A 65,381-nucleotide genomic window follows, 5' to 3' on the forward strand; every position below is an offset into this window, starting at 1 on the left:
TAAAAAAAAAATTGGTTAGTATTAAAGATAAGGAAAATAACTGGATCTAAAGTTTGGGAAGTTTTTTTTTTAATACAAAACATGCTAATCGAGCTAAGTTAACGCTCGTATTAAAAACTATTGTGTAATTCAAAGTTTTGTTTAATTTTTGCCTTGACATTTATTATAATAAAGTTTTAGAAAATATAAGCTAGTTTTAAAGTTTTTACGTTGTATACTGAAGTGATAAATTCAGATATGAATAAAAAAAACTCTATTTTTTCATAGTACAATCATGTCATGAAGTAGGTTGTGAAAACAGTTAAAGAAAAATAGTATGCTTAAAATATATACTATAAAATAGATAACTTGTAAGTTTTAAAAACTAAACTGAGAGTAATTTAATTCTTATTTAAATAAAGAAAATCATGTAAAAAATAAAGACTACTTGTTTAGGACCTCTAATCAAAATCTGCATCTATATACCCCGATTAAAAAAGAAGTGTTAAATACATCTTATTTTAAGCTACATTTTAATTTTTTGAAATGAAAAATTACTATTAATTTGGTTACAAACCGATTATATAACTTATAGTTTATAACTGTTATACTCGATGACCAAGAGATCTTTTCTTACATCCAGGTCGTTTGACCAGTATTTTTTTAAAATAAAATTACTAAAGAAAAATTAATTTACCAATATAGTTTAAGTCTTTTTAAGCTACTTCTATTTTAAATCAATAAACCTTAAAACAAAAAATAAAGAATAATGTATTTTGTTTTAAATGTGTTATCAGAAAATATGCCGAGCTTTCAAATATAAGAGCCTTAGTGAATTAGCCTACTCTAAGTCTAAAACTTTTAAAACTCGTAGAATGCATAACTTTTGACAATAAACTTTACAAAAGTGTTAACAGGGCTTGTCTGGTTAAGTTTGTTAGCTGACTTTATAGTGTTTAATGTTAGGTTTAGTTAAAATGTTTATAAAAAGTAATTAAAAATAACTTACACGCTCATTAGCTTTCGATTGTAGCTCGATGACTAAAGCCTGCTATCTTACTATAAAAAATATTAAAACCTGCTTTAATAGAGTTTATCTATTTTGGTTTAAAATGTTACTTTTTGTTTAATAAACAATTATTATAAACAAAACTTGATAAACGTATTAAATCAAGATCTAATCTTTTTTTACTAGTACACCGTATGATGTAAATTATTATCATTTTTCTTGAAGACAAAATCGAAGTTTTTATTCTCCTATGAATCAAACTGAAACTTGTTTGTAATCAAAACTCAGGATTAAATGATTTCTTCTACAAATAGTTAATAACAATTATAAACTTTTTATTTAAGTAGTAGTCTTACAACCAGCTTTGTTTATTTTGAAAACTCTTTTACAACTTGTTATTAAACATTTGTTGATATAAAAAATCTCTGAATTATAGTGATAAACATAAAATTATAAACTATATTTAGGCTAGATTCAAAGTTAAGAATTAATTTATAGTTGCTTGTTTGAATAAACGAAATAAATGACATTAAAAGTTGAGTAAAAAAGAATAAATAATTTGGTTTTTATAAACATTTCTTTATGAATAAAATAATTAGCTTGTTAAAAGTATGTACAACAAATATAATCTACTTTAATATACAAATTATGGTCAAATATTTATAAGTTTACTTAAAACAAGTTTAATACCAAGAGTAAATAAATCTAAGAACATTTTTTTTTGATAATTGAGAAACTTTTAAACCCTAGTTTTTATTGTAATATATTAAAATTAAGCAAAGCTATTTGTTATTATTTTTTGTTCAAACATGTAAATGTTTACTTAATTAGTCACGTTTTACTACTTACAAAATTGTAGCTTAATTTATTAAATACCTTATAATTGAGTTATCTTAATTATATATAAACAGATAGCAGAGCTTATAATGGTAAAAAATAATTGAATATATTAATTAAGTACAAAATTATCTAAACATTTTATTTTTAGATAATTTATGATAACTTTGTTGAAAAAAATTAAGCTAGTACAGTTACTGTGATTTATCATAAGCAAAATAAGTAAAATGCCATAAAAACAACAGTTTTTAGTTTCATGTTTAATAATATTCGCTAAAATAAAAAATTCAAACAATCAAACAAATGAATATTTCAAAGCAAAAGAAAACAAAACAAATTGCTAGTGAACAAAGTAAATAAATATTTAAATTAGTATATCAAACCTTCCAACTGAAAGTTAAAAAATGTCATGTCAGTTTTTTTCTTATTTTTAAATCAAAGATCATAATTATTAAAAACTTGCTATGTATAAAACTATGCAGTTTATCGAAACTAAATTTTGTAACGACATTAACTCCTAAACAATTTGTTTAACATTAAAAAAAATTATCAATCAAAATTTACAAAGATTTTGTAAATATAATAAACTAACTGTTATTTACTCATGAAGCTAATTTACTAAATTAAAACTATTTAAAAGCTTTTTTATATTCAAAGAAGTATACAAAAACGTTATAAAAGAAAAGGTATTGGCATTTACAAGTTATAAACAAAAAAAAAATTTGTATCCTCAGCAAAATATATTACACGTTTTTGAATAACATATCGAAGCCTTTGCCATTGAAATGTTGAACTTTAAGGCAGTAAACCAGTTAGCATACAATGTGAAAAGGGCTAGAAGTATAGAGGATTAAAAAAAGTTAAGCTAAACAAAGTTACTCCTATTTATTAATCTATTCAGTGCTATAAAATAACTTGTAATGTTGTAGCACCTCCCCTTCTAAGTACAATTACTTTAAAATTACGGTAAGTTTAGCAAACGTTCAATATGGCTTGTAAAACTCTTAATCAAACGGATCAGCGACTTCCGTAACAAACTCATCATTAGTTACCTTCAAAAGCTTACCGATTGATTTAGTTAGGATAGGGATAGTTCTGCGGCCTGTTGTTCGAGTTGGGAGCCTGCTGGTTGTTCTGAAACGGCAGGAACGGCGTGCCAGACATCGAACTAGCCGACTGCTGCAGCGCCTGGAGGATCGACGGGTCGAAGTACTGCGGAGGAATGGCGGCCGAGTTGAGCTGGTCGGGCCGGATGGCCGACTGCTGAAAGTTGGCCATCAATCCCGCCTGGAACAAGGTCTGGATGGGCAGGCGAGGCTGCTGCATGCTCTTGAACAGCTCCATGAGCATGGCGCGCTGCGTGGCGTCCTGCTGAATCTGCTGGGCGACCTGCTGCAGGTTCGGCTGCATCATCTGCTGCTGGTGGAGGGCAGCGGGGAAGCCCGGCATGACTCGGCCGGGCATCGAGAAGCGCTGGCTGGCCGCGAGCTGGCTCTGGAGCTGGGCGTTGGACCCAGCAGCTATGGACGGATTGAAAGCGATCGGGGTGCGCGGAGACTCCCGCCTGATTTGCTGCCTCGGCGGCGTCGAGTTGGTGCTTTTGAACATCATTTGGGCCCTGCTGGCAGGACTGATGGTCTGCTTCTTGATCGGGTTATTGTTCCGCATAAACTCTTTTACGCGCTGAGCTTTATCGTTAGGGGAAGTCAACCTGTCGACTGAAAACAACAGCGACTGCTGGCTGACCTTGTTGTGCGGTAGTTTGGGCATCTGCAGGTCTTCGCTGCGCTCGATCGGACGAGTTTTTTTGGGAAGAGCGTACTTTGAGTCAACGAAACTCTGGTTTGGCACCCTTGAATTAGACATCAACTGACTGTGTTGCAACTTTTGGATTTCAAGCGGGAGATCTTTTACTTTTCTTTGTGAAACTTGGGAATTCAAAGTCGGCGCTACTCGTTCATTAAACCGAGGATGATGGTGATGATGATGGTCTAACTCTTTCTTAAAACTTTGGTTCAAACTGGCATCTACTCTTTTGCTGAGATCGGATGAGTTGGGATTTTTCAATACTTTGTTATGTATATGAGAGTAGTTGGTCTTCTTTTCTGGCGGCAGAGCTGTGCTTGTTGGCCGCTTGCTCGGCATTGGCGATTTGCGCATTTCGTGAGGTTGTGTCGTGCTCGGCCTACCAGCTGCACGCATTTCGCAGTGCGGGTGCCTCCTGTGTAACAAACCAAACTCGTTTGCAGGTGATTGACAAAGATGTGGAAGCAAACTAGAGGACTTGTTAAGAGGCGACACTTGGTGATTTTTAGAAGAAGAATGTTGAATTACGTGCTCACTCAGCTTATTTTGGTAGAAGATTGACTGTTTGTTTCCAAAACTTTTGCTTTTATCTTGGCTCGTGTCTTTAAAGTTATCATTGCTAGGTTTTGTTTGAGTTGTTCTGGCATGTGTGTTGAACGTTGCTTCTTTTTGAGCTTGTGTATAGAACTTCGTATCATAACTAGTTGATTTATGACTAGCCTCAAAGTTTGGTTCTTTTGCTTCAGGCTTGGTCAAGCTACCTTGCTCTACGTTTTTATTTGATAAATTCAATTTCGCATCTAAAAGAGAGTTTTTTCTACTATGGCCTTGCTGCTTTTGAATCGGTATTGTCAATGAATCACTTCTTTTATGGAACAAACCACTGGAAATGGTGGAGTTAGCTGGTTCATGATTTTTGTGATCAGAAGTTAGTGGCTTGTAAGATGATGCAGGAATAGAAAAAGTTTTCGAATGATTAGCTTGATAAGGCTTTGAGGAGTTCCCGTTTGCTGCCAACGAAGGAGACGCCGAAAGTGCAGAGCTGCTTCTCAAATGCAAATTGGTTTGTGAACCTGAATCTGCCTCTTCAATGTTATCACCTGCTTCCTCTCCGTTTTCTGATTCATTGTTCAGTCTTGACTCAGGGCTGTCAACATTCTTTTTGGTCCTATGTGAAGCTAAAAGCGATGCTGGCCTGTAGTACGTCTTGGACGATTGTGAGTTTTGCTTGTAGTGTAACTTGTTTTTATCGCTTGCATGGTGCTTTGATAATTGTTGAATTGCTTCAGCAGACGACTTTACAACTGGTTTTAAATGCTTAGCATAGTTTGTACTGGAAGGTTTATAACTTTTATCAGAATTGAACAATGCTTTTCGATCGTTTTCGGCAAAAGCAGATAAACCTTTCGAACTAGTTGGATAATTTTTTTGAAATGAATTTGATACATTTTTTGTATTCCGCATACGGTCAAAATCTTGTCTAGAGTTTTGCAGTGAGGAACATATATTTTTCTCCAAAAGTTGCTCATAAATACTCGTACTAGCAGGAGTTTTTCCCGAAGAAGCTGTACCATTAGACTTTGAAAACAGCCAGAAATCCGCATCCCTATTTTTATGCCAAGTTCCGTTATGTCTTGGCACTGTAGCAGCTTCCCAGCTTGGATAACTCTGACCAGCTAATCTTGCATCTGGAATATTACTTTTCGGTTTGCTTCTTTTGACTGTTAGATCAAGAGGTTGAGAGTAATCTATTTCTATGACATCTTCCTCTTTTTTCAACAACTTAGACGAATTAGCTTTGCATTCCGGAACAAACTCAGTTTTAGTGTAGGCTGAAACTTTAGGTAGACTGCTGGAATTGTTAGAAAAGCTCGGTGGCGGTACAACTTCAACAGGGTTTTTGTTAGTTTCTTGCACTGGTACCACATCTTGCTTTTCTATGGATTCCTCTACGTACTCCTTTTTAACATCTATAGTTTTTTTGATGATTTGATTTTGAGTTTTTTCATTTGTAGAAGGTTTTATGGCTGGTTTCTTTTCATCTGAGTTTGTTTCAATTACATCTAGTTTGCTTTTTTCCTGCGATCAAAAAAACTCATTAAAAACAAAATTACCTATAAGTGTGAATATATGAAAGTTTATGACTATAACACACATTACAAAAACTTTTCTACAATGACAAGCAGGTTAAAAAGAGAAAATATTACATGTACAAAGTAATTATTTTTGGTATTATAAGGTATGTAAAAAAGAGCTTACTTGTTTTTCCTCACAGCTTTGTAGTTTTACAGGCTTAGCTGTCAATTCAGTTAGCTTTGGAGGAGATTTACGAGGTCTGCCAACAGGCCTCCCTGCAGTTTTCTTCCCTATGCTGCCATAAGACTTCTTATCGTTCTTTTCCGACATTTTCGAGCCCCTCAGGTTTGGTGGTGAAATTTTGTCATTATCACGCTTGAAGTTTGACTTTTCAACCAAATATTGTGCAAATGGCAATAATAACCTGTAGACCATAATTATTGTACATAAATGATTAAAAACTGGCTATACTACTTAAAAATAAAAATATAACAAACTTTTCGTATATTCGTCTGGTGTATGTGGCAGCACTGGTACTATTAGGGTTAGCACCCATACTCAGAAATATCTTTTTCCAAATTCTGTTTTGTGTCACCTGTTTAATAGGTTGTTTTTAGAAATTTGAAATAATAAGTTATATCAAGTATGTTGAAATACTTACAACATCGAATCCACCTTCCTTTTGAACTATCAGGTAAAACTTGTGCAGGTCAACTGTAAAAATGATATTTGTTAAGTACTAAAAACGTAAAAAAGTATTATAATTAAGCTTAAAAAAAGTTATATATATATTAATAAAAACAAATTATATAGTAATCTTAATTATTGTACCGAAGATTACTGTATAAATTGTTTTTATTTATATTCCAGTGAACTTGTTTCACTAGGATCTTTTGTTAGCAAACAATTAAATCTATATTTTGAACAGTTATATATATATCACAATTTTTTTTTTAAATTAATTTCAAAATTCTTTATTTTTACTTCAATGATACAGCAGTATTATTTTAAATCTACAACATATGACTCACGTTTTTTGAAACCGAGCACGGGAATCTTAAGAATTTTAGTTCCTCTCAATTTCATGAACTCGTTGAGGAACTTGATGAACGACTCTTCGTCGCTCTCGTTCAATTCTGACAGCTTCTCGTTGAACTCTGGGTAATCCTCGCAGCTCTGGTCGGAAGAGGAGGACGAAGAGGAAGATGAAGGGGAGTTGGGCGCGTCGTTGTTCGAGGAAGACGACTCCGAGGACTCCAGGGTCAGCGACAGAGAACGCTTCCGTTTTTTGCTGCTGTTAATCTCAATGCTCTTGCTGCTCTGCGACTTCAACTCACTTTTTAAAGCGTTGTCGCCGCCGAAATCGAGCAAGCTGTTCTTCAAGGCTATCTCGAGATCGTGCGAGGAGTCTTGCCGCTTTCTCTTGCTGCGCCGCAAGTCGTTCTCGCTCGGCAAGTTTTCCGTTTTTGATTTTTTCAGCAAGTAGTTGTTTGCCGACGCCGTCACATTGCCGTTTGAGCTCGTGCGCTTCCTGCTTTTCGACTTGGCGGCAATGGCTCGAGCTTTTTCGAACGAGTCCTGGTACATGGCTGAGGAATGGAAGGACGTTTGAGCCCTGGCTCTACTGCTCTTTCTCCGTTCCGCGTTCAGTAGCAGTTTCTGTAAGTAGGGTAAAAGTTAATAGACTTAGCTGAAAAGTAAAAACTAATACCATACAATTTAGCAAAGAAAAAAACAAGTATAGAGTTGTTAACAAAACTTGATAACCAGTAGAATTTTATTTTAAAACTGACTTCTGAGTTGTTTTTAGTGTAGTTCTTTGGACGAGTAAACTTAGAAGAATGCTTGCTCTTTCTCCTTTTTCGAGGCCTTCCTTTGAAAATCGGTGCTGTTGATAAAAAAAAAGTCACAGTCAAAACGTCAAAAAACCAACCTAGTTCATTTAACTTATTAAAAAATGTCAAACTTACCGAATTCCTCGCAGACGAGCTGGTGCTGCAGCATTTCGCTGAACTCGAACTTGGTGCGGCAGTAGACGACCTTCGTGCGAGAGCCCACGGTGAGGCAGTGATCGGGGCTGGCAGTCGAGGCGAACCGCGCCACCATCGAGCGAAAGCGGCAATACTCGGTGTAGTGTAGCAGCTTCACCTGCAGCTTGTAGTTGAGCTGCCGGTAGTTCACGCAATCCACGCACAAGTCTATCTGGTTATTGATTTTGTAGAACTTCACGTAGTCGTCTGGCAGGGTGCGCGCGGGGCAATTTTCAATGTTTTTCTTGATGGCGCTCAAGTTGAAGTCTAGGATTTGCTGTAACAGCAGCCTTATGTGATCGGTGAGGTTTTCATCGTCTTTTTCGTTGGCTTCTGCCGCCAGAGTGACAGTTTCGCGCAATGCCAACAAAAGCTCCTTGTGTTTTTCGCAACCTATTTCAATAAAATACAACATACTATAACAACAATACATTTATTACTACCATATCTAACGTCAAAAAAAAAAAAACGTTAAACCAATTTTATAACTGAAATAATAAATGATTGATTTTAAAAAGTAAGTGGTAGCTACCTCAAAGAATTTGAAACTTTAATCATGTAAGGCTTATAAACCGCGAATAATTGTACTTATTTTTTGCTAATAATTTAATCTTATTTAAAAACTCGAGTTTGTACTTTAAAATAAAAGTAATTTAGCGCTTATATAATGAAACTAGAGAAGATAACAAAATATTTAATAAACTTTAGCTTTCTGCTACAAACAACCAAAACTAAACTTTTTAGAAACTTTATAAATGTTATACTTTGTATGTAGTTTTATCAAAATGCATAGTAACTTTTATTGTCTACTTTAAAATTTAATTTAAGATAAAAAAGCAATAAACTTATTAACATTAAAACTGTATCAGTAAATGTTTGGTTAATAAAAATATTGAAACAGGATTGACAAAGGAAATTACAAAAGCTAAATTGCAGCAAGAAATCCTTATACCCACATATATTAAACTTTTTAGCAAGCTTGAATGAATTGCTAGCTTTTTATTGTTTGAACTTAAAATTTTTTACAGATGTAAAAATAAAAGTATTTAATTTTATTTTGGAAAAAAAACTACTTTTATAGTTTGTTGATATTATTTACTTAACAATTTTTTTTAAATTGTGGTTTTATAAAAAAAAATATTAAACAAATACTCTGCTTAAGGATTAAAAAAAACTAAATATATAAATATTAAATTTAAAATAAAGTGCAAATCATACCTGAGCTCAGAAGAATTTTTTGTTTTTCAATGTTAACTAAAGACATGTCTGGTGATTTCCTTTTCATAAACGTAGACGAAAATTTAGGGGAAAACATGTTAATTGTAATCTTTTTTTCACGAGGTGTGCCCTTCTGTAATGAGAATTTGTTTAATTTAAAAATAAATATTAAAATAAAAAAATTGTACACTAAACTAATTAGTTAAAGATAACTACACTAATATTTAAACTTAACTATAAATGGAAATATAAAAATTATGTATCAGAAAATTTTTGGCTGGTTAATTATAATAATCACACTAACCGATGCTCTGATGATGGGTGACGAACCACATTTGACGTCAGCTTCGAGCTTCTCAAACGCAGTGCAGTGCAATGGCTCGATCAGCCACGCTTGTAAATCGCTCGTCCTCAAAGTCAATTTGTCTTGCACTACTACTAGTTCATCCTGGATTAAAACAAAACATTAAAAAAATTATTTATATCAAAAAATAAACTAAAGGATTTATAATGCTTTTTATGTAAAAGGTTTATTTCGTGCATAGTTAACTTTAAACGCTGAATAACTGCAGTGAAAATTTTAAAGACTTTAATTAGCATACTTTTGGCTTCGGAAGCAAAACAAGTTGTTTCACAAGGTGGCGACGCGGAGCAGAAACTTGAGAGTTACTTAAACTCGTGTAAAGATTAATCAGTAAACTAACACGTTTGTATTTGCCAGACATTACGTTTATTTAAGTTCAAACAATGCAAAATTACAACACTTGTACACATACTTTTAAACTGTTTTCTACAAATGCTTTATGGTTTTGATTATTGTAAGAAATGTTTCGCGGATAAATTTAGAAACACTTATTGCAATTTAGGTAGTTAAGTTTTTAAAGTACCAACTTGTATCATACTAATTTACTTTAGTAAATCACATAATTTTTTTATTACAACAACTATTATACACTTTTTTTTAACAACCTTTTGTAAATAAAAGCAAATAATAAACTTAGTTTTAAGGCAAAAACTTAAAAAATGAAATATTTGCATGCCAAAAATTCCAACAACCGTAAGATGAATGTTTTAATATTTAATCCGCCTAAGCCGTTAAATTAAAAATATATTCGAACACTACAAAGAAATTTTAATTACAGACATAGATACTAAAGGTTATACATGTTTAAAAACATTATGCACTAGATAAACTATTCTGTTGATGTTGAAAATGAAAAGCGAAAATAAACATATGTTATTTTTCGTTTGCATATACCAACCAATTAAGCAAAGCTATATAGTATTATATAAATTAAATATCAAACTAAATAGAGTGTTATCATTTATTGTTTTGTTAGAGCTTGATAATATTTTTTGTTATGCATTGCGCAAACTTTTTGTTATTTCAACAATTTACTGAGAGCATTATTTAGGTTAAAATACTAAAAGCTAAGGCTATTACTACTAAACCATAAACTTAAGAGTATAACTCTATAATTTGTACCTTTTAAAAAAGGATTAATTAGAAAAAGTTTAAAAACCGTCAGGGTTTAAATCATCACCTACTTATCAAAGACACGCGGTAATAAAAGAAATTTTTAAAGAGTAGCGATTGATAACAAAATTAAACGACTGCTCACTCTACAGCGCAAGCCTTTTCTCTTGGTTGCTCTAAAGTTTTTAGAGTGTGATGCTTATAAAATCGCTATAATGTAGTGCAGTTGCATAAGTAAACTATAACTTTTAATACAAATAGAGAAAATAACTAAAAATTTATAAGTAAGTATTAATGTGTTAATTACCAACTAAAAGTCTATTGATTATTTTTTAAAACTTAATGTTGCTCTTATAAGTATTTAAGTTGTATAAAGCTCAGTTACTAAAAATAGTTCTACCGGTATGAAACCTTCAGAAAACTTGAACTGTAAATAAGCAGTGTATGACGTGTTTTAAACAAAATCATACGATTTAGGTGAAAAAATCAGCTTGACTTTTTGAGAAGCAGTTAAATTATACTCAATTAAGTTCTTAACAGTGACAAATGTTTAACAATAATTAAATTTCTAGTAAATTATACAATTTTGTGTGAACTTTATAAAAACTTTATTTAACTTTTTTTGAAAAACTTTACCAAGTATTTTTTATGAAATAAAATTTTACCTATAAAAAATATTAGAAAAAATAACTATAGCTTAAATAAAAACTTATCAATTTTTCAAAACATTAAATCTACAACCAAAAATAGAACGTTCACAATCTGTTTCTAAAAATAAAGTCTAAAAACTTTTCAACTTTATTAGTTTTCTTTTTTTCCTTGTTAAATATTTTAAATACCACAAAATTTTAACTCTAATTTAATTTTTATTTTTGTTCCAAGTAAAGAAGTTTAAATGTATTTTTACATTAGCAGTATATTACTAATTAGTTTACACCGAAATACCAAAAAATAAATTTTGGTATTGAAAACTATTTTGTTATTTTCTTAACAACAAAAAAAGCACAGTGTATTGCAAAAAAAAATTTTTAGACACTAATCTTTTAATAAGTGAAAACTCATTAAAAATAAGAAGTTAGTTCTTAGTACTTTCTTATTCACATCCGCAAGCAAAAAAAAAACGATTGAAAAACACAAAGACTCGTGACAGAGCAGCATGTGTGCTGGTGAGAAACAAAACTGCTGATGAGCAATTTCAAATCAGTCGAGTTTGCAATTTAGTCATGTTTAGCAGAGTTTCATTTTGCCTAATGCAACCAAGAATATTACGTTTTGCCGGGAAAACTTGGTGCAATAATCATGTTAATAATACTTGTAATTATAACTTTAAAAAACTATAAACTATTAACGTAACAAAGACTTAAATTTTTTATAATAATTTACACTTTAAGTCTTTGTTAATATAAAAGTATATAATTACTTTTAAGTTATAGTTACAAATAATAAAAGCTTTTAAGCTGCATACTTTAATAAAACTTCCTATAAAAATTTACACTTTTAATGCAATATACAGCTTAAAGGCTTATATCAAATATCATTAAAAAAAAAGCTGTGATATTTAATAACATACCAAACCAGCTCAATTTAAGCGTATAAATAGCCATAAAAAAATTCCAATAATAAAAAGCTTTTTAATGTTAAACTAATTCTAGTAACTTTTTTTCAAATACAACACTGTCGGAAAATTTTCCTAAAAATAAAATTTCTATGCTATTATTCATTAAAATTTTTCTAAACTGTATAATTTCAATAACCATTAAAAACAAAATGATTGAAAGTATGAAAAAAGAATTGAAAATAAAACTTTTACTACTTTAAAATATTAAATTATTAGAAATAAAAAACAAAACTACAGTTACATGAAAAAAAAAGGTTAAACACAACAAACTTCTTTAAATCGACTGTGTAAAAATAAATAAAATTGTAAGACTAATCTTAAACGACACACCCAAGTATTTTAGTTTATAGGTTTAATTTAATTTAAAAATAGAGTAAACTTATACGGTTTTAGATAAAATAGGAAAGAAAACAAGTTTAAGCAATTAGCGCTATAACACTTTTGTCAATTACTGATATATTTATCAAACATTAAAAAAATATTCCAAAGTATGATTGCGGTAAAAACATGAAGTCATATGATTGAACTTTAAACACGTTTATAATTAGGTATTGTAAATACTAAAAAATTAAAAATTTTCACAAAAACTTTATTATGCTCAATACAATTTTAAATTGACAGTAAAAAAATATTTTATTTTTATATATTTAATTTTTTATTACACACATCAATCATATATCTTATATTCATGTGCACTACACAAACCAGGATATGAATTATAAAAAAATAAATAGCAATTTAATCAGCAGAACCCTGCAATAAACCAAAGCCGAGTGTGCTAAATAGAATTTAAACGAAAAAATAAAATATCGATTTCCTGACAAAAGAAAGAATAAGAGCATGACAAGCAAGCGGCTTTAAAAGTGATAAAAGTTGCAAAACAAAAAAAAAAAAACGCCGCATAGATGTATTACACCTAATCGCTTTTAATTGAAGCGAGCTTGAAGGAGACGATATAGTTCCTTTGGTAGCAGAAAATAATTGGTTTAAAAACAAAGTTTAGTTTTAAAGGTAAATATTCAGCGGCGTATTAAATACACGTTACGCACAATTTTAAAGCAAACTCCTCTGGAGCAATTAAAGATAAATTCTTCTCATGCTTTTATTTAGGCTGAAAATATCAAGCTCCGGCGAGCTTTGTGCACAATGAAAACTTATAATGATATAATTTGAAGCTAATGGCGCATGAATAAAAAACAACTGCAATTAAATTTAGCCTGTAAGATGAGTTTATCGTTTGTGCCAAATCTAATTAAACGTTTAATAATAAACTGTAGTATGATAGTTCAGGAAAAAATATTAGGTCGATAAAGGAGTTTTGCTCACGTTTAAAAACTAAACAGAAACTTTCAGATATTAGTATAGCTTTTTTTTAGCTTTGTTAATCTTATAAGTTAAGTATTGAAATAAATAACTAAACTGTATTTAAGTGCTTAAAAATTTAAGGAAATTTAAATAGCAGTGTTAAAATGCAATGTTTTAATTAAACTAATTTTATTTGCAGATAAAACAATTAAAAGTTAATTTAGCTTCTTATGTTTAAATAAGTACTAAAATAAACCTTACAATTGTAGCGCAGATAATAAACTTTAGATTTCAGTGCGACACAAAAGTACTATACTAAGCATAACGATATATAGAAAACTCAGCAAGTTTTATATTAAGTGTTACAGACGTAAACGTTTTAATATAAAACGCACGAGGAAATTCTATTAAAAATACTAAACTGAATTTAACTAATTTGTTAATTGTTAAACTTTTATTTAAAAAAAAAGTTTTAAAGGTATAAAACTGAATTTAATATTTTTGTTAAAGTTTATGAATTAAATTTTCTATATCAATGATATAAAAAAATTATCTTCAAACAAATAGCCAAACATAGCTTAAGTACATTATAAACCCATATTAAATAAAGTTTACTATTAATAATTCAAATATGTACTAAAGCAAAATCAATATTTGCTTAACAAGTTGCATCACTAATTTTATTACTAGTAAGTAGTTTTAACTGTATATTTTTCTAAATGCACATAACTTTGTCAAAAAATATAAAAAGGTAACACAAAAATAAAAACTTTGTAAGAAATTTCAAAAAAAAAGCTATTATTCACACAATAAACATGACAATTTTTATTTGAAAAGGTTTACGGTTATAAGTAACAATTTTTTTTCAGTTAGACAAGAAACAAATCAATTTTTAAGCAAAACGACACAAAACATTTTTAGTTTGGCTTTTTTCCCAATGGAATTTGTTTCTAAAAACAATAAGAAAATACATTTATTTACTTTGCCGCTGTACGCGTAAGAGAGAAGAAATTATGTGTAACTTCATTATTTACACGATTTATGCTCTACATCCCATTAATAACTGATATTGTGGTGTGAATAATTCGGTTGAACTAATCTTTACGATAAAACAATAAACAGATTTAATTAATAATTTGTTTCAAATTTAACGCTTACAAACTAGTAAATATTCTTAAAGTTTTTAGAACTAAGATGTGTATAATTTACTTTTAGCACATATATATATATATATGCATGTAAAACAAAAAAGTATACGACATATAATTCTAATAATAAGATATTTTCAACTTTAGTATTATATAATCTCATTACATAATAAGATATATTAGTTTTAAAAAAGTCCTAATTAAAACACAGTGACAGCAAAACCTAAAAGATAGCAAAATTATAATTACAATGGATACTTATATACTAACTTAATTTGTTACTTATAGTATATCAAAAAAAAAAAAAAACATCTAAAATTATTTTAAGTTTCTAAAGAGGGTTAAAAAGTACATAAACTGAACTTTATAAAGGTTTTAAAACAGAACAGAAAAAATGCAATAATGTTTACAACAATTATTTTTGAATTGTTCTTGAAATTTAATGACAACAAATCATTATTAAGCAGAATAGAAAAAAAGGTATTATTTAGAAAAAAAACATTTTTTTGTTCATATATAAACGTAAAGATTGTATTAGTAATGCAAGTTTTATTTACAATAATCGAGAAAGATATTTCAAATTCAATAATAATAAAGACGTATACACCTTTACATCATTACAACTCTAACTAAAATTTATTAAACTTTCCTATAAATGTTATTAAACACTTATATATATTTTTTTATTATTATAATAATGTATTAAAGATTTATCAAAATAAACAAAACATTTTTTTTGTTTATTTTACTTTAATATACATAATTGACAACTAGTGTTGCAATTAAACATTTAAAATATTTTTCCTATTAATGCAATAAATTACAAGTTTAGCCAAAAGAGTATAAAGTAACTTCATACCACTGGAAAATTTTATGACTGCAGGCAAAAACGTTAATTACCTTGTGTGAACTTGGATTAATGCATACATACTAATAGCGTGTTGAAAATTTATAAATATCCACTTAATTTTAAGAACTTTTGAAACCATACTACACAGTTGTAGGTCAAAATTTTCGAATTACTCTCCGTCATTGTTATAATTTGTATGGCAAATAATTTTAATGACTTTATTGCCAACACTTGAGTTTTCAAACAAAAGCGTTTCGATATTGTAATAGCACAAATAAGACAAGAGCTCCTAGAAGTTGGTTCAAAGAAACAAAGAAGAGCAAAGAGCACGATGAAAAGGTGCAGTTTATAAGCAAATTCAGACATGATACAAAAGCGTTGAATCACAAAAACTAATATATGAAGGAGTAAAAAACTAACATATGTTAAACTTCAAATGGTCCATTTTTCTTCGTTAAATTATTTTATTTTTGAGTCTTGAAATTAAAAATTTTACACGTGCACAGCAGAACATTTGTTATTAGTGTCAAAGGCTTATCAAAACAAAATACTGTTTTTAAAATTTGTTCAAGTTTGTTAACCTTGTGTAAACATGTATATAAAGTAGCATTGAATAAACGAATAAAGCAAACGAATACAAAACTGGTGATTATAAAAAAATTATTAACCTTGTAACGATTGATTGTTTTACAGGCTGTAATAACTTTCGTATTAATTGAATTAAAAAAACAAAGGATTAAAGCATACATTGCAAACAAATAAACACATCCATTTATATAAAAATATGTGTTTAAAAAGTTATTTTAAATAAAAGTATGTACATTCCTGTAAACAATATAATAACGTTACAAAAGATTAAGCTTATAAAATACTCCTGTTATCACTTTAAAGAAAAGAATAACCTATGTGTAGTACAAACCGATTGACCTCAAACAAAAACGAACAGTTTTTAAAGTTTTGAGAGCGAATTCATAAAAAATCATAATTGAAAAACAAAAATTTATCAGTTTTTTATCCTTATAAAGTCAATTTTTGTTTCATTTTTAAGGAAACTTATATATTTATTAAATACACAATGCTCGAAAAAGTAAAAGGAAATTTTTAGCTTATACTTAAGTAAGATGGGACTTTGAAGCGAGGCAGTAGAGCGGAAATCAAAATAAGATGATGTTTCAAACTATCAAGTATCATTTGTCAAAGTAGTCTTGTATAGCTTTAAAAATAACGCAATTACACAGTTAAAATTAATACATGGACTTGTAGAACGATAAAAATTATCAATCACATACAAACATTGAAAATTTTATTTTATTTCTTTTTACTAATGTTTTAAATGTTATATAATTTTTTTTTTTAATTAACGTTTTATAATTAATATTATGATAAAAAAGATAAGCATTTTTACGACAAAACTTACGCTTTTAAAAATAATGTTTTAAAAAATGACTAAATGTTTTTTTTTAAATCAATATATAATGTGTAATTTTAATATTAAATAAAAAAAATTATGCAAATGAAGAATAAAGCTGTAACATGTAGAATAATTATTTTTGCAGTACAACTGTTTCAATGTTTAAGTTGTAACTAACTTGGTGAAAATGCTTTAAAAAAATTTGTTTAGAATTTAACATGAAAAAAATAGTTTGAAATCTAAAGATATAAAAACATGATTACAATGCATGTATTGCAAAATTTATTATATTTTTTATAAGCTTATTTAAATCAAAGTAGAAACCTTTAACACGAAATTAGTTTTAAAACCAAATTAAAGAGAACTTGTAGAGAAGAAAAAAAAAATTAAGAGTAGACATTTAACAAGATTGAAGCAGCTTTTTAAAATATTTTCTTAAAAATATTATACTTGAAATAAAATATTTCCTACAATATTAAAAATAGAATAGGAGTAACTTTGAAATATATTATTTAATAAAAGAGAAGTTTCGTTTTTCTGTCAAACGCTAAGATAAACATGATAACAACTAAACGATTAGTTTAGCAATAAAAATTAACTCTAAAACTGTATAGGCCGGTTTTGAGATATAAATAAAAGTTTGTAAACTTACAATTTTACAGTTAATGCTTTGCACTAAATACATTTATTTTAATCAAATATAATCGTAATTAAATAAAGACTTAAAGCATAAGAACCGCTTGTATAAATAAATTTTACAAATTGAAGATAAAACTTTTTAAAAGGATTAAAATTTCGGGTTAATCTTTTATAGCAAAAGTAATAGTCAGAGACAAAACAAATGTAATGAGAAAGTCAAGGAGCGACGAAAAAACGATTAAATTCTTTCCCTTCCACATTATTCACTATCGTGATATTAGTAGTTGTTCTCCTTCTAGGAAGACAAACTGCATTTTCCTTAAAGATGCAAGTGAGCTTTTGTTAACTTAAAAGAAATTGTTAAACCAACGAGCTTTTCAAACAATAATCAAGTCATTTACATTGACAAGTAATGAATTGCCACAAGCAAATTTATCTGCTCTAGTACTTGCTATTTTACATTTACACCAACATGATTTATTAGAACTTTTTCACGTGAAAATTTAATAAACGACAAAGAATTTATTATTGATATATTGAAAAATACAAAATTAAAACTTTTAGGCAAAATTTTCGGTAAAATTACAACATAAAAATACAAACATTACAAATTTCCAGTTTTTGTTAAACATTTAAGAAAATTTCATTTAGTTTTAATTAATCTTGAGTCATTTATAAATTTAATTTAGTAGTTTAAAAAAATCGAAACCGTACTCAAACCGAAAATGATGCTTTTACTAGCTACTAATAATACTGTTATCGTTACTGAAATTAAACAAACAATGCCCGCAGGCTGTACTTTAACATTTAACAAGCACAAAACGATTTGCTGAAGTCAGCGTTTTTGTTTTTATAATTTTCGCTCATATATAACACAAAAATTATTGTAAACATATTTTAAACAAACAAGACATACTTCACTAACCTCATAATGCCTGAGCGGAACTAGTGAACTCAAACTTTTTTCAACTTACTAAACAGAGTTTAAAGTTCTTATAGATTAGATAATATGTTCATTATAATAGATTAGTAAATAATACTTCTATGGATTAGTTCTACTCTTTTTGTTGATTTTTGTTACAAAAACTGCCTTTTTACTGTAGTTTTGACTAAATGAAATTTAAGTCAGCACTTAGTAGTTTCACAGTGTTGTACATTACACAGTATGTAAACTTAACTTTGATATAAGTAACAATACTTATAAATAATTAAAAACAATTATATTACTTCAATATAAACAGCTTAAACATGTTGTGAACTATTTTTTGTGAGTTTTGCAAAAATAAAATTATTTTCAACTTCTAACTAGTAAACATATTATGATTTAAATACTTACCTTTCCATGTTTGAATGTCCTTCCATCTTCAGACATTTCTGGTAAGTAGTAAAGCCTTACAAGAGCCAAGTCTTCATGGTTTGATTCATCGTACCATAGCAGCATTAGTTGACCGACACATTCTGGGTAGTCTTCGCCAACTTTAGCAAAAAATGTGTCTCCAATTCCTAATATTCTCTCAAAATACCTTGTAGTAGCACATTGGCCAAACTTTGAGTTGTAGCTAGAAATTGACCTTGAAAACCTTCTCGGTCGCACACTTACATTTTCCTTGTAGCTAGTGTTTACATTGACTCGCTGAGTGATTCCATACTGAAACCGGACACCTTTGTAGAAAAAGTATGAGCCATGTTGTCCGCAGCTTGGTCCAACCCACTAGTTATTTTTTTTTATTGTTATCATTATAGTATTTAAACTAAATTAACCATGGTATAAAACTTAAAAATACAGAAGCATAAGTACCATAGGATATAGCTTTTGTTCTACATACTAAACAAAAAAGTTTGTAATAAAAACTTTTAAGTTTTTGAATATCTCCTTTTGAATCTATACTAATCAAAAAAAATTAAACAACTTTTTTAAATATGATAGAGAATAAACATTTTTCCACCTTTTAAATACAAAGTTACTTTAAAAATAATAAGAACACACAGTGATAGCAACAACTAAGGATTACAATTTAACTGTAATTTTTCAATAAAGCAAAGTTTCTTTCAATTTTATTATGCTAAGTAATTAAGATAAAAGAGCTTTACATACCAATAATGTTATGAAAAATTAAAACTAAGAATACTGATGTATTTATAAAACACAAAATAAATGTTTTAAAATAAGCAGAAAATAAAACTTTAACTTGATTTTACAATAGTTTACAAAAATTATATAGTGTAAGTATTGATTAGCTAAATTTTAATGTGAGTCATGCTTTTTTTTCTGCAAAAATATCTATTTAGATAAACTTTAATTTCTACTGTACAGTATTTTTACAACAAAAAATGTATAAAACATTTAACTTTGTTTAACTGAATAAGTTGTACACATTATACACAACTATTTTTATAATAATTGAACTTAAAATCAAAAGTGGATATATTTTGCATTAAACATATATCCTGTTGTATTGACATACTTTAAATTAAATTTTAATGAGTCATAAACAAACAAAAATAAACTACCTTGACACTTAATGAGCTTTGCGAATTTTCTGTCTTTGAATTTGTCATTTTAATTGACGACTATGCTTTTGATAATTTTCAAAAGTAAAATTTACCTTTGAGTTTTATAACTTTATGATGAAAGCGAACTTTTTGTTCAGCTTCATATACGTTTTAACTATTTAGCTATCTGTAAAGTATTATTAAAACATATCATTATTTATCTACTAGTCCTTAAGAAGTTATTGTTGAAAACAAAAAGTATAATTAGAAAAGTAGCAAACAACAAACTTTGTTAAATAAGATTAAAAGTATCTTTTAAATACTTAATTAAAATAGTTTAAAATAAAAAAGCAAAAGTAAATTTATAATAGCTAATTAAATGTAATTAAGTCTAATGCATAATAAGAAGTAATATTTGAACAACACTACAACTTAGCTTTATAAAAAAATTGTAATAACACATAACACTTTTTATAAGTTTCAGTTACAAGATTTACATATTAAGCATTAAAATAACATCAAGAAGTAATAAAATAAATATAACAATCTTTTTATAACTTAATACTTTAATAATAAAACATTCAACTGTCTTAACAAAATTTTAACACATAATTTACTTTGAAATAATATTTCCTTTCTCACTAACTATTTTCGTGATCAATAACCAAGCTGGCTTATAATTTTATTTTTATTGAACTGAACAGCTAATGCTACTATTAAAGCAAAGCAAACATTTGTAACTAATTTGGTTAATTGAGCACGCACTAATCTTATATGACGTAACAATTATAATGCAGAAAAAAATTTAAACTAATTTTTTTTGTTAAAAAAGTGAGCTGCAATTTAACGCTTCAAATTTATCTGCGTTAAGTTTTTGTTGTGTAGCTTATTGATTTTCTTTATGTATATACGAGTTCTTTCAAATCAAATATTGCGAGTATACGCTCTCTTAAATTTCAAGCTCAAGTTACACATATTTTGTAAGCTTAATTATGTCACAAATTGTAAAAGAAAACTTGTAAACGAAATACACGAAAAAAAGTTTAATAAATCGGTAAAATAAAGCAAACAACTTAATTAAAAAATTAGCCACAAGTAACTTTCACTGTAAAGCTGATCAAAAATAAGCACTTTACCGGTTACATCAGTGAGCAAAGTAACACTAGTATTTTTTTTTCTCATGCTTACCTCTCGTTATAAAAAGTTGCTCTATTCTTTTTAAGTTTGCTTTTTCTTTTATTATCCTAAAACTAAAACTTTTATTAAGTTAATGAATTTTTATATAATTTTTACTATACATTGTACAGTTATTTTTATTTCTAATATCAAACCTTATTATTAAAAATTAAACTAGACACACAAATAAGAGCTGTAAAAACACTTAATAAAGTTTTAATTTTGAGAAAGAAAGTTGATCAATTTAAAAAAAAATGTTAAAGACAACATATTTTAATTTTGATACTATGTTTAGCTACTACAATATTTTGTAACTTTGTTTGCTGAATTTCATTTCAAAACGAGAGAGTGACAGAAAAAATAAATATGAATAATAACAGTAAGATCAGCTACCTAAACTAACAATAAAACAGTTCATAATATAAAGTTAATAGCAATTTTAAACAACTTTAAATATTAGAAACTAAATATATTACTATTTAAAGTATTTTGATTAAATCTTTACGATATTATTAAAATTAAATTTTATAAAAGTAAATTCTCCCGACCATGCTTTTTGTTCCTAGTATAAATAGTTTTTAATGCTCTACCAACCAGAACTGAACAAACAAAGCAATAAAACGAAGAAAGTATAAGCTTTTACAGGATTTCTAAACATGCTTTACCCCTTGAAAAGTTAAACTTAATAAGCAGTGAAGTATTTGTTTTGCTATGTTTTTTGACATTATAGATAAAAAGACTTGTTAAAATAAAAACAAATAAACAAACAAATCATAACTTTTGTAGGAGCACTTAGTTTAAAAAAAATTGATTGTAAAATCATCTCAAAAATATTTTTTAACACAAGCTTTAATAATTTAATTTTGTCTTTGAAAAGTACTTTGAAGGTAAAGTTTTACAGATATAAGTTAAAACAGTATAAATGTTATATTTTTAGGTTTTAAGTAATAAAGAGCAAACAAAATTATAAAAATCTTGTTAGTTGTAAAGTTTAAAATTACTTAATTCAACAACTATTCATTCGAAAAACAAGCAAAAATATTATTTTACACAATACTTTAAGCAATTCTCAATGCTTCTTATTGTCTCAAACAAATAACGTTTAGTGGGTAGAATAAAGCAATTTTTGTTAATTTCTCTTTAGATTTAACACCTATAAGTAAATTATTTAATAAAATATAACTAAAAAATTACTGTAGTTTAACAATGCAATACTTTTCTAACTTCAGAACAAAAATTTGTCATTTAAGAGTATTATAATTGTAGTTTTCAAGGTTAGATTTTTAATTTAAAATTTAATAAATTTGAAATTTAATACGATAATTTAATTTAACAAATAAGTACACACTTACAATAAGTAGTAATTAATTATAATTTTTTTTTAAGTTTTTTATTCTTAAATTAATTTATTTAAAACCAAAGTTATCAAAAGTTATTTATAACGGTTTAAAAAACTTTAAAAACTAAATTTGAGCATAAGTTATAGCAACATTGGTATTGTAAGCAATAGTTTAATTGCAATTTTGATATTCAACTGTTTATCTCATCAAATCTTGTCAAGCAAGTTCGCACGTACTAACAGATCGCTTTGCTACATTAACAAGCGGGCCAGCAGCATAAATAGCTGTTTGTTTAGTCAACTGCTCTTTTCCTTTATCATGATGAATTTTTCATGACAACCTCCGTTGCCTTGTTTTTGTTGCTGTGCAAAAATCTTGCATATTAGCGCAACACGAGCTGGTATTACGTACAAAACGATTAATAACTGCGTTCGAATTACATATGGGTATTGCCGAAAATTAACTTGGAAAGGCTTTTTGAATTAAAAAAATATATGAAGGTTGTTTTAGCTATATATACTAAATAGCATTTATGTAGGGCGAAGGAGCCTTAAAAAGTAAATACATAAAGCCCTTAAAATTGCTGTATTTTACGGCCACGCTTGGCATCTGTTGACCAAACGTTTAAATTTTTTTGACTTTGACAGCTGAATGTTTGATTTATTTTATGATAAGAAATTTTTCATGCAAGCACTAACTTTATTTTACCGATAGGTATTGTAACATTATAAAAAAATACTTTTGACCAAATTAAAACTTTTTATTTTAATAAGTGTATTAGAGGTTGTATTTTTATTATAGTTGTATTAATAACATAAAAAAAAATTAAAACTTAAAAAAAAGTTTTAGTATACGTACTTATTTCTATATGAACATATCTGCATCTAAAATCGGAAGGTCTAAAAAGGTCTGTTTAAAAATTACTGAAGTTTCAAAAATATATAATTAGAACTAAGGTTTCAAGAACTACTCTCATACTTTTAGAAATTAACATAGTATTTGTATCATTAGTTTCATAATAAATATTTAAAACTTTTAGATCTTTCAAAAGTAAAAATAAACTGATTCAGTAATACAATTAATTCTAACAATATTTAAATATAATATAGATTGAATGCACATTAAATGTGCCTAGGTGACTTATATGTTTTTTAAAGTTTAGCCAATAACAAAAAACCTCTGTTTGCAAATGGTCTTAAATTCAGTAAACTTAAAACTGTGCACTTTTGACCTATTGAAGATAAAATAATGTGCAAAGCTGCACCGTACACCAAAACAACTATTTTTACATATGTTTACTTAAAACTACTAAATTAATAAAACTAAAAATATTTTTAGATAAAACGGTGCTTGAAAAGTATAGTAATCTCAATAATAACAAAGTGTATAACTTTTATAAACGTTCATGCTCAACAAAATAAAAAAATATAAAGCTATCTGTTTACATACAAATTTATGTTAGTCTAAGTTTATAATAAAATATCTGTATTAATAGTTCTAAAAAATTCATAAATAAATATTAGATAACAAAATTTCTTTTTTTATTTAAACAATTCAATCTAAACTAGAACTTTGTGTGTTTATAATATCTGAAAATTTATTTTGTACATTTAATTTTAATTTTTTACTTTTTATAACGAAATCTGTTTAATGAAGCTACAAAATATTGACATTCTTGTTTTAATTAAAGTGCTTTGCGAACTTGAGAAAAACTTTTCATTTCTTTTGAAATTTTTTATGATTTTCATTTACAACTAATGTTAATAAGTAATCTAATAACGAACTTTATTTATTAAACAAAGAAAAGTAAATATCGTAAGTTTAATAAACTGAGTATATAAATAAATCGTTCATTAAATTTATTTTTAAGCTTTTGTTATCAGAGATGACAAAATTGTTTAGTTTGTAATTTAAAATAATAACAAATAATATTTAGCGTGTTTATTGTTGAAGCATCTAGTAAAAAGTAGTTTAAAAACTAAGTACAAATTTTGAAAAATTAATCTTTCACTTAAAATGTTTTAATATTTGACATTTTAATTCTTAAAACAATATGTCTAAAATAAGCTTTAAACAAAAAAGTTAAGAACTAATTAATACAATATTTAACTTTTTAATATTCTAATTCAGTTCTACACTAAAATAATAATCATTTTTTGTTATTGGTTTGTTAAATATTGTTTGATGGTTTTCAAGCTATAAAAAAGCTAATTATGTGATAACTTTAACATAATAGTGTTAATAATGCAAATAACTTATTTAAAGGTTTAAATGCTTAAGTGTTGTAGCTTTTGTTATGAAAACAATGTTAAATTATTAGATAAAGTTGTTTTTTGTTTATTAACTAATTATACTATTGACTTACTTCTGTTAACTTTTAATATAAATAAAGTACACATTAAATTTTTAGTAAGTAAAAAAAATCAAATAAGTATTGTCGTTTTATTTTTAAACTGAGCTTTTTCTAGAAAAATTGTAAAAAAAAAAAGTGTTTCTAAAACAATACAAATATTAATTTGGGTGCTGACAAAAATTGAACAGATTATATTTGAAACAATTAGATAAATAATTTCTAGTGTATAAATAAGTTTATAATTAAGATATTTGTAAATATATCTATATAGCTTTATGAAGTATAACGTAATAATATAAACAACAAATAAAACATAAAACTAAAAAAAAAAAAAGTTCCAAAATTATAAAGTTGTTTTGTATTTTATAACTGCGATATTATCTAATTAAAAGTAATTAAAATTTATTATCTTGTATGTTAAAATTTTAATGAAATAAGCTTCTAAGCTAAACGAGCTTTTTATATGCATTGGTATTACCAAAAAATACTGTAAATTACCAGACATAAAACATTTCAAAAACAACGTTGTTTGTTATGCAATGTTCTAAAAACTGAATGATATGCTCGAAAAATAGCTTAAAAAATAACAAGCTAATATTTGTTTTTGAGCTCCAAGAATTTTACGACAATTCTAAACGTAAATAATAAAGTATACAACTCAACAGTAATTAAGCTTAACAAGTGCATTTTAATACGTCTATTTTTTTCGTTTAAACAAAAAAAAAAACTAAACGTTCTCTAAACTTTCTCACTAAAAAATGTGAATGATTGTTCATCAGAAAGAAAACATACTGATAATCGTAATTTACTTACTGTTCTAGTGTCTCTCGTTTCATTGATGGTGTTTTGTATATATTTTAATGAATTATTCAAACTACGCATAATATAAACTTCAGGTGTTGTTTAAAAATGTTAAAAAAAAAACGGATTAATGTTTGTTTGACCGTTTGAAACTATTAATTTTTTACTAAAATATTTTTAATGGTTCTATTAATTTGTAATTTTTTTGTTAATAAAGTTTAACAAACTATTTTAAATTAAGTGTAACGTAATTCAGTTACAATACTTTTTGTAAACCTTCAGTTTCTATAAATTAAAATTACAACTAAAACATTTTTCACACCAAACCTAAAGTGTATGCAATGAGAACTTAAGCTTTTAGGGTTCATAGGCAAAACTAGTTTTAGTTTTTAAGAAAATAAAATATTTAAATATTTTGTTTTCCATTGGGAATAACAACATCAAAAGGCTGGCTATATCGCTTTGCTCGCAAATTGAAAACTCTCACCAGCCCGAAAAAACAAAAGCCATAGAAGTTTTTTTTCTACCGCTTCATATAAGTTAGCATGGAGCGCTAAAGCATGAACTTTGTATTGTGTGTTTGGTGTAACACAACCATCTTTCCCTCTTTAAATTTTTCGAGTTTCCTTTCTCATAATTTTATTATCATTCAGCGTCTACCGCACGCTCGATAAGCCTACATTAAAAAAAGTAAAATAAAAGCGAACCCAGACAAATTTTCAACACGGTTTTGGTTTTTTAATAGATACATACGTGTCATTTTTATAACTTTTTGATGTTCTGAAAATAATGAAAAAAAAGTTTATTGGATTGTAAAATTTAAAGAAACTTGAGCGGTAAAAATACAATGATAGCTCGTTAGAGTTGTAGTTTTTCATGTTTATATTTATGTTGATAAAACTTGAAATAATTTTCCTTGTATAATTATTTAGTTTAGTATTTAATACTTCAAGAATGTTTATAGAAGTGCTTCTAAAAATTAAGCAGGGTATTAAAATTTGATAACTAAAGATTATTTTGTTTTTAGAATCATTTTCAACTAAACATCTTTAAAAATTTAACTATATTAAACAAAAAAAAAAGATACTAACAAATAATTATTTTAAATCTATTGAATAATTATAATATAAAATATTTTTTGAAATAATTTAAATCTAGTTAATCAATAACATGTTTACAGTAGTGTTTAAAAAAACTGGTATCTAAAATTTTTTCTAAAGAAACAAAAGTTTTTATGGAATATTAATTATAATGTTCCTTGAGTTTAAAAGTTACTTATTTTTCAAAACTTTATACTTTTTCAAAACTATTGAACCATGTTAGTTTTTATTAAGATAAATAGATACGTAAAACCAAGTGTGTAGAGAAACTTAATTAAGAGATTAAATTAGCAAATGTTATAAAGGTTGATTAATATCATTATCGAAAACTAAATTTTAATTTTTGTGGCACAGATAAACTTGTCATAACATTTTGATAGTTATGAATTTGTTCAAAGTTTTATTTTTAAGATAATCTAAGATGTAATGAGTAGTTCATGTTTTTACCGAACTGCGTCAAACAAGCAGTTTTTAAATCTTTATTACTGATATCGATTAACTAGTTTTAAACATTAGTGGAAAGAATTTCAGTTTTGTACTAAACTGCTTATAGTTTTACACTGTAGGTTGTTAATTAAAGTAAAATTTATATTTAAATGTGTGTTACACAATACTTGAATAATCGTTTTTTGACTGTGTTGTATAATACAAAATAAAAAAACTATGTAGAATATTAAAATAATACTCTTATTAAAATAAAACAAACAACAAAGTTCTATATAATAATTAAAAAAGACTTATATTGTTGATACTTTACTTATACTCAGCCTTTTTTTATAACCATTTTTTTATTTATAAAATTTGCTAATGTACATAGTTCTGCTTTTAAAGTTCATTTTTAGCACAAGTCGTATGTATTGAAAAATATTCAAAGAAAAAAATCAATATTGCTTAACAATTTAACTAAACAGAATTAAAGTCAAACACGTTTTAACATCACGATGAATGCATAAAAATGAAGTAATATTGGTTAAAAACACTTTTGTTTGGTTTAAGAAAAGAATATGATATTTGTAGAAATTGTTTTACAAAACTAAAAATACCGGCTAAAACTTAAGGTAAATGATACTGTTATGGTTAATGCATATTAAACGTGTTTAATTTTATAAACTTTTTTTTTCAAATTTAAAACGTAAGCAATAATTTACAAAAACGTCGCAGCGACTTGGCAAATTTAATCCAACCTTTGAATAATTTAAACTGCACTTATAAAATTCAAACCAATGTTTGAAATCAAAAACAGCTAAAATTTTGATCATTTATTAAGTTTTTTAAATTGTAACGTTAAATTTTAGCTTAAATTTGTATGTAGAACTATAAATTTTTGTATGACTATTCAATAAACGCAATAAAAAATTCTTACAACGTAAGTAAGCTTTAAGAAACTGAAAGTAAAATTTAAAGTTACGTAATTTTTAGGAAAGAAAAACAACACTTGTAGTAACTTTTTAGTATTTATAAAACTAAAAGCAAACTTGTTAAGGTTAAACTAAAACACTTTCAGACTTTTTTAATGCTATAATCTGAGAACATAAATAACTGTTTTTTAATTACTAAATTTAATGTTTTATGCAAAAAATGTATTCAAAATAAAAGAAAAGTATTAAAAATATAGCTTAGAACACCTGACTAACATTTTAACTTTTAATAATCTTATCTAAAAAACAGGCTTCAAATGTAACTTATGGTTTATTATAACTGTCTAAATTGTAACTTCACTAAATTTTTTTCTTATTTTACAGCACATATGATAATTTCAAGATGCTTATAAAAACTAAATAAGTTGTAGAGTATTCTCCTTCACAATAATTTAGAAAATTTCTGCTATACTAAACATACATCTTTAAATTTTTTTAATTTGCGGTTTGAAGCAAATATGAAGAATATTATATGCATTTTTCACTATAATGCTGAGCCTAAAGGCATAAAAAAGTAACAATAGGAAAATCACTGCCCCCGTGTTATAAAATAAAGGCAAAGTTACTTGAGAAAGAAATTAAGAAAGCAAAATATTTATCTAAAAAATGAACAAAATATATATGTCCTAAATTAAGAAACTTGTAAAGAATTTTAATGTCGAGCTATAAAAATAAGAAAATATACGAAGCTTTTTAATTGTTTTTAATTTAAGCAGTGTTAAAAATTTGCTTTGGCTTGAAAAAAATTGAAATAGTTAAAACATTTTTATTGTTATGTAGTATCAAAACAAAAAAAAAAATTATATCTTTAAACCTCTTTTTTGACGCTGTTAAACTCAAGCTAAAAATATTATCATGCTTCTGTACTAAAACACACAAGCAAAATAATTGATAAGTTTTATAAGATATTTAATTTATAGGCTGATGGAATAATTCAAATAAGTTTTTAGTTTTATAAGTTGGAATTGAAATAATTATACAAGCGATTGTAAAACTTATTTAGTATATTAAAAATGTTATAATACATAATTTAAACAAATTTTACACAATAAAAATAAAATTTATAGCTTTCAGTAAAACTTAAACAACTAATTGTTTTAAATTAATTTACTGGAAAAAACAAATGATAAAATATCTTAAAATTGAAAATAATTAATAAAAAAATTATCGAACGCTTTTAACAAATTGTATTTTATTCAGAGAATTTTAGATTAAAAATACGTTCTAGGTTGCACTCTACTTAAATAAATATTTACCGAAAAATGCATAAATGACGATGCAGTTTCAAATGCTTAATTTTAATTCTTAAAAAACGTTTATCTTTATTTTTGTAATACCGTAGTTCCTCATTTGTGTGGTACTCTACAAATTGTCTATACCAAATATAACTTCTAAAAGGTAATTATTGAAATAACCAACTATGTTATGGATTTATTTAAAGTAAACACGCAAATGTTTACATAGCTCCGAATAAAAGCTTGTGATCTTCTTTTCAACGCAAGTTTAAAATCAAACGCCAAAAAATTAAGCTCTGCTGTGGTTTTCTCCTTATTTATAATCACTAGCTGAATGTAAGAGGAAGTTTATACTCTTTTTGTTGTTGTTCTTAGTGTGAGTGTGTATGTCAGGAATTACTCGTTTTATTTTTGTGCAAATAGTTGTAACGTTTTTAACTCTAAAAACTTCAATAAATTACTTTATTTATTTAAAAAACGAAAACATGAAAACAAACTACTATACTAACTACTATACTAACTTAAACTTTTAACTTTAGAATATAAGCACAAATAAGCTTCAAAAAGTATTTAGTATTAAAGCTGATGTATTAAACTGTGAATTTAAGCCTTTAATCGATGTTTAAACTTTTTAATCGACTAGTCCTTAACTTTGTTTTCTATTATTTAAAGTGTATTAACCAATTTGTTTTTTTAATTTTCTATCTAGTACTTGTTTGATTAAGTTAAGTATAATAGATTATTTTTAATTATAACTTTGAAACTACAAATACTAACTTAACAAAAATATAAAGCTTTGAAAATTAAATAACAAACAAAAATTTTATGTTTTTTTTATAAACAAAATCTTTAACTTAAATTTTTCTTAATTAAATCGATTATCAAAAATAAGCTTCAATTACAGTTTTTTAACTCTTTTTAATTAGTATAAACTTCAAATATTTGTTTAATTAAAACTATTAAAGTGTTATTATATTAGTGTTTTAAAATTTTATAATTGTTTATAATAAAGCTTATTTTGTGATTTTTTAGTGTTTATTCTTTTACAAGTAACTAGTTAAAAACTTAAAAGCTTTTATTTTTTATTTAGTCATTTTTTTTAAATTTTGTCAAGTAAAAAGACTTAGCTTTTTAGATACTACTTTTAGATAAGTACAAACGTTGTTTATCAATTATTAAACCAATATTTTTTTTCGAATTGATTTCGTTTCAATAGGACTTTATATACAACCATCAACACGATATATATTCTAAAGTTATAACATAACGTCTTTAGTGATTAAAAGTAGAATCATTTAATAAATATCCTTAATAACAAAGCTACATGCACATTTAGTCGAAGTTGGTAACAGATTTTATTGAAAAAAGTTTTAGAGTTAAGTAATTTCTATTCCACAAATAATAAATTATATATTTCTCAAGTAAAAGTCTTTTAATCAAAGGGTTAAAAAATGTAGTAAAAAGTTATTGTTCTTGTTGTTAATGACACGTAAAATTGAATGTTACAAAAGCGTGCTATAAATAGAAACAAATAAATTTCAAAAGATAAACTAAAGTTTTAAGGCCTTTTATTCTAATGTATGAGTTCGTTAAAACCTTACTAACACTTTGAACAAATACTTTTTATCGCATGCAATGTGAACTTTTTTTTACTATGAACAGTTTCAAAGAAGTTTGGACTAGTTGGAGTCATTTAAAGAAATATAAATCACAACAATGCGTTTGTTTTACAATTATATAAACGGTGTGTCTGCTTAGTGTTTTTTATTAAGTAAACAACGCTTCGGTCATCAAAATTATTCAAATATTACTTTTGACGCCCACTGTAGTTTCTGCTCTCTTTTCCTTTGTCGCGCACCACGCATCCCGTTTTCTTTCTCACTTTTAGTTGCTTTCCACTACTTGCTTTAACTAATGTTAAGTTTATACACATAATCCGCGTACGTTTGTATAATTACTAAACAAATTGTAATGGTAAAATTAAAGCAATTTTAAATGCTTTAGTATTCATACGGCTAAAAATTATAACTTTAAAGCCAACAAACATAAGCTAAAAGCTTATAAATATTTTATGAGTGCAGACTTTTAAGAGTAGCTTAAGTAGAGTCAGTTTATACAAGAGCATCAATGATATTTTTATAAACAATTTTACAAATACAAAAAACATTATAATGTGTGTTAGTAAAAACCATAATTACTTCTTATAAAACTTGACAAGTGTAATGAGCATGTAATTACTAATAAATTTATTTCTGTTTTATAATTATAAAGGTGGAACATATTTCTTGATAGTGAATTTTTAAACTAATATCAAAACTTACAAACTTTAAATATTGAGTAGAATGTAATTTAAGTTTAATAGTTTAACACCGTTTAAATAATTATATTATCAATCAATAAAAATACTAATTGTTTTAATATTTCGAAAAATTTTATATACAAGAACGGTTTTAAATAACAATTGAAACTTGATAAAAAAAGAAACTGAAAACATTAAAAAAGTATGGTTTGCATATAATAAATTAATTCAATTAAAAAAAGTTGATGGTTTAAACAATAAATTTAATATGATCGTTGAGCATAAATCACTTAATCTTTATTTAAATATAGCATTTAGAAAATTTTTAAGCAAAAGCATTTAAAATTATAGAAACAAAAAATATAAGATGAAATTATATTCTTAATATTTATTCAACAATGATTATTGAAATTATTTATGAATTATTTATGAAAGACGAAACATATAATACTAACCTGAAGAAAGTTTAAAACGACTGAGTGATTTGTATCAAAAATAAAGACCATTAAAAAAATTGTTTTTATTTAATATAAGATTAGAAAAATATCTATTATTCATATGAACCTTGATGTGCGCTAGTTTTCTTAATAAACACGAGGCCATTTAAAATACTTTATGACAAGTCAGCTATTTATTTTGCACTGTGAGTAGTTTTCAATTCAAGTATTTTAAAAGTTGTACAAGTTTTAGATCATTTGAAACTAAACTACTTAATTATCAACTTCTTATGTCTTTTGTTAAGCTTTTAAGCCTATAAAAACTATAAAAGAAGTTAAAATAGTTAATTTTAAACTATCCAGGAAGTAGTAAAAACACACACGTCACGTTGATATTGTTTAACAAAAAGTTTAGGATTTTCTATTTAAATTAAAATAATAAGTTTCAGTTTACTTTTGGTAAGTTTTACTTAATATTTTTTTAAAGACAATGGACGTGACTAACAAAATGAATTTTTTGAACTTTTATGATATATACATTTTTTTAAAAGTTTTACTTTATTTTATACAGTAAATAAACGTATCATGAATTTGTTTTTATTTTTATTTTAACGAGTTTTAAACAAATAGTTTAGTCTATTGAAAAACTGTTTAACTCGATCAAATATGTAAAAAGTATTTTCAAAAAAGTATATTATATTTTACCGAAGTATTGTTTATCATACAACTTACTAAGTTTGTTGTGTTGTAAACTCATGCATGCACTAGTTTAAAATTATAAGTGACAATAAATTTATCAGTAACTAGTTTTAAAATGAGGTTCTTTGTAACTATATAAAATTGTTAAAATTATTTTATTTATAATTTTTTTTCACTTTTTTTTAACCTTAAATAGACCATAACTTCTTATTTTAAACGGTATTAATTTATTGCCTTTTTTTTTTCTTTTGTTTTATTAGTCATAACAAAGTATTCACCTTTAAAATACTTTTGTTTGTTTGTTTACTTTTAAAAATGTGATTTATACTTTAAATTAACAATATTTACTCATGCTCTAAATTTTGATGACTAAGAGCTAACTGGTTTATCTTATCAATGTAGAAAAAAATGTTTAGATATCTACTCTGATTTCACAGTGTTTGTTATAAATTAGTTATCAACTCTTTTGCCGATTGTCTAAAAATATATTTTGTTTTTATAAAAAAGTAGTGTTTAAACTTTCTATTGTCATCAAACACAAAACAGTGCTCTTTTAATTTTTGTACATATTCATATGAGTGTGCTCAAAGTTTAAATTGTCGACTGATAACTTCGTAGGTGATAAATTATTCAAAAATAAGTCGTTTAACCTATTTTATCTTTGCTTTAAAACCTGTTCAGCTTTTCTAATGACCTTTTTACAACTTTTTGTACTACTAAAACAGTCCAAACATAATATGAATATTTTTTTTAAAATAAATGCATATTTTGTAGTTTCGTGTGCAAAACAGTTCATGATGTATTTTACTTCTCAAATTTTTATCAAAGCATTGAAAACTGTTGGATTCAATGATCAAATAAAACACTTTATTAGTTTAAATTTTGTCTAAAAAATGTTTACCTTTTTTTCAATACTTAAGGTTAAGTTATTTTCATTTATTGTTTACTTTAAACTATGAAGCCTTAACGTAGTTTTTATAAATATATTTCATGTTATTGAAATAATTATGGCAAATTTATAATAATTAAATTCTATTTTAGAGTGTTTATAAACTAGTAACGCTTTTATTTTTCAAAAAAATACTTTATAAATCATTTTATGAATTTTAGGTTAAAAAAAAACAAAATTATCATCAAAATATCTTACTTTCAAAGTATATAAAAGTATATAAACTTAAGTTTTATTGATGTTAAAATTTATCTTGCTAAAATAAATAGTTTGTAGGCTTTTATAAATTTTTATTACAAAAATATATAAAAAACAGTCATTGTAATAAGTTACAGCAAATCTAAAATAAAGCTACATAAACTGTAAGTCTTACGTTTCTAATGAATGATTGATAATTTACTACTTTTAAAATGTGCAAATATACTTCATAGTACTACTACTAGTAAATTTTTTTCTATTTTGTTTTGTTTAGTTCTTTTGTTAAAACAGAAAACATTTTAGCTACCTTTGTCTTTACTATACAATTTTTAAATTTTCATGTAAATTTTTATATGTAAACGTTTTAAAATTATATATATAACACAAATTATGTTTAAAAGCTTTGCTTTATAATATATTGATTGGTCACAAATTGAATGATAGTTGAGAATATCTAACCATTTTATTGAAATCTTTATTTAGATACATAGTTTGCATAATATATAACCAGTTTATAAAGTTTTCAACAAAACGGTTATTATAATTAAAATGTTTTCAGCATATAAAACACGCAAGCACGACCCAACTAATCGAAAATAACATAAAACCCTAAAATAAAAAAGGCAAATTTTCAAAATGGTTTTTAATCTGAAATTAAAAATATTCTGAATTGAACTTGACTCAAAAACTTTTATTATTTATAACAACATTTACCTTGTTTTTTTTTTTGTTTAGTGTTATATATACGTGTATGAGCAAGTTTATTAACTTTTATGTTGTTAGTCATTAAAAGTATTGTAATTTGTAAACTCAAGATAACTATTTTCTAAGTAATATCCTTTATAGCTTACAAAAAAGGTAGTGCTATAGTAAAGTTAACGACAATTTAGTATTTGCTTTTCGAATCTTTTAAGTTCTAAACGTTTTTTTTATAACGCAGGGTTAAAATTATAAATCAAAGTTCGTTGCAATAAAACTTAAATGTTTAATTACTGCAAAAACATAAACACATACAAGCAAAAGTATTTACAATATCACAAGATATTTACAAACTTTAGTTCTATTGAATTTTAAAAGCTAAAAGTGTAGGTTTATAAGATTTTAATATTTAACTATAATGAGTTAACTTATTTGGAATTATAACATAAGTTTATGTAAGAGCTGTTTTATTTAAGTAATCTAAACTTCAGCAAGGATTTATAACTATTAAATTTATTTAAACATCGCCATAGGCAATATAGGTTTCAAATATAACAAAAAGAAGTAAAAACATCAAATTTAACAAATTATTTTGATTAAACAGCCTAATAAAACTTTAATTTTAAACTTAAACTAAATCAATTAAGATACGATCAAATTCATTAAGGCAAATAAATGTTTTGTAAAAGTGCTTTATAAGAAATAGTAATTCATTGAATACTTACTAATATGCAGTCTGCTTTAAAGTTTTTTAAGAGAGTATAACTAAAACAAAATTAAATCTAAAAAAATCGTTAAGCTATTAAAATAAAAACTAATGAATTTATCAATCAAAAAACTTTATAATGTAGATTTTTTTTTCTATCGGAGTTATAACGTTTTAAAACGTTTTTTATTCCCTAAAGTAGAATGAAACTTAACAGGCATTTAACAAATATTGCTTATGATTATTTCTACTTGCTCCCCATGTTTAAATGCTTTTTCAATTAGAAGCATCATCTTTAAAGGCTTAAAATGTAAAATGGTTATGGAAAAAATACTTTTCTCTAATAATATTCTGATATTAGTGTGCAATCGGTTAACAATATTTAGGAAAAATATTAAAAGAAATTTTGTGGTTTTATATAAACAATTGGGTGATGTACAATTTTGCATTACGAAATAGAAAAATTGCTCGAGAAGTTTAATATTTATGTGAAAAAATATTTAATTGAAATGTTTTCAGAAACTTTCTTCGCTAAACAAAGTGATTAAACAATTTGTTGCTATTTAAGAGTCTCATATACTAACATATATATTGTTTTAAAAGCGTAGTTAAAGTTTTGAAATTGTAAAGATATAAATAAACTATAACTAAAGTAAATAGACTTTTTGCTCACTAAAAAGACTGTTACTGATGATCAAAGCAATGTGTTTTACTCTGAACATATTGATAGAATAAAGTAGTTGTAAAGTGAATAATAGTTTCGAATCAGAACCGACATATGGTAGTTTCAACTGTATTGGACATTTTTCCGGTCCACAAGGTTTAGCTTTGTTTAACCTTGCTAACTGCAATTTTATTATTCTTTTCACTAACGTTTCAGGATACCCATTTAGTTTGAGAAGTGTTTTAGTATATTTAATTCATCTTCTAAAAACTCAGGTGAACATACTTTCTATGCTCTACTATATAGAGTTTTAATCAGATCAAATTTTTTAAAGTTAGTTAGTTTTTTAGTTACAATATTTTTTGATTTCTGTTTCTAGAGTTGAACAGTTTTATAATCATCGTTATTAAAATTTAAAAAGTTACTTAATAACAAATTTATAAAGATTTTAACTGTTTTAATTACAGTTTTTAAAGAAAAATCTAATATATGTACATTGTTTTCAAAAACTATCATAGCTGAGAATCCTACAGCTTTGATATACTACATAAAATATTGGCGTCCACTGAAAATCTCATTATTATTTTCTATAAAATAATTATGATCAAGAAAAAGTTAGAAATATTTAGGATAATAAAATATACTTTAAATATTTTGTTACTTGTAAAAACTTAATATGAACTCGTCAAAGATTTTAGTGAATATTTTTTTTGTTTATTTTTAATTAAGGTTTTTGCAAGATATATGTATACTGATAAAAAACCTTAAACTGAATAAAAATTTAAAAAAATGTTTTACTGTTTTTTTAAGTATTAAAATAACAAAATAAATAGATACCGTTATAACTATTTAAAAAATATTGATCTCAACAATCCAATAACTACAAAAAAAGTATCAAGTTATTTTAGTATTACTTGGAAACACTTTGTTAAAGCCTTATGTTTATCTGTATTTTTTTTACAACAATTTTAAAAATAAAACTAATAAATCATATGTCAGTTGGTTATCTGTTTGAATTTCTTACAAATTTTTTCAATTTATTTCTTTTATACTTTGACACTTTATTTATAAATGTCTATTATTTTAAACATGCTTTTTTTCTCTTAACAAAATATTTATTTGTCAACTAAAATTACTAGTTTAGATATCATGTTGAAAAAAAACTCAAGGTTTAGCTTATTTAATTTTTTTAGTTTTATACACTGTATCATTTAGTTATACATTATTACAAAGTTAAGCTGCAATATTCTACCTTAAGACTAAATCTAGATAAATTAAGTAGATATTAAAAAAATAATTTTTACTGAAATTTAAGTAAGGCAGATATTCAATTTAGATATGCTAGTAAACAGTGGCTTTTTAAAGCTTCCTAAAATTATGTATTTGTTTAATAAGTAGAATTATGTACATTGTAACTATTACATACTTTGTATAGTCAACCATATTGAAACAGGTCTTATGTAGTTTTGACTCGTACATAAAAAAGCTATGTTTATAAACAAATAAACCAAATTTTTATGTAGATCTTTAGGTTTTAAATAATTAAAAACGACCAAAAACTTTTGTATAAAAATGTTGATATCAAAATATTAAACTTGGGAATATGATTTTCTCCTCAACAAAAATGTTAAGACTGCAGAACTTGAATTTTAATTTTTGTTTTTATAGTTTAATCCATGAAACTGTTTTCACATAAACTACAATTACAGTTTCTACTACTTAGTTTATCAGAATTATATTTTGTTATCACCAAAGTACTTTAAAGGTATAAATTAACATACAGCCTTACTTAAAAGATAGAAATTAAGTACTTTTTTTTTGTTTAAGTTTCGTTTTAAAAGTAAATTGTAGAAGTTTTAATATAACTTTACTTATTGATATTAGATTAACATAAATACAGCTTTAAATCCCTTCTGTAAAGTTGTAAAAAGACAAATAACTTTAAAGTTTTCAGTAAAACTATTACTAACCTCTAAAAACCGATTAACATTTTTAAACGACTGATTTAATTCTATGGTTTAGAAAATATTATAGATACCGTGAAAGTGTCACAAAACCTTAAAATAATTTATGTCAAGGAAAAAGTAAATTTTATTAAACGTACTGCATTTAGATAAATCATTTTGGTATACTTAAAAGTACAAAGTTTAAAAATTAGATACAGTTTGTAACGATAGTTTGTTTTTTTCATAACATGGAAAACAGTTATGTAACAACGTTTTATCAGCTTGTTTCTTAAAGTGTCAGGTTAAACAAATTTTTCAATTAGAAAAAATTCCGCTTGTATATGATTTTACAATAGTGTCTTTAACTTAGCTTGTCAAATTAACTTTGTTTATATTTTACATTGGCCTTTTTAGGATTTATAAACTTACAATTTATTACAATTGTTACAATTATTTACAATTGGCTTACGGCTCAATAAAACTACTCAAATATAATTTTAAATTAATGTTCGTCTTAACAACTTCAGTACTTATGTATTTAAAAAACACTTTTTTTATAACAACTGTTTTCAAAGGTTTTTAATAGATTTTTTACCACAACTTGAAGTTTAACATTTGTTTACTAGAGTTTTATATAGTTTTAAGTACAACAGAATAGTTACAGCTTATACAAAGATACAGCGTTAATTTGAAAATATAGTACTAAAGAATAACTTTTTTTTTTTTCAAAACTACATTATACTTTGTTTTAAATGTATTACCAATGTTTATTTTTTTACTTAATCTGTCTTTAAAAGCTAATTTTTCATTAGTTAACTACGATTTTTATTGCTAATTATAACAAAAACAAGCCGCAAAATAAACATACAGTGTCAGGATATCTTTATATTAAGTTAAAACTTAACACAAAAGATAAAACTCGTTGTAGGGCTTAGTTTGTCTGTATCACTTATGCTAGCGTGTTTTCGCGAAGCCAGAAAACCACCGCAGAACTATCTAAGCAAACGAAGTTTCAATAGCTGTTAATAGGAATAATTACTCTATTAAAAAGTTTTAAGATTTTTGTTTATTTTGGTGAATAGCAGCTAGGCTAAAGCTGCATAGAAAATTTCGCCAATTAACTCAATAATATTTAAATTTATCTTGCCGTTCTTAGTTTTATTTTTATGTCAGACTAAAAAGAAATACTTTTTATTAGTAAAAGTGTAATCTTTTTAAGTTTCACATCAAAAAAAAAACAAGTTTGGTTAAAGCTACTAAATTTACAATGAGCCGAATATATCTTAAAAATTTACTCTTTTGTTTTATAAAGTCTTGTTTTACAATCAGAACTTTTTGTATAAAGAAAAAATAAGCTATATAAATGCTTTTAAATTTTCAGATAAATAATTAAAAAAATTTAAAATAAGTTCTAAAAGAAGTTTAGGATTTAAAAAAGAAAACAATAGATTACGTCTTAATCGTTTTGTAGTTATTCGTGCTTATATGCATTTTTTTGTTTTTTATGGAAGCAAACTTTATATTTAATACAATTTAAAAGCTGCAAAAAACTGTGTAACTTTTGTATGACATTTTTTCTTCTCTTATTTAGTCAGTTGATTTTCAATATTTTTATTTTAGCTCTTTTTGTGTTAGTATTAATATTAAAAATCACATTAAAACATGCTAATATTACTTTGGCTAAGAAAAATTTAAACTTTTAACAACTCTAATTTTTTTTAATAATTAAAATAATAAGAAACATACAGTTTTTTTTTTCATAAAAAATGGTTACAATTTTTTTTTAATGTTTGTTGTACTATTTCGCAATTAAAACAAACACAAACATTAAACAGAATTTATTTCCAATAAAACTTAAACCTAGACCGAGTTATTTTGATAATGTAACAAACTTCAGTGTTTCCTCAAATTTGCATACACACCAGCCACCTCACTCGCTTTCCCATCTTTAAAAGTTCCTTCTTTTTCTCCTTCTTTCATCTTAGGTGAATTTTTAGAGCGTTTTTTTCAGTAGTGCTATCAGTGAAGATTTAAAACATTTCACAATTTAAACGCGAAATTAAACTAACTTTTTTGACTGTATTTGTACAGCAATATCACTGTAACAATCATAGCTTTAAAGCAAAAAACAAATTAAAAGCTAATGGTGTAAAAGCAATTTAGTTATCTCTTGTTGCTAAACAAGAAAACAAACATTTAATTTCTTTTCTTTTTATTACGTGCGAAACAGTTTCTGCCGACAAACTTTAAGCATGTTATAATAAATTGTAAGTTTGCAATAGAAAAATTATAATGTAAAACTGCTTTTAAGATTAATTAGCCATACAATTTGAATGTTTTAACTTTCATTGATCTCTATCTTATTGCGATTAATTTTCAAATTTAAAAGTTATCTTATATGTAAATATATATTTTGAATGTATAGATTTCTAAATACTTAAAATATTTTTTATTTCAAAAAAAAAAAAAAAACTACGAATTATTTTGTTTTGTTATTTGCTTTTTCACATAAGAATAAAAGATGAAGAAATAATTATTGGTATAGCTTTACTTAAAGCATAAAAACAAGATTGTCTTGAATTTTTTGGTTTTTAGATTACCAAGTTTTTAACAAAATTAAACTTTATTTGGTATACTAAATTGTTTTAAACTAATATTTGCTCACTGCGGTTTTAAACATAGTTCAATTTTGTTTATTCAGATGACTTAATGTTGAAAACTTTATCATACTGAAAATCATACAGGTTTTAAGCCTTAAAACTTTATTTAACTTTTTTTATTTTTGTTTTAGTATTTTTTATTTTTTTCAGACCTATTTTAAATCATAATAATTTTTGTACAGTAATTTTATTTTACAACAAATAAGATTACCGTTAAAAATATCAAAAGTTTCATCAAGTTTTCAAGCCTATTGATTAACAGTTATTTTCAATGTTATTTTGTCTTGAGTGTTGCTACAGTTTAAAAAATTAAACCTAGAGTAAAATTATAAACTGGTAAATTTTTTATGAATAACTTAAACAAAACTTTTTAGTTTTTTGTTGTTTTTTTGATGAATAATAGTTTTACTAAGTCTTATTCAATTTATTTTGTTAACTTGGAAAATTATTTCTAGACACAAAATCAATATTTTATAGCTACCACAAAATCAAACTAAGTTTTATTGTTGTGAATATTTAAACATCTTTTAAATAGTTATAAGCAAAATATTAAATGTCGTTTATCTTAGTTGTTATCTTTTTCAGAACCATTATAGCATAAGAAGTATATTTAACTAAAAACTAGCATTTTTAAGATTTAATTACATTTTAAGACCTATTCAAAATAACAAAAAAGTAATAAATTCTGTTGGTATTAATTTGTTTACAGCGGTTTCGATGTTATTTCAACTTTGCTCCTTACAAGACCTTGTAATTTTTTTTGAATGAATAAATAGTAAGTAGTTTTTAATACCTTCTATATTTTTTTTAAACATAATAATTTAACTTTTATTTTATTTATCGATAACTCTGCGACTAAGCTTGAACATACAACATTTAAATGTTGATTTAGATATATATAGAGTTTAACTTAATTTTATATCGATGTAAATATTAAAGTTTATAAGTTCAGTGTGTTTTGTTTCTATCAAAAATTAAAGTTTTAATTAGTATCGTTTAAAACATGTAAAATATAATTAGTTTACTTCTATAATCTTAAAATAGGACAACGTTTGCTTAACTTCAGTAAAAAGTAAAACAAGTTATATCATATCGTCCAAAAGCTTATTTTTAATGGTTCATTAAGTACAATTAGCGACTAGCAATCATTGTTTGAGTTTTTAAAATGTACACTTGCTTAAAATAAGTTGTTTTTTTTTGTAGAAAAATTTTATAAAGTTTTAAAAGTTTAGTACAAAAAGTTTTTGAAAATTACAAGTCAATGAAACTAAGTTTGTAACAAAAACTAATGAGCTTCTCCTTTGCTTCATAATTTTTCTTACTTTCTTTAAACTCGTTTCAATCTACTACTACTTTATTACTTATTTTAATTATTGATTACTTGTAAGACTATATAAAGGCGGGTTTTAAGTAGGTACTACAACAAAAGATTTTTATTTATTTGAAGGTTTTAAAAGTATGAAGTAACCACAAAATAAATAAAGTGTAAATATTTTGATACGGTTAATGTCAAGGTTATGTAAATTAAAAACTTTCAAGAAATTTATATTGAAAAGATATTTTAATAGGTATAAACAAAATGGTAAACTTAATTTTTTATCAAAAAGCTTAAATATTTTCTATTTCGCAGAACTATATTTAATTTTTTATATAATGAGTAGTATTTAAAATCAATTGTATATTATATCACATAATATAAGTCTTAAGGGCTTTTTATAATTCAATTTACGATTAATAACTTTTTGATTAATTTTTTGTTTATTTTTAGTTAATAAATAATTAAAATAAGTATTATAACTTCTAAGAATAAAACTTAAGGTCATGTTAATTTTTTTTAAAGTCAGGCTAATAAAATTCCTGAAAACAATCTACGAATAGAAAAAACCTTGTAAATGTCGTGTAAGAACTAAATTCGATTTTACAGTTGTAAAAAAGTTTTTGTAATAACTATCTTAATCTCGTTTTAAGTAGTAGCAAAGTTTAAATTGAAGTCTTATTTAAAGGTACGATATGCTTTTGAAAATAATGTTTTAATTTTTTATTATTTTTAAGACTAATTTCTAAGCTAATTGTGTGATGATTTAAAAGTATATTCTTCAATTTTCATTATATATAAGTTATTTCTACAATAATACGGGATTTTTAAAGAATTTAAGAAATTTTAATGTATAAAAGCCAAAATAAACTTAAAGTGTACAGTGTTGTGATACTGATCTTAATAATACATTAATTTTTTAAAAGATACTATACTAATTTTGGTTCTTGAAATACCAAAACAACTAGATAATAATTTATATACCTAATTTCTTAAAAAATAATTTAAACCATCAATAAAAAACAAAATCGAAAACAAAAAAATACTAGTTTTATAACTTATTTTCTGTTAACATATTTACTGCTGTTTAAATTTTGATTTTATATTTTTATTGTTGATCATGAAAAACAATTAAAAGTATTGAGATTGATTACTTCTCGATACTTCTTTTGCCACAAGTCTTAAAATAGTGTAAACTATAAATATTTCATATTAAATTTGTAAAATTCATTTTTGTCTTGCTTCTGGCAAAGTCGTATTTTTCTAAAACTTTTAATTAAGTTTTATTTTATCGACTTTATAAAAAATATTATGAAACTTAATTTGTTTAAAAATTTTGTCGGATGTCTTGTTTTATTTTATATTATTACTTTTATAAATTAAAAATAAAACAATATATATTATAACTGTTATTATTTTTGGTAGAAACTGATTAAAAATTTAAGCAAACTAGTTCAAATAGTTGTATTTTTAAGATCGTAGTGAAAAAAATGTAGTCAAAAACTTTAATCAATTCACCGATAACTAAATACCGTTTTTTTCTATAAATATATCAGTTATGTACATATATTAAAATATTGTCTTTAAGAAAGCTAAACTTATAAGTAAAAAATATAACTAAATACCATAAACTATTACTCTGTTTATCTTTCATACAGGTAATATCAATAGAAATCATTCTAAAATTATCTATAACAGCTTTTTTATAATTAAAAATGGTGCTTTCAGAAAAAATTAAGCTAGTTCATTTTCATTACAAATTACTATAAGAAGTAAGATAACAGTTAAAAATAAAGCTGTAAGATTTTTTTTATACTAAAACTCGGCATATAACTTTATATGGTGTAATACTTTATCAATAATCTATTATCAATCGCTTAAAACTTTGCTACTTTATAAAGTTTTTTATTGTCAAAAGAAAATAGCATAATGTACCTTGAATTAGTTCTCTTAAATGTATCCAGAATTTTTTTTTATATACCATAATAATAAACAAATAACAGTTTAAAGTTTTCATATAAGTTTATAAAAAACTGGTATTTTGATAAACCAAACTGTCGGACTTAATTAAACAAAATATAGAAAAAAAGTTGCACATTTGTTACTCATTATAAAAAAAAGTTAATTATAGAACGAATTAAATCAGCATAAATTATTGATGAAGCTTTGAAAGCAACTACAAAATACTATCATGATTGGATTTTAAATGTATACTTACCACTGATAAGTAATAATAACATAAACTTATATTGAAAATATACATAGAGCTTTTAAGAAAGCTTTTAGAATTATTTAAAAACATAAACTTAAATTAAAAATAAGATACATACATCTTTTATAGAATTTTAAGTAATTAGTTAATATTTCTAACTAGAAAAATAAATTTGACTAAATATAAATTTAAGATACGATAATATACAAACATAATAAAAAGATGAATTTGTTATGTGTTGAAATGATTAAATTTCTGGATTAAAAAAAATAGTTTGTACAAACTTAAAAATTTTTGGTTAAAAATAAAAATTACGTTTAACTAATTTGATTTGACAGGAAAACATCTAAATACTCTAGTTTTACAAGAACATATGTCATTTTTCAAATAAATTTTTATGGTAACAAAAGTAGGAATCTAAGTTTGCACATTTTATATAAGATAAAAAAAAAAAAAAACAAGAAACTTGTTAGATGATATTAAATAAGAAATATAGATAAAAATAATAAAGAAAAAATAAATAAAATTTATTTATTTTGGAGCTTAGTAATACATTAATTTCTTTAGAAAAACAATACATGCAAAACAGTTTTAGAAAGTTCTAACGCATGGTGTGCAAATTTAGTTTTTGCAAACAAATTCAGTTAGTTATAAATCACTTAACACTCATCATGATTTAATAACATCCGTCAAATAAATTCTGTTGAAAGTTGTTTAAAAAAGGTAATATTAAAAAATAAAGTGCATGGAAAGCGTTTTGTTGTGATCAGAATGTTTTTTAATAAAAAAAATTGTTTTAAAACTAAGGTTTGCTCTGATTTTGGTACTTGTAAAATAATATTTTAGTCGTCTGTCCCAAATAACATTGAAGTATCAATGCTAATTAAAAAGGTATTTGATCAACTTTTAAACTATTTTCTTAGTTTTGTGTAGGCATAAAAATTGAAAAAAATGCTTCTTTTGACACTGTAGTGTGAGTACTGTTTTTTTTAGTGATAAAAAATTGATGAGCAATAGTGTTTTTAAGATAGGTATAAATTATTAGCATTGTTAAAAAAAAGATTTAATATTTAGACAAATATAAATATTGATCAGTAATAACAGTATCGTTTTTAATGTTTTGAGCAAGTATTTTCTCTTAGAAAACTTAAGCTTTTGGAAATCTGAAAGTTTTATAAATATTTAACCTTTGCTGAACAATGTAAAGTAAAGTAACACTAAAAAGTTTGTTTTAAACTAAAAATTAAACTTGTTTGAAAAAAGTAATTTAAATTTATACCTTAGTGTACTTAAAACCCCCTAAATTTAAAAAAACCCTGTATCTTAAAAGTTTTATCAACCCGAAAAATATTTAAAATTTTTTTAAGTTAAAAATTGATAAGTATGTAAACTAAAAGTTCTTTGAAATTGTTTAAAGTATAGAAAAAAATATGATTAATTTAAAAAAGATAACGCTGTGTTTTGTCTTTTAATCAAATCTTTGCTCTTTAAATCTAATACTAAAACACTAAAAAGTAGAACATGACTTATAAGTGCTTATAGTTTTTTATTAAAGTCATGACTAATATCAGATGTATAACTTTTAAAATATAAACTTGAAAATATAAGATTTTCGAAGAAAACTAACACTAGAATAAGAGTAGCTTATTTTACAAAAATTAAGTTAAGTTTACTAATTGACTTTATTTTGGATTTAAGTACACATTATGTTCTAACTCTAAGTGTTTTCTGAATGAAGGTTGGTAAAGCTTAAGCTGAAAAATTAACGAAAGAAAAAAGTTGGTAATCATTTATAAGGATACGAACTAGTATATAAACAAACTTTAAAAACACTTTAGACTAAAGTTGCTATGACTAATTTTAAACACGTTATAAGCTAATTAGCTTTAAAGTTTTGTTCTGTAACATAATTAATAGTTTAATAATCTAGTTTTAAATTGAAAAATAAAAATTTACAATGACAGCTCTGAATTAAAATAAGTGTAATGTTCTAAAAGTTTACAGAATCACAAACTAATTTATTTTTGAGACTTTGCAAAGTTTTAATATACTTTTAACTACATTTGTTACCTATAAAAATATCTTACTTAAGTTGAACTATAAACAGAATATACTTGTTAAATTAATGAAAATCAAGATGATAAAAACTATTGATTTTTGTACTAAAACAAGATATAGCTTAAAATATTTATATTTGTTGTTTTGCTTAAACAGTTCTAAATATTGATAAAAACTTATATTTTTTTAAATGTTTCTAAATCTTCGTTTATAAATCAAGCATAAATTCTACAACAGCTTTCTATTTTTATTTGTATAGTAGTGAAAAAAAAATTAAAAGTTTTGTTTATAATACTTTTCTTTTTATTAAACTAGTTTTATTTGATATATCAGTGTATTAATCAATGACTTCTATATGGCAGCATTTTAAAAATAGAATAACTTGCATAAATTGTAAAACTTTATATAATCGGAAGTTTATTGTTCACAAATATAAATATTGTATAGTCTTTAGATTGTAAGTGGTTTTGACTTTATAAGTTAAGTAAAGTATCTCATCTTATGAAGTTGAATTTGTTTTATTTTAACTCTTAAGGCCATAAGAAGTAGTTTATATGTATTAACTAACGATATTTTTACATTTAGGAGACTTAGTATGTTTTGATGTAGTTATTGTTTTGATTGTGAATTCAAAAAAAAAGTTAAAAAAACCTAAATAGGTTAGTGTTAAGAAAATTTAATGCATAACGCAATCGCTTAAAAGCTATTAGTAATAAAACTATAGTATAATAAATAATGTTTACTGCAGTACTATGATTAAGCGTTTATTCCTTAAAGTTTTTAACGTATTTTTTTTTAAGTTTTACCGAGACTTTACAAAAGATAATAGCCAAAATCGTATTAACTATTTATAATTTTTTTATAAATTTTTTGAGTACACAATAATATTAGTTTAAGATGTATAGAAAGAGGAACGATAGTCATCTAACCATCTAACGGAGAAATCTGATTATGTTTAACGGAAAAGTATACTTAAAGGTCTGTCTGATTTGTATTTTTGCTGAGTCATCATTTTAAAAAAAGCTTTTTTTAAATTTTCATTCATGTTTACCCCCTGACTCAGCAAATATGTAAATCAGACTGACTTTTAATTTACTAGCTTGTTCAATGTGATAGTTTAATGTATTGAAAAACAAGTGTTTTATTTAATTTAAGCGACATCACTTAAAGTTGTACTTACCTGCTCTGTAGCTTCAGATCTTTTAACGTTTTAATTTAGTGTGTAACTTAAAATTCACAAAAAAAAAGCATAACGGTTGATAGGTTTGTGTTTTAATTTTTAATTTCACAACATTTAAAAATTGTTGTAAACTTTTAATTCACAAAAAGCTTTAATTTGTAAATGGTTATACTGAAAATAAAAAATATCATTATTAAAATGTTTTATATAGGTAAAACACTTTTTATAACTCTTACTTATCTAAGTTTTTTCAAGGCATTATAGAAAAACTACATTAAATTTTTAAACTTATGAAATCAAACAGAGAAAGAACTTTAATTTACATTTTTTAGCTTACAGCTTACTTTTATCATTATTTTTTTTTTTTGTATTAGATACTATAAACGTGTTTTTATTTAAGTTGTGAATTTAAAAGGTTGAATAAAAAAATGTACTTTCTAATTAATAATTTTTATTTTAATAAACTGTTTTATTTTATTTTTTTCGAGCTGTCTTTGATTAGACAAAGCATTAAAAACTAAACAAAACAGTAACAATCACAACTTTAAACATTGAAAGTTTTAAGAAAAACTATACTACTTTATTCTTAAAAAATAAATAGAGACTGTTTAACAACATTTCCATAATACTGTATAGTTTTTTAGGTAAAATGTACTATTTTCGTCAGCTGAGTAACTTTTGATTCTGATCTACGTTAAAAAATAAACATTTATTATAAAAAAATTTCATTGCTTTCTGTAGTATTTCTTTACAAAAGATAAATATAAAACTATATTATTCGCCAGAAATTTAGTAGTCTTGTTTTAAATAAAGATGTACCAAATTAAATACTTTATTTACAACCAGGTTTCGGTGACAAAAATTGCAACATCTTCAAGTAAAATAAAATAGTAATCTGTATACTAAAACTGTATACTGTAAAATAGTAGTCTTGTTTTATAAAATCTTTAGAAAGTTGACGCATTCATAATCACAATAAAATAAAAACAAACTAGTTTAAAACCTTTTAGTTAACAATTATTTTACTTAGTATAGAATAAAATCAATATTACATACAAGTTTATTAGTTTACAAAAAGTTTTACTTTTAAAGTTATTTAGTTTATTAATTATAATATGTTTTTTTAAGAGTCATAAAAATGTTTAAAAAATCTCTACTTGAAGGTTTTATGCTAGTTTATTTAATGACTTAAGACTTGTAAATTATTTACCATGCAGCATATTTGTTTACTTAACAAATATTTAAAGATAAAAACAACTTTTTAATACAAACAAACGCGTTAATACATTTGAGGGATAATCACAAAAGTATTTATTTATCAACTGGGTCAAACGCAAATTTTTGCGCCCAAACTAAAAATCTCACCAAAGCATTTCCGCTTCATAAGGCAATCAATCGCTTAGCAAAGCTCAAGGCAGTTACGTGTTTGCACAGAAATTTATTGATTTAACTTTGCTCGTACTTTTCTGGCTTTGTTATATGTATGAAATACTAACTCGGTGTTATCAATAAAAAGCCGAAAAAGATTGAATTTAGACTGCCCCGTACTAAGCTGAACTGTAATTTACATGAGCAATGTTTGTTTAGTATTTAAACTACTACTATTTCTTTGAATATCTTGTATATGTTTTATAAATTTATTTTTATGAAGTTATAAGTTTTTAATATATAAAGCTACAAAAACTTATCCGTATAGAAATAATCGATATTTAGTAAAAAAAATAGTATTGTTTGACAATGTTTTTAGATTATTAAAATTAATTTTATGCAGTTTAAAAACATATTTAATTATTAGAAACATGTTTAAACTAGAAAGAATTATATTGAGTTCTAATATAAACTAAAAAACTAATTAAAGTAAAATAACTAAAACAGGCTATAATTTTAAAAGTCGTACTACTATACTGATAACTTTTTTTTATTAAAAACTTTAAATTTCCAATGAAATATAACTAAATAACCAGCTTAGTGTATGTTTGTATAAGTTTGTGTCTTATAACTAGTTGAATAAGTTTTAAGCTTTTATCAAAAAAAAGTATTGATCGTAGAATTGTTTATTTCAAATTAAAATTATGTTTCCCACTCTTTATCAAAAAAAAGAAGTTTAGTTACTATTTTAAATTAAATTTTCACATACAGCTTAAAATTTCCTATTTATGACTTTTTTAGCTTAATAGCGTATTTAAAATACAAACTGTCGAGAGTTTAATACACATTATAATCTTGTTATGTGGTTTGAGAAAACAAAGATGTAAGCAATGAAATTAAAACCGGAAAAATAGCTATTAAGTTTTTTTAGTCTTATTTTTCAAATTCAATCGATTTGTTCCAAATGAGGCAATATTGTTGTAAATTGGAGCCGAGAGTTTCTGCGTCATAAAAACAGAAAAAAAAGAATCATTTGGAGTGTTTTTATTGGGGCTGAATATTCTACACATGTGTCGCTGATTGGCTGACCTATTTTCATAGAGATAAAACTATCCAACCGTAAATTTTGATGCTACTTATTATATTTTGGAGCCACAAGTTGTTACAAGTTAGCAAAAGACTTAATTTAAAATTCAAAAGTCTCTTCTCAAATATTAAACCTTACTAATTTCAGAAATTTTGTATACAATTTAACTGTAATACATCTGTAGGATGAGAAAAAATTATTGAACAATAATTTAACTTAGGATTATTTATTTTTACTGCTAATATAAGGTTATGAGTGGTGGGGTTCATTATTTTGGTTTAAAAATTCACAGTAATTACCTAGGATGAAGTTGCACCAATGTCAAGCTGAAATTATATTGAATTTAATGTCTTTCTAACCATTATTTTAGGCTAAAAATCAATGTTTTATTCTAACTATGTTTAGCCTGAAATATACTTTGTTTTAAACAAGATTTAAATACATAGTGAGAATGAAATTTATTTATGACAAACTAAAGTATTCGATTGATTATGTTTTACAATATCATAATCAATATAATAAATTGAAATGATTTAATTGCTTTATATTGATTAATAAAAGCGATTAAATATTTAAGTTTTATCAATTTATGATATATAACTCAATTTATGTACTTATAAATATAAATTTTTAGCCAAAAATTATAGTTAAGAATACATCAAATACAATGTAATTTCAATTAGATATTGGTGCAACATCATACTAGATAATTATCAAATTCACATTGGCTTTTATGTAATAAAATCTATATAGGATTGCCACACACTAATGAGCTCAGAGAAATTTCAAAAATAGAAAATCTCAGGGAAACTCACAAAATTTTTAATTTTTTTAAACTCTGGGAAACTCAAAGAAGTTTTAAGATTTTTAAGAAAACCTCAGGAAATTTTTTTAAATAGTTAATTAAAAGTATTAAGGATTTGAAAAAAACTCCGGGAAGGTTAAGGTTACTCACAGAAGATTTTATGACTCAAAGAGTGGCAAACAAGTATATATTAGGATTTAATTTATATTATATCTTGAAGTATTAGCTTATAATATTTACAGTTATAGTTAGTTTTAATTAAGTTCAGGTTAAATGTATAAAATAAAGTTCACAGGGTAACTGAGGCCTCTGATTGTTTTTATAACTTTGTTTTGGATCTAAAACATTGTTTGAACAACAGATATCTAATTTGCCACAAGAACTTTTTTTTTAGGGTATAGGGGGTTAAAAGCCAATTACTTCCATGTTTTTGTTTATTTATATAACTATGATTCTTCCATTAAATAAGCAAAAGGAAATTACAGTTGAGGCCAGGGGGTTACATCCATGTAAGATACTCACTAAATTTTTAAAACATATATGTTTTATATTTAAAGGGTATCTTTAAGAAGTACGCGTCCGTGTAAGGTACGCACAAATTTTTCAAAATATTTATCTTTTACATTCAAAGAGTATCTTTAAGAAGTATGCATCCGTGTAAGGTAAGAAAGAACTTAGGGGCATTGGGGGGTTAAAACACTTATTTTAGAAATAAATCTTAATTAAAGGTTAGTTAAAGGTCACTTATTCATTAAAAAAAAGTGTAACCCCCCTGTAAAAATAAATTTAGGGGCATAGGGGGGTTAAAACACTTTTTTCGCAATGTGATCTAGTTTTGTATAGTTATTTTAAGCTACAAGTTGCTTTTTACAGACTTTAAAAATTCAAAATAACTTTTGAGATATAGACGGTCAAATTCGGAGGCAACAATAGGTTCCATATGGGAGGCACAACTAAAACAGCAAATAACTAGAATTCACTAAAGATATATCTCCCAGCATTTTTGAAATTACTATCACAAATTTTTAGGAAATGTTCCTTGCAATATTTAAAAATACTGGTGCAAGGAATTATTAAAATTATTAAAAAAATATATACAAAAAATAAAACAATTTTATTGTTTTTTTTTTATATAATTTTTTTTTTGCAAAAGACTTTTCTAAACATTGCAATGAACATTTCCAAAAAATTTGAGGTAGTTATCTCAAAAAACCTAGGAGAATATATATTCTTAGTGATTTCTAGTTATTTTCTGTTTTAGTTGTGCCTCCCATAAAGAACCTATTGTTACCTCCGACTTTGACCGGCTATATCTAAAAGATTGTTTTGAGTTTTTAAAATCTGTAAATAGCATCTTGTAGCACAGTAAAAATCATATAAAATAAGATCACATTCTGAAAAAAGTGTTTTACCCCCCTATGCCCTTAAACTTATCCTTAACTTACACGGATGCGTACTTCTGAAAGATACTTTTTGAATGTAATAGATAAATAATAATTGGGTTTTTATTTATTTTTTTTAAATATATGTGATAATATATAATTATATAAATAAATAAAAATATGGAAGTGGTGGGCTTTGAACCCTAACACAGGTGTTTCTGAGCAAAATATGCTGCCGTAACCACTCGTCCACGTTGCCTGTGGTATAGATGCACATTTTGCGTTTATTTATTTGAAAATTTTAACAATTTTTCAAAAGTTTTTGCATTGAAATTTATTCATAAATACTAATTTAATAAAAATATGATAACATAATTAATTATGTAGCTATTTTGGTAACATAACAAAACAACTAAATTAATATTTGAATTAATTTAATCATTATATTTTATCAAGTATAATACTTGCTATTTAAAAAAATACAAAACAACAAAACAAAAATTATACTTAATACACACAACAAGTTAATACATAAAACAAACAAGATAATTGACTTACTTAAACTAAATTAAAGTAATAGTTACTTTTATTTAAACTGTTATGCCTAAGTATAAGCCTAATATTTTAACCTACAATTAATAAACTAATTTGAATCCTACGCCTACCCCTTAGACACATTTTATTTCTAAACTATATGGATCTCATAAAATTTACTCATTTATTAAACTAACTCTTAATTATTTTTAGAGTTTTGTTTTTCAATAATTTTAAAACTTTTTCAACTATACTTTTAAGTTTATTTTTGCCAAAAAAGAAATATTATGAGTTTATATTAAAAACTTGCTTGAATATTTTTTTACTATTTTTTATTTATATGTGATAAAAATCTCGAATCAAGATGTTTTGTAAGCGTTTTGTGTTATTTTTTATTTAAAATTTTGTTTTCTCTGAGTTTTTTCAATGAAACAGCTTAAATACAAATGAAAAATATTGTTTTAAAGTACAAAGAATTAATAAAATTCATTACTAAACGGGTTATCAACCAATGAGAATTTAAAATAAAGTTTTTGATTGTTCGAACCTTGATTTAATTCCTTTGGTAAACCTGTTTTGACCATACATTTAATATTCTGTCATTTATGTATCAAAGGGTTATAAGTAGAATTCAAAATGTTTTTAAAGTGTATTCTCGTCTCTTAAAACGTGAAATTTTATTTATACTTAATTTTTCTATAAACTTCTCATCAAACCATCTTTTAATATGATTTTGATATTTACATAAAAAAATTGATCTATATATGACGTTTAAACGACGTTTTTTTATTTATTTTATATACAAAATGTACTAAATACCATTGTTTTTATTAAAACTGATTAAGTTATAATGTTTTTAGGTTTTCTTATTTTTTTCTGAGTTTTAACATAAAAATTTAATCACTATTAATTTTTTTTTATTTTTTTACCCAAAAGTACGTTTCTTTTAATTGCTCATTTTAAAATTTACGCAAATTTGGTTTTTTATAGGTAACTATTAAAAAAATTATTAATACTTAGTGGTTTATAAAAACACTAATTAAATTATTAAAAACTAACTGTTTTATAACTTAAATTAGTTATTTTTAAAGTTAACTTAATACATCTAAGTTTAAAACATTAGAGTTGTTTTAGATTTTTTATTAACAAAATGTTTGCTTTTTTTTATGTTATCTCATCATTTCGTCCCTGGTTTCGTAATAATTTAAAAAATTTTAAATTTTTTTATGCTCTTTAGCGCTACAAATTTTAAACAAATCAGCGACGCATTGGTGGAATATTCAGCAGTTTTTATTGATGTTGTGTCAAAGTTTCAGTATAAATGAAAGGTTAATTTTTTTAAAGATTAATTGAAACATTTTTTATGTATAAATAAAATCACTTAAAATAAATATAACTTTATTCGAAAGTAAAAACAAAGTTAGCTTACATGTTTATAATAAACTAGTGTATTTTACTTTATATAATTTTCGCAGGGATTTGTTACTATAACAAAGGGAAAAGCTTAATTATTGAGTTTTTTTTTGTAAAACAAAAGGTTCTTTGTATAAACAAGTGTATGAGCTGTATTACATATTAAAAATCTTAAGGTAAAAAAATATTTAAAACTAATAAAATGTCAAATAACTTTGAAAAGTTGTTTTTAACACATACCTTTTGTAACTTAAGTATAAGTAAAAACAGAAAAACAGAAAAACGATTTTAAAGTAGTTTTTAACAGTTTTTAATACTTTTTCGACTGAAAATTAAAAAAAAAGTAGTTAATTTTTTTTTTTCAAATATATACATAATGAAGAAAGTTGATTTAAATTATATCAAATTTAAGTAAGAATACTAAAACTTATTTAAGTTTACCAACAAAAAGTTTACTCTACAGTATACATTTTCAGATGTAAAATAAGATTTGTTCTAAAATTTCTTTTTATGTAGTCTAGTATTCAAAAAATATTTTTTTCAAAAATATTGCCTGTTTATGTTTTATTTAGTCTTATATAAAACGCAAACATCTGTTTTACTACAATAAAACTTTCAAAACTTATTAAAAGCGTTTTTTTTAACATTAAGATTAAAAGAAAACTGTATACTTATTATTCTAAAGCACTTATATAAAAGCATAGCTAGTACAAAGTTATAAGTCTATTTATTAGTAATATATAATTTAAGTTTTGATTCTAATTTTAGGTTTATTGTTAACTCCTTATGGCTTAAGGTAATATCTGCAAGGTAAAGTATAGTTAATATTTTTTTCTTGCCGATTATTAATAAACTAAATTGTTTAAATTTTCGAAACAAAAAAATATATCACCTAAATTAAGTTTTTATCATTTCTCAATTTATCTAATTAACATACAGGCGTTTTCAGTTTTATTATAAAATAAAACCTAATAAATCAACTAATTTTGTGCAATTTAGATAGGAGAAGCTTTCATAGAATTTACCCTAAATTTTTAATTTATTGTTTTTAAACAGACTTACAATCTAAATGATAAGTGTTACGCAACTAATAAAAGCTTGAAACCAGGATAAAAGGAATGATTCAAAACATCAGTGTAAACGTTTCAGCTTGCCATAACGTTGGAAGCACAAACACAGTAAGCGACATCGTCGTGTATAAAGTCATCCGGAACAATTGGATTTACGCTCAAGTGTGCTTTTTAATTTCTTTTCTGTTTAACACGTTAGTATTTACAAGTTTGTTAAAATTTTCAAGGTGCAACAGAAAGTTTTACAAAAACAAAAAGTCAAAAACCCTGATGCGGCTAGCACTGAGCTACCCAGTAGTGTCTTGTGTCAAAGTTGTGGCGCAGCAAAACTTTCTCATTGTAGGGAAAGTTTTCACTGAGAATCATCAAGGTTGCAGCGCTTGCTATTGGGCGAACGTGTTACAGACTCTGACGAGCTTTCTCTGCGCGCTCAACATTTTTCTTTTTCTCTGGTACCGCCTTCAAATGTTACTATCAGAAAGACCAATGAAAAAATTCTGCAACCTCTTCTACAAAAGCGTGAATTGTTTTAGCTTTGCAGTTTACATTTTGATAATTGTTGTACTAATCGCTTTGGCTTTCGCGGGACTTTTTCCTGAATTTTCTGCCACAAACGAAGGATGTCTGGTCGTGGAAAGCAAAATCAACGTATACAGCTACCTAATAACAATCTCTCTGATCAACAAACTTCTCATGCTCGCCTTTTTCGTCTACCCGCTTTTTGTCAAAAAGATTCAGCTTCTCAGAGAAAAATCACCGACGAGCCGTAAAAATTTACTGGAGCAACGTCTCTACAGCGCCATCAAACGGTCGGCTTTGAGCGCGTTTATTTTTCCGCTGTTCAACGCGCTGGTGTACGCTATTAACGTGGTTGAAGCGGAAGTAAAGATGTCGAGTTTGAAGAACGGCATTACTTCGGTGTGTTACATGTTCACCGGAGTTTGCATCGTTCTCTGTTTTGAAAATCCTACAGATATTCTTACTATAATGTTTAGTAAAAATAAAAGGAACAGGGGTGTTTCTGTGAGAATGAATCAAAAAAACACTGTCACGGACTTGAATGAAATTGTTTTATCAAAAAATGACTGCTCAAAAACTTTCGAGTGATAGCTTTGATGAATTATTATTTAAATGTGTGATACTAGTTATAAAGCATGTTGTTGTTTCGTTAAAAATTGTTTTAATGTGGCGGCTAAAAGATCATTTTCCTTATTAGCTCAAATTAATTAAAATCTAAAAGAAAAAACATTTAGCATTGACGATTTTCAAATGAACTGATTTTAAAAACTCGAATAAAACTACATTAAACATCAAGTGGGACTAGCTTATTACAACTAATTACAATCTGTTTAAGCTTATAATTATTAAAGATTTGAATATCATTATATTATGTATTTATCTTGTTTTTAGTTATTTATACTACTTTTGAGGATTTTCTGTCTAAGTTTTTAAGTTTAAATATTTTTTTCAATTAAGTGCGATTTAAACCTAATAGTCTTTTAATGAATTCTAATATTTTCTAAAACAGTTAGTAATAATAAAGGAATGTGCAGTTAAACTGCTTTTATACAACTATTAACACTCAACCTAACGTTTAAAAAAAAATATTCAAAGATTTTTTAATCAGAGCATGTTACATTAAAAAGTTGTTTTTTAATATAGTGATCTTTTATTGAGATTAATCATTATAATTGAATGTTCAAAAATACGACTATTAATTTTACTAATAAAATATAAATTTAATCGTTTGTTTACTAAAGATCATAGCGAAACAAGTTCACTGGGGTATATGATAATAACAAATTATACAGTATCCTTTCTTTATTACACTGACATATGTTTCTATGTGTTAAACGAGTCAACACTCTTTAACTGAGCTCTGTAAAAAAATAAATACTGTAAGGAAAGAATAGAAGCTAAAGTAGGTATATACATGTGTCCATTAAAAATAAGAATAATTGCTGTAGATTTTTACAGGTTAGTAATAGATAAAATACTTAATGTTATATCCAACTTTTATAAAGCTATTAATATTTTAATTAAAGTAAAAATACAAAATACGATACCAAATCATAATATAAACTGCTTACATGAAAATTAAAGAAGTACTAATTCTAAATGTTTACTGGTTACTTATTATTGAAAGAAATTCATCTAATAATTACGTCACGATATACATATATGAATATTAGGTCTAGCTAGTTAATTTATCCTACAAAGCTAGATAATTTATTCCTTATATTTGGAAAAAGTAGTAGAGCGCTTTAATTCAAGAAAGAAATATGTAACCTATTGTGAATAAAAAGTAAAACAACAAACGTTAGTTATTAAATAAACTAAACAATAGTAAAAGCATTAAAAGCCACTGGAACTTGGTATAATGCATATTTTATTTATTGAATGTTTATAATGGTTAAATCTAAATTATAATAAGATTAAAGTTAAATATAATTAGAAAGCAGATAAAATTTAAATTTAAAAATTAAAAGAAAGTTTAAACAAAGCACAAAAATCTAACTTTTTATTAAGCTTTCAAAATCCTGACCAATAATTAAGTTACAGCGCCATACATAAAACCATGACTTAAACTACATGTATATTATACGATATGTAAAATAATTAATTAAATGGTATGTATAAATTATAAGATAAACTTTTATAATAAGTATACTTTTTTTGTATATCAATTAATTCTAAAGGTTTTAATTCATAAATAATCTAAAAGTTAATTAAATTACGGCTGTGTCAAGTTAACAAATACATGAACTAACAAAAACTACTTTAATATTACAGGTGATGAGACACCTTTCTTAGAATAAACTGCTAGCAGGCCAAACTACATAGAAAAACGTATTTCTCGGGCTGCATCATTTAAACTAGCCGTATCAATTCATAAAAAAAATAGTGTTTTAAACTAAAAATGTGTTAAAATAATATATAATTAAGCACTACTTAAAATAATTATTAATTTGTTAGTTTAGAGCCTAGTTCTATATTCTTTTACCACAAAATAAAGTTTATTTTTAGCTAAGAATATCATCGCAAACCGCAGGTTTTACTTTTTCAGACGAAGTTTGCCAGCCCCTGCGTTAAAGCAAAAATTAAAGTTTGACTTAATATACGGTGAGTAAAAAAACTAATGAACAGTCTTACATGTTAGCAATTAAGCAAAAAATCAAAGCCCTATCTACCTCAAAAATTTCTTAAAAGTGTTTTATCGATAATACTAATAATTTCACTGACGTAACACAAAAAATAATATTTAAGCTTATTTAAGGAAATATCATCCAACAAAGATTTTGAAATTTGGTTTTAAGCTTCATATAGTATGTTAAAAAATAAGTTGCTTTTTTAATTGAGCAAACTTAACTTTAAGTGATATTTAGAGGTTGTAAATAATAAACAACTTTTATTGAAATTTGTTTGACAGTACACAACAAAAACAATTTAAAATTATTATTTTGTGGGTAAGTACTAAGAAGGAGAATTTTAATACATAAACATATCTTTAATACTTGTTTTTATTTAAGTTTTTTGATAAGTTTATTCTCATTTATATGTTTTTATTATTTTAAAGTCGCAACAAATTGTTTAAAATTTACGATTTGAACTACTTATGTAATTTTAAAAACCATATATTAAGGATTAAAAGCAAAATACGTTAAAACAGTTGTAAAACTTTCATATAAATGCAGCTTTTTAAACAAAAGCATACTAGTGTTTTTAGTTCTAAATAATTTTTTAGAGCTGACACTTAGTTTCCAAACTTTAAACTATTCAAAAAATACCTAAGTAAACCATACTCGTCATCGTTATTGCAATTTAAAACTCTCAAAGCGATAGTCTGACAAAAACTTTAAAAATATAATACATTTAAAATAAAAAACAAATATATATAAACGATTTATTCCAGCAAACTAGTTGAATAATGTCTCGTATAATTATTCTTCTAAAAAATAACGCTAAAATATACAATGAAAGGTTGATCTAACCTTTTGCTTATTTGTCCCAATAAAAAGAGGTATAAATTTAATTGCTTGATAAAGAAAACCTTAGTTTAAAAATCTTACTTGAAAAATACAATTTTTAGTTTAAAAAAATTGTTATACAATTAAAACTTGTACACTTTACAAGAAAGTTTTAAATAAAACATCAATAGCAAGAAAAAAAAAGTTTAGAAAATTTTTTAAAAGTTAGAAACAACAGAAGTAATTTTACAAAACTTATTTGGACTAACTAGTAAAACTTTTGATCGACAGCAAATCTCGCGACATTCTACGACCCAGTTTTTGCTCTTAATGAAACTTTTTTTGTGGTAAAAGATGTAATGAACTAGGGTATCATCAAAGTTGATCAAAAATTTTAGAGCTAATTTTATGAGATTTTTTTTAAATTTTTGCTATGTTTGTGCTTTTCCAAAAATTATAACTAAATTTAACTTGTCTAAGGTTTTAAACGTCAATTTTTTTTTTCAATTTAATAGTTATGTTTTGTTTTTATTCTCACAACAGACAAATGTTTTAATACTAAAACACAAACCCAGTTTTGTTAGAAACAGCTCCTTGAAACTTTGTACTACTGACAAGCCTTCAAAAAAAATAATGGAGTCTAGTTTTGTTTTATGAATGTGTATTATTTTTTTTAATTATCTAGAAATACAAAAGTTTTAAAAATAACTAAATTTGTGAAATAAAAAACAAGCAACAGTATTTTGGAAGCGGAAAATTTAGATTTTTCTGTAAAAATATTGTTTTTTTTTTGAATTTTAAGTGAACTAATAACCTAAAAAACTGTACTATATTTAGTACAGCATAAGAAATAATATTTTGAAAATTTATTAAATTATATTGACAGTAAATTATTCAGTTTAATATATATTTTTTTAAATCAATCATCTTCTAAAAGCATGTAAATTCAACATTTATAACTTAGCTAAAATTATAGTTTGTAGTTATTTAGATTTGTCTTAAAGTCTAATGGTACTAAAAAGTAGTGATCTACCGAATTGTAGTTTTCGGATTCGGATCAAACCGAATCCTAATTTCAAAAAAAAATTGGGATTAATCGGATACTAACTTTATAGATCCAGTAGATCACTTTAAGACTTTTGAATGACACTTAAAGTTATTAAGAACGTAAAACATACAAGGTTATAAAAAAGCAAGTAGATTTAAGTTTAAAACGAATATAAATAGTTATATATGAATAAAGCTATCTTTTCAATTTTGGGTTATATATAATATTACTGTGGCTTACTTTGCAAGTTTGGATTGAGTTATCAAAGCCTGAGCGACTTAAAGAGCAGACACCAGAAGGTTATAAAATACCAAACAGTATAACGATAAATAAAAACGTAAATGTGTTATTTATAAAACAAACTTTATAAAACAAATACAAACAAGTTAATACATGTACAAATATATATCTATAGTCTAAGAAGCAATACATTTTAATTAAAACTAGTATGCACTTTTTAAAATTTCATAAAATAATCCACTCTACTTTAAGTAAACACTTTTTAAACGATTGTATACTTCTAGAACTTTTTAAACTAATTTGTTAAAGCGATTAAAACTAAAATGTTTTTTTATTAAGTGAAAAAATACTTTAGTAACTATATTCACTATATTCCTAAAACTTAACCTAACTAATAGAAAAGACTAAAATGTTTGGTATTTTAAAACGTTTTATTTGTATTAGTTATTGATAGTTAGGGTTTAACAAAGTAAAACGGTGTAGTTCTTCATTTGCATCAATTGATTTTAAATATCTTTTGTACTCTTCTGCTGTAACGTTGTCATACTTTTTCAACTCAACATTGATTTTCTTTTTAGACTTTGCTAAAAAACAAGAGCATTTGAAAATATACTAGTATTTGTAAAAGTTAAATAAGGTATACTTGAAACTATTTCTCAAAATATTTTATTTTGTTTTATTTATTTATTTATTAAATAAGGTATTTTATTAAACATTTATTTGTGAAACACAAAAAGTTACCTGAAATGAACACTAAGCCTTTTTCGATAAAATGATTCCTTGTACTTAGATCAACAAACTCAATGTGCCACCTGTACGGAGAAATTAACATAAATTTATTCATTAACATATTTAAAGTTTTATCGGTCAGTTCAAATATGGAATAAACTTCCAAATGAATTAATTTCTTGCAAAAAAAGTTAAAGAATTTCGATCAAAGTTAAAAAAGTTTGATTTAAATAAAATGTTTGTTAGTAAAATTAATAATTAACTCTTTTATTAACCGTTGACTTAATTTTGAGATTTAACTTAACCCACAGCTCAATTTTTAAAGCAGCGCCTTTCCTCTATTAATCATTAATGATGAGTCTTTTTTTGTGATGTTAAATGATTGTTTATCCGGCCAGTCTATTTTAATTTGCTTGAGGCTTTAGGTTTTTATTTTTTTTGTTAGTCAAGCATTTAGTTTTTCATGATTGACCTTTTTACATCAAAGTATTAATAAGTATAAGTTTGTGGTTAAAAAGTAATTATTTATGTTAGTATACAAATTTATATATATACTATATTGAAATATGTTTTCACTTTTGTTTTAAACAATGAACTTTTTGTGTTATTTTTATTTTTGATTTATTTCGTTATGTGTCTTTTTGTTTAAATGACCTGGATTTTGATGCCTAGGTTCATCATATGGACAATAAACTTATAACAATATTTAATTAATTATATTTATAATTCAATGTAAATCAAGAATACATCATTGTTAAATAAAGTGACAACAGCTACCTTGTATTATTTAAATATTCTCAAAGTATACTTTTATTTGTTTTAAAGACCAAATAAAACTATTTTTGACTTAAAATTACTAATAAGTTTATAAACTTATACTATAAATACAGTTAAATTAATTTTCAAATGAATACTTTTAGTACGAGTATTGGAATCAATTGACATAAAGTTTCAAAAGTTTTTTTAATAAACGGGCCTAAATATTCATAAAAAGCCTTTCGCAGGCCTTTTGAAAATCTGCACTTATATTTGTTTTAATTACTATTAGAAACAAAACTGTTAATTAGTTTCTACTTTTTACTTACTGTTTAATAAAAAGCAAATTGATGAAAACTTGTAATAAAATATATTAAAATAATTTTACACAAATTGCTTTCAAGCTTTTAAATAAGTCACGAGTTTTTTTCGGCTTGGCTGGCTGGATCTGGCTTACGTGTTATAGCTTGATTTTTATTGTTTAAATGTCATAAATACTTAAGTTTTAAATAGTTTTACAGGACAATAAAAGATAATTAACATACATAAAAAAAACATATAAATAAAAAGTATTTCCGCTAACAACATTTGCGAATTTATTCTAACGCTTTTATGTAACTGTAAAAGTATATAAATTTTCTACTAAATCAAACAAATTTACTATTAATAAACAATAAGTTTGATAAACAAGACATGATAATTAATTTAGTGATTTTTTATATATAAGCGTCACTTTGAACGTTTATAATAATGTTAAACTTTTTAAATACTTAAGAAAGGTTTATAACAACTATGAAAGAAAAAAGGTTATTCAAAAAAGATTCGTAATGATTTTAAGTTAAGGTTTGAAAATGTATACAAACTTTAAGATAGTTTTGAAATACCTTTTCTTACTCACACGTTCTTATTAAACAAAAAAAAAATTTTTTGTAATAGAAGTAAACCTTAAAAACGTATTGTTTAAAAACATTTTGTTAATAACTGTAAATTTAAGCTTTAGCATATTTCAATTTCTACATATATAAATTTCAAGTATAAAAGTACAGTTTAGTCTTGTTTTATTTTAGGCCAAAGTTTATAGTTTACTTCTGACAAACTTTTTTTTTGTGTTTCAATTAATATAAAACTGCAAGGTTTAAAATATCAATCTGGTTTCACTTCAAACATTGAGATATTTTGTACCAGTAACTATTTTAAAAGAATAAATTCAGAAAAAAAGGTATCACATTTTTATAGAGTGTTGGTTTGTAGATAAATTTAAATAAAAATAATTCATCGAATTTTCATCGTTACCTGTTTGTTAAATCATTCGAATGGTGTTTTATTCTTCGATTTTCAAACTTCAAAGCAGTTACAAGCTTGTCAGTAAAGGCGTTTTCGTCTACTTTTACTATGGCTCTTTTTATATCTGTATGTGTCAAATCTATTCCCTACAGACAAGATGGTATTAAAGTATTTACCAAATAAATTCAAAAGTTCTATTATGAGTAAAATAGTTATTACTTACAATAGTAAAGTTTAGGTTCATATTATAACTAAACTGTTGCATATAGAGTTAATAAGAGTTTTGTTTATAAAACCTATCATACGAAAAAATTAATATAGTTTAAGATGTTTATTCAAATTGTTTTTCTAACTACGATGTTTTAATTTATTGTTTAGAGTTTTATATACTTAATAATAAATCTAACTAGTAATTTATATACAAACGTTTTGTTATATGTTTAATGTCCAAGCAATAAATACATAACTTTAAAACACTTAGTTTTACCTTCAAATGTGGTGTTAAAAAAACTTAAAATAATTTGTATATTTATAAAGCTTGTTAAAAGTATAAAAAGTCATAAATTTAAAAATATAAGTTAAGGTCAATAGCAAAAATGTACTTGACTAGTGTTCTAGCAATCTATGTATCGAACTGTAGCTTCAAACAAGCTCATCAGCATTTTTTAAAATTTAAAACTAAAGTAATTCATGTAAGAAAAATTGTTTCTTAAAAACAAAAATTTGATAGATTTGTTTTTCTAAAACTTAATGGGAAAAATCTCATTTATTATTTATAACGCATTTTTTTGATTTTTTTTGGGTTATCTAGATCCATTTAAAATTTTTTAAATAAACTAGTTATATTTTAGCTCTAGTTATATATAAATTTTAATAAAAGTTGTACGCTTTCATGTAACTATACTAACGTAAAACATAAAAACTATATACGAACTACTTAAACTTAACAATTTTCACTCACCGGATAATCAAAGCACAAACGCAGAGGTTTTTTATCGGGAAAGTCGTCAAACTTGACAACGATGGACTTTTGAATTTTTTGTATTTTTTCGCTATTCCAATCGTCGCTATTTTCTTCGTCAATCTAAATTTGTAATTATTATTTACATACTAAAGACAAATTTTTCATAAAACAAATATATTTAGTAAATTCAAAGAAAACTTCGGTAAAAGTCTATCAAAGCCAAAGCCTAGAATTTTGTATGGCATGAAACAAACTCAAGTTAACATAAAGTTTCATCGTACCAATTTTATCATTAGACCACAAGGTAGACTTAAGCCAGGACTTAGTTGTTATTGAAACTCGTCAGTGTTAAAAACCAGACTAGCCAAAAACTGATAATTCTAGTGGTCTTGCACAAGTCGCCTTTCAATTCAAAACCAAATGGACTGCCGGCCAACGTCCAGCTTTACATATAGGTTTTTTTTTAATTTCAACTGCAGAAAATTTCATAGAGAGTCGTCTTAAGGACACCTACTAGAGCAACACCGGTACTCCAATTCAGGACGCATTTTCTGAACAGCGTCTAAGCTAACCACAGAGCTAAACAAATGCCAGACTTTGGTAAATTCAATAAAAACGAAATCCGGGTCCCGGTCTACTAAAAGCTTGTGGTTTGATGATTGAAGTGGTATGACAAAGCATATATGTTAACTTTATTATAATAAAATTTTTAGTTATACTAAAGTTGAAACTTAAGGAAAAAACAAGGGTAGCTGTTTTCACTAATTAAGAGGTAGCACAGTAGTTTTTACAAACTTATAAAGATGTTTAATTATTTTGAAACCACTTCGAGTAAATCAAAAGCTTCAATTCATTCATGTTAAACATTTTCTTCGTCAATACGTATTTCGTTATTCACAAACATTACTTGAGCTACCCGAGTAAAATGCCTTAAACAGCCCATGGACAAAATTAAAAAAGCAAAAAATATATTTTTACAAATATATATTGAAAGCTTAAAAACATTTTTCATTATTACTATTACTAAAACTTGACGATTTAAAAAAAATCAAAACTTGCCTAAGTAAATCAACTTCAAATGATATTTTTAAACATATATAGCAATTTTATAGAAGCTACATCATTCCAGTAATTATTTTTTGTTGATCAAGTAAAAGGCGCAATAACTAATATTTTTTTAGTTTTCAATGTTTAGATATACAGTTTAATTGTTTAATCTTTTTACTTTAAACTAACCTCAACGTTTTTCTTTTTTGTTGATTTCCGATTTTTACCTTTCTTCCTATTTTGAAAGTACTTTAAGTTTCCGTAAAGTAGTTTTTCTGAAAGTGTTTTTTTACTTTCGCCCAACTTTGAGACACCAGGCTTTGCAATAGTCGGTAGTGACCTATT

At 25.0% G+C, this 65,381-nt stretch overlaps 1 protein-coding gene across 1 annotated transcript; it reads right to left on the reverse strand.

The window, feature by feature from the left end:
- Positions 1-2,517: 2,517 nt before the first annotated feature.
- On the reverse strand, positions 2,518-20,068 carry LOC145843822 (uncharacterized). Its single transcript, XM_082951060.1, has 11 exons — positions 19,915-20,068; positions 18,740-19,114; positions 9,260-9,403; positions 8,956-9,088; positions 7,678-8,130; positions 7,501-7,595; positions 6,739-7,366; positions 6,369-6,421; positions 6,205-6,302; positions 5,891-6,131; positions 2,518-5,710 (listed from the first exon to the last, which is right to left on the reverse strand). Exons 1-11 carry the CDS (start codon positions 19,960-19,962, stop codon positions 2,900-2,902), a joined length of 5,079 nt encoding a protein of 1,692 aa, XP_082807186.1. The 5' UTR covers positions 19,963-20,068; the 3' UTR covers positions 2,518-2,899.
- Positions 20,069-65,381: the final 45,313 nt, after the last annotated feature.

The sequence above is a fragment of the Thalia democratica genome, chromosome 9, assembly GCF_965202585.1.
Source record: "Thalia democratica chromosome 9, ktThaDemo2.hap1.1, whole genome shotgun sequence".
NCBI lineage: Eukaryota > Metazoa > Chordata > Thaliacea > Salpida > Salpidae > Thalia > Thalia democratica.

What these genes read in the sequence shown, in the direction of transcription:
- LOC145843822 (XM_082951060.1), bottom strand. Translation starts at nt 19,962, where the DNA reads ATGACAAATTCAAAGACAGAAAATTCGCAAAGCTCATTAAGTGTCAAG. An exon ending in ACACTAAAAACAACTCAGAA is followed by an intron (nt 7,367 to 7,500) that starts GTCAGTTTTAAA and finishes CCCTACTTACAG; the next exon opens with AAACTGCTACTGAACGCGGA. An exon ending in AAAGCTGTGAGGAAAAACAA is followed by an intron (nt 5,711 to 5,890) that starts GTAAGCTCTTTT and finishes TTTTGATCGCAG; the next exon opens with GAAAAAAGCAAACTAGATGT.